The following is a 64,044-nucleotide window of genomic DNA, read 5'->3' as shown; positions in this document are numbered from 1 at the left end:
CTCCACGGGACCAGACGCTCCCCGAGGACGAGGGACCACGTCTGTCTTGACGGCTCCCGAACCCCCGGAACCTAGCCCGTTCTTCACTCGTCCTCGCCAGTCGAGGGATGAGAGTCCGCTGCCTGCATAGCAGGAGGACGGGCGCCACCCCGTCCCTCACAGGCCCCATGCAGTGCCCGGATTGTCGGCCTCGTCACCAGCCAGCCCCGAGGTAGAGCAGGGCCGCTCTGGGCCACGGACGACAGCCCCCTCCTGCTGCCACCTGCCTCAAGGCGTGGGGCGTTGGACCTTGCCCCTCTGCCGGTCTGCAGGGCCTTACCCTGCTGCCAGCTCCCCTCCCAGGCGTTCCAGGCCGCCTCCCATCTGTCCCCACCCCCAGCCTCATGAAGTCAACCTTGAAGAGTGAGCTTGACTCCTTCTCCCCCCAGTCCACCCCTCCCCCCAGACTGGCAACCATCGCTGGCCCCCTCTGGGCAAGGGGAGGCCCTGGCTGAAGCCCTAAGCCACACCCGCCCCCAGTCTGCCTCTGTGCTCACCTTGCCACCTCCTTGGGACCTGCCTGAGCCCTGTCCTTCTTGCATGAATCACCTACTCCCTCCCCAGTACTTCTCGAGCTACTGAAAACTTTAATTTTAAAAATGATGAGATGAGATCATTCTCTGCACCCTGGACCTTAGCCAACTGTCCCACATCCCTCCCCTTCCTGAGGGCAGAACAGCAGGCAGTGCAGAGTGGGAGCTCTGCAGTCAGACTGCCCCGCACTAGGTCTGGGCTTAGCCCCAACTAGCATGCACAGTGACCCTGTGGGATGGTGATCACACCACTCGGGTTTGTGGGCACTGGCCTCAGCTTGCCCCCCTGCCACCAGGAGTGGAGTCAGCCCCACGCGGTTTCGCTACATCCCACCATTTGGACCCCTCCTCGTTGTCTTTGCCATCCTTGAGGTCCAGGAAGCTGGAAGCGGGTAGAAGGAGTGCCATCCTTGTGTACAGGCGGGGGAACAAGCCCAGGCCCAAAGCCTGCCTGTGAAGCAGAGCTGAGGGCTGGAACAGCTCTCCAGGCCTCAGCAGTGCCGCACGCCCTGTCTGAGCCTCAGCTTCCACAGAGAGTGAGGACAGTGCTGTGTCCCTCAGGGTGGCTGGAGGATGAAATGACCCAGGAATAAAGCAGCCTCCTTGGGCTTCAGTTCTTGACCCACAGGCCCAAGGTTGGGTTGATGTGCATTACCTGATGTGGTAGCTGAATAACATCCCTCAAAGAGTCCACGTCCAAATCCCCAGGAGCTGTGAATATGTGACCTTACAAGGTAAAAGGGACTTTACTGATGTGATTAAATTAAGGCCTTTAGATGAGCAGATGATCCTGGATTATGAGGTTGAGCCCAGTGTAATCACAAGGGTCCTTATAAGAAGTTGATGGGAGGGTCCAAGTCAGAGAGAAAAGACGTAGAGATGGAGGCAGAAGTCAAAGTGATGCGTGGCCATGAGCCAAGGAACACTGGTGGCTTCTAGAAGTTGCAAAAGACAAGGAAATGGACCTCCCCTGAAGCCTCCAGAAGGAACACAGGGCTGCCAACTGGGGGAAAATAAATGTGTGTTGTTTGAAGCCACCACGTTAGTGGTGTTTTGTTATAGCAGCGATAGGAAACTAATATGCTCAGGTGACCCTTGGCTTCCCCACTAAAGAGCTGCTGCCTTGGGAGAGCCAAGACTCAGAGGAAGTGGCTGAGGTGACCCTGACATTGGGTGTCCAGCCCTAGCTGCAGGAGGGTAGCTGACAGGTGTCCCCTGGCTTCTTGGGCTAGTGTCTGGGCAGACTGTCCAGCTTCATGGCACACCCACTTGGGGTGTGAACCCAGGGTCAGGTCTTCAGACTGGTGGGCACAGCAGGCAGCTGCTCAAGTTTAATTGGCTCCTCCACCTACTGGGAGGGACCGAGCCAGACAGGGTGGGTCCCCATTAATTAAGGGTGTGGAGGTCACAGGCCATGGCTCCTGGGGGGGCCATGGAGAAGGTAGCTGCAGTGTGGTCAGGATGACGAGCCCACGTGGTCCTCCCAGGCTCCTCTCTAGCCACCTCGGTCCACCTCTGAGCCCAGCTCTGCTGAGCGGGGTCTTCCCTATCCCAGCCTCAGGAAGGGGCTGGCCTAGGTCCTTGGGCAGGTGCCACTCCCCCTGGAGCCCCACTGTTAACCTGGTGTCTCCCAGTATCACCTGATGAGCAAGGACTGGCTGGGGAGGGGTCCTTTAGTCCCAGAAGCACCCAGGTGTCCTGCTCCTCTAAGATCCTCAGACCCAAGTCCCTAGGGCAGGTTGGGGAGGGCTCCAGTCCCCACCTCTGTCAGCCTGTGATGTCCGGACAGCAGGAACAGGAAGGCTGGCAGATGGGCACTGGAGCCTGCTGCTGCCCCAAATCCCAAGCTGGCCCACAGGGACTGCTGGGTCCATCACCAGAGGGGCTGACAGAGGCACTGGTGGACGGAAAGAAACCAAGCTCTGGGCTGGCCCGTGGCTCACTCGGGAGAGTGTGGTGCTGATAACACCAAGGCCACGGGTTCGGATCCCTATATAGGGATGGTTGGTTCGCTCACTTGGGAGAGCGTGATGCTGACACCACCAAGGCCACAGGTTCGGATCCCTATATAGGGATGGTCGGTTGGCTCACTTGGGAGAGCGTGGTGCTGACAACACCAAGTCAAGGGTTAAGATCCCCTTACTGGTCATCTTTAACAAAAAAAAAACAGAAAGAAAGAAACCAAGCTCTGGACGATCAGCACCTGGACACGCCCAATACTGCGCCATCCCCTAAGCCTATGAGCCAAGCCATGCAGGTACAGAGGAAGTGGACTGGCGACAATGCCCAGGCCTGAAACAGGCACTCAGTTGTGGGAGAGAGTAAGGCAGTTAGAGGCCAGGGGAAGAGAAGAGGGGGAGGCTGGGTGGACAAGTTCCCCCCACCTGCTCAACAGTCCTTAGATCTGCACCAGCAGGCCTGGGACACTCCCCCACCATCACTCTGTGAAGGACTGGGGTGGGTGGGGGGTGGCTGAGGATGCCCCCACCCATGTTGTGCCCCTCTGGCTGGGCTTGGGGCTGGGCTGGGTACAAGGCTGTGGCTGGGGTGGGGCAGGGACGATGGCAGAGCCATTCTTGCTTGGGCTGCTGCAGATGCGGCAAAGAGATATCAATCATTGAAGCTCTGGGCATCCCTGCCTGCCCGAAGGGGCGGAGTTGAGCAGCCAGGCGGGCGGTTGGGGGCAGGGTGGTGGCTCTGCTGCAGAGTGGGGGCCTAGGGAGATACGGCCTGCACCCCAGGCTCTGATACCCAGCCAAGGAAGGCTATGGGCAACGAGTGGGCCAGGATCAGGGCTGAGATGTGGTTCCCAGTGTCCCCATCACGGTGGTCACAGGAAGGAGGTGGGGCCTGTGCATGTGCAGGAGAATGCATGGTGGGCCCCAGAGCCGCCGCGGGTCCACCTGTTGGGGGAACGCTAAGAGCCTTGAGGGCTGTTCCATTTTGGTGAAGGGGAATAGAGGCAGGGGGAGCATGTAGGTAGCCCAGGGTCCCCCACCTTCTCACCCAGGACTCCATCCTCATCCTCCCCACAAAGTCACCACAACAACCTGTGGATCATGTCAGACAATCAGGATGTGTCATACAGAGTGAGGCCACTTCATCTGGATGGAGGCCCAGGGGGCCACATGACCTTGCCAAGGTCACATACCTAGTGGGATGGGCGACATAGAGCTGGGTCTGTGCCCTGAGGTCCTTGATTCCACAAGATTGGCCCTTGTTCTTAGGTCCCCACCCACAAGCTTCTGCAGCCAGACTCACAGACACAGAGGACAGATGGGCAGGCTGAGACCCCAGACAGACTGGGGCAGACCCTCCCAGGACACACCCAGGGCCACAGACAGATACACACACCCAGGCACACAGGCAGCTCTCTCTCCCTGAGACCAGGGACTGACTCCCGGGCAGACAGAACAGGCCAGGTTTTCAGGGAGAGAAGCCAGTGCAGGGTCTCTGGTCCCCAGGCAACATTGCTCACCCCTGAAAGAAAAACACCATGCCACCAGGAAAGGAGGCTGCCAGGGCCTCTTCCCAGCAGTGACTTGAGAGTCCGTCTGACCTGGGGCTGGAAGGCTGCCCAGTGGCTGCAGTCTGGCTAACGGGAACTGCCGAGAGTGAGTCATCCCACTGGCTGGCTCACCTGGGCCCTGTGGGCTGTGCATGGTCCCTGTGTGAGCCCAGGAGTGTGCGCACCTGTGTATACACATACGTGTGTCTGAATACTGTTGTGCATATGCATGCACGTGGGCCTGAGTGTGTTCCCAAGCGTCTGTGTGTGTGTGCCTGAGTGTATCAGGACACATCCAGGTGATCTGTGTCTGTACTGTTGTGAGTGTGTGATCTTGCTGACAAGTGTGTGTAAATCTCTGTGGCCCTTGTTGCAGCCTGGCTTCTCTCTGCCCCGGGAAAAGGGGCGTGTGTGTGTGTGTGTGTGTGTCCATCCGGCCCAGCACCACCAGCACATTGCCAGGAACGGTCCTCCGTAGCAGTGGCTGTCCCCTCCTGGTTCTTTTCCGGCCTGGGCTCCCCACCCCCATCCCGGCAGAACTCCACTCCTGACCCCCACGGTGCCCTCCCTCAGGTCTACGGGAGGCCAGGTCTCAGCTAACTCTGCTTCAGCAGAAACAGAACTCTTTTGGGACCCTCCCCTTCCTGCCTGCTCCCCCAATGTGCCACCCTCTGCATGGCGCGATCTAGAGCCCAGGGAGACCCCCAACCCTCTCCACTCCAGTCCTCAGCAAGTCCCCTCTGCCAGCTTCCAGAATTTCCTGAGATCCTTTGGCTCCCACATTGTTCCCTGGTCCAGCTGCTCCTGACTTTCAGCAGTTACCCCCCACCCCCCCAGGGAGGTCTTTCGTCAGCGCCCATGGACCTTGGCAGACCCTGCTTGGAGACTTAGGTGGCATTCCTGCCCATGGGAGCATCCTCTGCAGCCTTGCTGCCCTGCCCCCAGCCCCACCAGGCCTTTCAGCTCCAGCTCTCTTACCCGCATCCTCTGCACACACACTACTCTGTTCCCCCTGTTCAGAACACTCTTCCTGCACTGCCTGGCTCACACCTCGCCCCTAAGGTCCTAGCTTAGACTGTCTGCCAGGAGCTTTCCAGGGTCCCTCCCACCCACCACCTGCAACAGCACAGCACTGCCCTGCAGAACACACCTCATCTTTGCAGGCTTGCCTGTGTCTTGGCCAGACTCGCAGCCCAGGGACAGGGCCGCAGCTATGATGAAAGGATGAATCCTGGCTGGGGGGTCTGGGCTCCAGACAGCCCCCAGTGCCCGGCACTCCCCCCTTGCACAGCCCACTGCTGCAGCGCTACCCAAGGCACCTTGTCTTCACTAAGTGTTCTCAGCTGCCCCCACCCCTCTGTCCTCCCCTGCCCCTGGAGCATCTTGTCCAGATCACATGCCCTCACCTACATGGGCTCCCACCGCTCCTACCGCCCCCTAGGCTGCCCCCACCCCAGCAGGTGACTAAAATATCTGTTTCCTCTGGACTGAGCGGTGAAGACAGCGGCAAATCCAGGAGCCTCGGTACGAGGGTCTGGAGGTCCCAACCTGGCAGGGGTCCAAAGTCAACTCGCTAGATCCAGACAGGTCAGCTGGGGACGTGAGGCGGGGCCAATCTAGGGGCGGTGCCAGCCTGCAGTGGGGCCACGGCCTGGTGGGCGTGGCCTGGGCCCGTCTGGGGGCGGGGCCGCGCCAAGGGGCGGGGCCAAGGCGGGAGGCGACCAATGGGCTGAATGAGGCCAGTGGCGCCGCCCGCGCGCTCGCTCCGCAGTGGCCGGACGCTGGCTGGGCGGGCCCGGGCCGGGTCTGGCGGCAGCGGCAGGGTCTCCAGGCTCGGGCTCTGTCCGCAGTCCGAGGCCGGCCGCCCGCGGCAGCACAGGCCAGCGGAGGCAGAGCGCGGCCCCCGCCCGCCCGCCCGGGCCGCCCCGCGCGCCGGAGCCGGGACCCGCGACTGGACGCGACGGGCCGCCGCCGGCCCGCACCCGGCCGCCGCGATGTGCGACTGCTTCCACATGGTGCTGCCCACCTGGCCTGGAGCCCCCGGCAGCGGTGCGCCTCCTCCCCGCCTGCAGCCCGCTCCCCTCGGGGCGGGTGGGCTCCGCGCGGGGGCGCGCGCCGGGGCGTGTCCGGGACGCGCAGTGCGGGTCGGGCTGCGGCGCGGCCGGGGTGGGGGGCGCGCCTCGGGGACCCGCCGGCGGGTCTCGCGCGCGATCCTGGGCCTCGCTGGCTGCTCGGGGTCTCTGCGGCTACCCTGCGTCTCGCCTTTGACCTGTCCCTGTGTCTCCCGCTTCTCTCCAGGTTTCTCTCACTCTGTCTCTGCCGCTCACTTTGTCTCTATCCCTCACTCTGTGGCTCCCGCCTCTGGCTCTGTCACTCGCTGTCTGTCCGTCTCTCCCTCTCTCTGTCACGTTGTCTTGTCTGAGAAGCAGACGTCTGGGGAGGTGCTGCAGAGCTCCGAGGCAGGGCTGCATGTCTGAGGGGGGCGTGAGGGACGTGGGCCACCAGGACCCTAGGGATCTGCCACCAGGCCCGCCCTCAGACCTGTTTTTGGGGAAAGCAGCCGGGCTAGACCAGGAGTTAAGGCTATATTGGCTTGGTCCAGGCTGCCAGGCTGGACTGGTCTGGGTCCATGGTGTGGCTACTCTGTGGCTGGGTCACTGGCCGGGTGGTGGCAGTGGCAGGGTCAGTCCTGAGGTCTGGGGCTTGGTGAGGAGTCTGAGTGGGGCCAGAGATCAGGACATAGTGTTCTCCAGCTCTGGACAAGGGAAGGTGGGTGCTGCCCACGGTGTGACCCCCAGGGATGGGTGGTGCCCCTCCCTCTGAGCCTCTGGCTACAGAATGGGTACCTGGTGCTCTTTGTCTATCTGTCTTTCCCTGCACTGGGCCTGGTTCCAGGGCCTGGGTGTCTCAGCATTTTGGAGGGCAGGGTGGGGCGTGGAAGGGGGCACTCTCTCAGCCTCTGGGTCAGTAATGCAGCAGCCTGGCCACACCCAGGGCACCTGGCCAGTGCAGCAAGGGGGCTGGGGCTGTGCTGCAGTGACGCAGGCCGGACCCCACTCCTTGGGGAAACCAGAGATTGGTGATGATGATGATGATGGTGATGCTGACGTTGATTCAGGAGGGGTGCCCCGCTGACCCGGGCATGCCCTTCCAGCTGCAGCAGAGCTCCCAAGGCCCCTCCTGCTGTCCATCTGTCAGGCGAGCTACGAGCCAGAGTGGGAGGCTTGGTTTGTAGGGCCCCCAGAGCAAGGAGGCTGGGCCCCTCAGCACCCACTTCACAATGTCCCAGGTGACCTCCTGTTTGGGCGTGCCCTGACTTGCTCTGGAGGGTGGCAGGGGAACGATGGACCCAGTGCATCTGTGGGCTGGCCCTGGCCCGCACCACTGCGGATCAGCATCGTCAGAGGGAGCAGGGTGGGGGCCCAAGGCCATGGGGGCCACTGCTCCGCCTCCAGCCTCCTGAGCGGCCCCTCCCACACAGGCTTCCTCACTCGCGGTGCCCTGACACCCCGGGCTGCAGGGCCTAGGGACCATCTTGTCTATCCCCTGCCTCCACAGAAGCCTGGGGCCTTATCTCCTGCTGTGGGCTTCGCAGTTCCCCACCTGTCCGGGACAGTCTCTCCTTGTGTCCAGCCTACAAAACCATGTGCTCTTAGGGAATGAGATCAGAGAGGCTCTTGCTACGGCTTTGGTCGGATACCTGCAGGGTCAGACCCCTGGGGGATTCTGACCAACATGCAGATTCCCAGGCCCTCCCCACCCTTTACAGGAACACTCATTCCTGACAAGGACCCCCGGGGATTCGGTCCGGGGCCTTTCCAGCTCAATCCCCTCCCAGCGAGCCAGGGATGGGCAGGCTCTCCCCTGCTCTCGTCTTTCCGCCCAGTCCAAACGGGCCCTCCTGTGCCAGCCCCGCCAGGTCCCAGGTGCCCGCCCCTCGCAGAGACTGTCCGCCTCTGCCCTCTGCCCTGGGAGGGGGTGGAGCGCGCGTCTCCCGTCCAGCTTGCGCGGGGAGGCTGCCCCCTGGTGGCGGCTCCGGGAACACACCCGCGCAGGGAGCCCGCGGTCCCGGCGCAGGGATCCGCCCAGCCTCCCTGCACCCTGGCGAGTCCCGACCAGCACTGCTGGTTCCCCCTCCCGTGGGAAGGGCGCTCCGCCTGGGTGCACCAACCCCACTCAGGGCTCCTGACTGTAACACCCACCAGTTCAGCCCCGATGCGCGCTGGGTGTCACACCCCTCCCTATCCTAGGGGGAGGCCGGTTTCATCCCAGAGGCAGAGCTGGGCCCTGGGCGGCTAGAGTGACAGGGAGCCCCCCTCCCCCAACCCTGGCCTCTGCCCTGCGCCTTCGAGTCCCTGGCTTGGCCTGAACACCTGCCCCAACTACATTCCAAGAAACCACCGCGGAGGCTGGGGAAGCCCCAGGAGCAGTGACACCGTGAGGGGACATCTGTGTGGTTTCTCCTCTGGAGCAGGGGCCATGGCATGGTTGAGGCCTTTCCTAAGAGCAGTGCATGCTGGGCAGCTGCTGTGGAGCTGGGTCTGGATCTCACATCTGGGAACAGGAGTGATGCAGCTGCCCAGGGCTGAGTTGGAGCCGTGTAGCCATAGAGGCCGAGTGCCTGCCCTGGCATTCCCATCATCATGCTGTCGTCTTCCTGACTGGCTGTCCACGCTGGGGAAGGCTGTACCCCCATTCTGCAGACAGGGGCACTGAGGCTGGGAGCAGTGAAGTGGATCCATGCACCCAGGCAGAGCCTCTGGCTCTCAGGGGCCAGAGCCTCATGCCACATGGTTTGGGCAGGGATGTAAGGCTCTGACAGGTGGTGGCTACCCTGCCCCATTAGGCAGGCAGACCACAGCCAAAGGGGCTCTGGCATGTCAGGGCAGGGACAGGCACCAGAGAGGGGCAGCAGAGGTCATCCTGGGCTGTGTCTCTCCTTGATGAGGTGGATTGTCAGAAACCACTGCTGGTGACAGTGTGTGTGTTCCTGCCAACACCCCCAGCTCTTTCTCTGGTGGGGAAACTGAAGCTGGATAGCCCAGGGATGAGAGCTGGGCTGGTCCTGGCTCCTGGCCCAAGCCTCAGCTGTGCCCACCTGGTACAGCCCAGGGGAGGTGCAGCCCAGGAAAGGGGGAGGGTGGGGCCCAGGAGTGGACAGGAGGCTTCAATGCCCCAGAGCCCCCAGAATCCCAGACTCCCCCATGCTCAAGATACTGCGTGCCCACTCCCGCTGGGGGCTCACTGTGGCAGGGCCTGAGGCAGGAGTGCCCTCATTGCCTTCTTTCTGTCTGGCCAATGTCTTCCATCCTGGGCTGGGGTAGGGGCTGCCTCTTCCAAGAGGCCCCCTGGATTGCTGAGCTCACTCCAGCTCTCCCTCAGACTCCTACTTTTCCTGAATCCTTCCTTCTGTGACTCCTTTTGCTGAAGGCTTCTGCATTTCAGGTTTGGCTTGGGGCTGGCATGCCCAGGGGGTGGGGAAGTGTAGGTGCCAGGGAGGAAAGGCCTTGAACCCTGGTATGTGGGGTGGGGCACTGGCCATCTGGGGGTCCCTGCCACCCTTCCAGGAGTGAAAAGTCAGCTTGGTCCTCTGACTGGGGGAAGGTAGACCCTGCGCCCAGGGATAATGTGAGTTGTGGGATGCCCGCCTGTCTGCCTGTCTCACTACCTGTCCACTTGTCCATCTGTGTCTGAGGGCCACCCAGAGTCAGTGTGTCCCAGGGACCCTGGGAACTGGGAGGTCATGAATGATCAGAGCAGGGATTCACACGTTCAGCACTGCTTCCGTGACCAGTACCACCTCGGGTGCGCAGAGCAGTCGTGGAGGGCTTCCTGGAGGAAGGGCCAGCCCCGTGGAAACCAGGAGCATTTCCTAAAAAGAAGGTCGAGGCCAGAAAGGACAGTGTGTGCAGAGGCCTGCAGAGAGTGCGTCACAGGGGAGCTGCAGGTGGCTTAATGGCGTGGGTCTGGGGGAACTACCTGGTGGGAGAATGGGGCAGGGGTGAAGGGGAGTAAAGGGATTGAGGGAGGGGAGGCCGGGTGAACTCAGAGGGGGCATGGCATGGACAGGAAGCCATAGATGGACACACTCCCCCCGACCTTGATTACCCCCCAAGGGTGGCTGGGGGTCCCTGGTCAAGCTGGGAGCCTGTGAGCGGTATCTCTGCCAGGCCCTGCCTGCCCCGTCTCTGCCTCCAGGTTTCTCTGTATTTTTCTTTTTTTGGAAGCCACAAGCTGGCCAGGAGCCAAGGCCCTCCTTGCTGGGATAAATATTTAATAGTCAGAAGCACTTTCTAAAATGGAAAAATGGAGCTGGGCCCAGGAGGTGGTGCTCCCCTCTCCCCCGCACCCCGGACGCTGCAGAAGTCTTTGCAGCCGCCGCCCTGCGGGCTGGCTGCGTCCTGCCCTGCCCGGCCTGGCCCCGCCTGGGCTGCGGCCCCTCACGGACACCTTGTGAGGGTGGGGGGGTGTTGCAGCCCCCCTCTCCGGAGAGCTTTCTGGGGCACCTCTTCCTGCAGGCACCTCTCGTCCAGGGCTGACGGCGGGGGGGTGGGAGGCAGAGCCGCTGGCCGTGAGCCGAAGCACAGGCTGTTCCGGAGCAGGAGTCGGGGACACACTCCTGCCTGGACACGGCGCCGGATGTGGGGTCCATTGCCGGGGGGACATCTGAGGCAGAAAGGAGCATCCGGGGGTGCCAGGGACATGGAAAAGGACAGGACCCCTGGGAGGCCTCCTCTGGGCCTCGGCCTTGCTGTCAGCACAGGGGTTTGCACGGGCTCACTCAGGCCCCCTGTCCAGTGCTGAGCCCAGCCTGCTCGGGGCTGCCCAGGGGCTGGTGTCTGATGGGCGGGAGGCCCTGGTGACTCAGCCCCACCCCATTGAGACAAGGCCCCTTTGTTGGGCCTTGAGCCCTCAGTCCTCTGCCTGCTACGGGGGTGGTGGTCAGAGCCTGCAGGGCATTGGGTTCTGGGTGCTTTGGCCCCCTCCCAGGCCTCCCTTGACCCCCTGGCCAACATTCCTGTTCCCTGAGAGCTGCCAGGCTGGCTCACCACCGCGGGTGGGGTAGAGGATGGCCTCCCCAGGGGGCGCCTGACTGCGGGCCCTCATGGGCGGCTCCCTCTCCGGCAGGCCTTGCTCCTGGGAGGCAGCAGCTCCGCAGGCTCCCCTGTGACACATGCCCTGGGAACGCTGCTCCACGCCTCGGCCTCCTCCTGGCTGACTCACCATCAGCCGCCCCGGCCCCACCCAGCCCGCCGGCCACCGAGCTCCCATGGCAACTTCCAGCTTGTCCCGGGATCCAGGTGGCTTTGAGCCAGCACTGCCGGCGCAGCCCAGATCTCAGGTTCCATGAGCTGGTGGCTCAGCAGACCCCCTGTCCGCTGCCCCTCGGCTGACCCAACACCTGCCTGACCACCGAGGCTGGCCACATGCAGCCAGGAGCCCAGTGGGTGGGGTCCCTGGAGTGGAGGCAGGTGCCAAGGCCCTGACCCCCATTGGCCTTCAAGGAGTTTGGTGTGTCCCCAGCAGGTCTGGACAGCAGCCAGGGGCAGAGAGTGAGGGGTGGCCCCCGGCTCTTGCCATCCCAGTGGTCCTGAGCCCAGAGCCCTGTGTGTCTACCCAACCCCTTCCCTTCCTGCGTCCCAGTGCTCATTGGTGCTGGCCGCCTGGTGGGGCAGAGAGCCCAGGGTCTGAGCTGGAGGGGCACCCCAGGCAGAACAAGCTGCATGTGCACACACGTGGAGCCTGGAGAGGGCCTGGATGGGGGGTGCAGCGGGGCCTCATGGCAGAGCCAATGTTGGGGAGGGGTCAGCCAGGAGGACAGGGCATGCCCCACCCCGGGCTGCGGGGATGACACTGGCTGCCCAGCAGTGGGCTAGCTTTGGGGGGTACCTCCCTCTGGCTGTCATGAGGTGGGCCCGGCTGAGGTGGGGACCCCGACAAATGCTATTGCCATGGTCTGGGGTCCGGGAGGGTGAGTTGCGGGGCCGTCCAGGGCAAGGTGGCCAGAACCAGGAGGTGCTTTGGAGGTGGTCCTCAGGAGGATGGGTGTTGCTTGATTGGCTTGGGACCCCCAGGGAGAGGGGGTGCCCGGGCTCAGGAGAGAAGGAGGTGGGTGGTGTCAGCCAGCCGGCCCCTTCCAGCTGACTCAGCCAGCCTGCCTGCCGTGCCCTGCCCTGCCCTGGGGGTTGACAGTCGGGTGGGGTGTCGGCTGTAAACAGCATTCCCAGGTGAGAGCTGTCTGGGAGTGGGGGCTGAGGAGCAGGTGCAGGTGCCAGGAGCAGCGGCCAGCTTTCCTGTGTCAGGGTGAAGAGAGCTCTTCTGCCTTCTTGACCGTTAGGTTTTCACATCAGCCTTTCTGGGGCGGGGTGGAGGGGGCTGAGTGGGCACCTAGTTGCTGGTCCCTCGCCTTCCAGGAGGTGTCCCCAGGGGCCTCCCTCACTCCATTTGTCCACTGGGGCTCCCTGCCCCAGGCTGGGGCGGAGACTTCTCCCTACCTTGGAGACCTCTGACCTGTCTGGGGGCCGCTCCTGCCTTCTCGGCTCCCTCAACTGTCCCAAGAAGCCCCCGTCTCTGGGCCGCCATCACTGTCCAGGGCCTGGCATGGTGGGCAGGGGTGTGAGTGTGGGCCATTACCATTGCTGACCTCCTGGGGCTGGGTCTGACCCCTCACTGCCCTCGAGCCCTGGCTGGGCCCCTCTGCTGGGTGGGCCTGCTTCAGCCTGCCTGTGGGGTGCAGGTGCCCAAGCCAGCTGGGCCCTGCCCCAACTGGCCATGGGCACAGGGCGTGGCAGCCCTGGGATCCCAGCAGGAGATCTACAGATAGCACAGCTGGCGGGGTCCTGCCTGGGCCTGCTGGCCACCAAGACCTGGGAGACGCTGGGGCTGAGAGTCCTAGGGATGGCAGGGAAAAGAGACTGGGAGGTGGCAGGCAAGGCAGCTGGAGCTCTGGAGAGTGGTGATGTGGGGTCACCAGCCTCGGGGGATGTGTTTCTCAGCCACCACTTGTATCTAAGTGATTGGGAGAGGTGGGAGGCTTGTTAAAAATGCTGGTTCTGGAGCCCCACCACACCCAGCTCATACGATACCCTGGAGCTTTAAGGAGTGGGGGCTGAGTTTGGGCTGAGAGAGCTGGAAGGGTGGCTGGAAGGGTGGTCCTCAGGGGCACTGGCAGGTAGGTTCAGTCCTGCCCTTGGTCTGTGCCTCTCCTCCCCTCCCTGGCACCTCCAGCCGGGCCAGCTCTGAGCCTCTGCCCTAGCACCCACAGGGAAACGGAGGCGCAGGGCTGTGCACAACCAGCCGGGAGGGACCCGCCTTGTGCCTGCATCTGTCCACCTGTCTGTCCACACAGCAGGACTGGCCTGCACACTGGCTCTCCCCCGGCAGGGCTGGCGGTTGTGACTCAGAAGGCCGGCGTTTCCTCCAGCAGTCAGCTGCTCAGGCTGGGGGGGCACTCAGGGTGGGTTCCCCAGGTCCAAGATACTGAGCGTTGGGGGGACTGGCCCAGCTCGTGACCTGCAAGGGGACCCGCCCACTCCCTCTAGTGGGGCATGGGGGTCTTGGCAGGGCTTTGAGCCTGCCCAGGAGGTGGCCAAGAGGAGGGGCAATGTGGGGAGGGGCCGTGGATGGGAGGAACCAGGGAGGGGCGCGGCGGCCGAGGGCGGCGGCCAGCTTGGGGATCTTCACTTCTGGGCAAGCTGAGAGAGCGTCTGCGGCCTCCTCGGTAAGCCCGCTGTGCCCTGCCCCTGCCCCCGTCCTGGTTCAGCCCTGGGACACCTGCCCGCCTCACCACTCAGCAGGTCTGTGGGGGCCGGGTAGGCTGCTGGCGAGAGGGCTGGAGGGGCAGAGCTGGGCTGGGCCCTCCCTGGCCCCCTGCCCTGCCCCCGCCCTTGCCTCCAGCTGACGTTGGAGGGGTAGGGGTGTCGGTTCATGGGGCCAGGGCCTTCCAGGCTGGGCAGGGATGTCAAGGAGGGACTGTCCCGATCCTGAAAGTCCTGTGAACCAGGCAGGAGGCCCTGGAGTGGCACCCCACACCTGCCAGCTCCTGGAGCAGCCATAGTGCCGTCTGAGACCCTGCGTGTGCAGCTGTGCAGCAGGACTCTGAGCTGCCCCTGGCCCTGGGCAGATGGGGGACAGTGGCTTGTTTGGAGGGAGCCTGGGCCATGGGGGAGGCTGATGCCCAGCGCCCTGGCACAGCTGTTTCAGCCCCAGGACCCACATATCCCTGTGGCTGGGCTGTGATGCCTGTGGAGGGATCCTCTGATGGTGGCCGCTGCTCTTGTTTGGTGCACCAGGGACCCTGGGGTGATTGTAGAGGGTACCTCCAGGTGGGTTGTGGGGACCTGGGTCGGTGGGCTGCCCATCATGACTCACACAGTCCTGAGCATCCGGGGTGCTGGCCTTTCAGCCCAGAGAAGCAGACTTGGGCTGACTGGTCCCTTCTGGGGTGGACAGGAGCATGGGGAGCTCCTCAGGGCCACTGAACCCCTTGGAGTTGGTGGGCTGGTGTGCTTGCCCTGTGCCTTGTCTCTGCAGGTGCAGAAAGAGCTGAACTGGGCCCACCTGCTGCCCCTCCCAGCCCCGTATGTTGGCCTCACCTGCAGGCTGAGTGGGATTTGCTCTTCTCCAGGAAATCTGACCGGCTCCTTCCCTTGCTCTCCCATCCCACTCCTGGCACTAGCATTTATTATGCACCAACTGTGTTTCAGGCTCTGAGTGCTTGGTGAGCAAAGTGTTCTGGGCACCAGGGCCTGGGCAATGTCCAGTAGCACTGGCAGGGTTGCCAAGCTCAGTGTGAGTTTGCCCAGTGGAGGAGACAAGTCCAGAGGTAGGAGTGGCATGGGTTGGGAGGCTGCAGATGTTGGCTGGGGCAGGAATGGAGAGGTTTCCAGGCCAGGCTGACCGAGGGACAGCACCAGGGAGCCATGGAAGGTTGTTTCAGGAGAGGGTGAGGTTAATAGCCCATGATTGCAGCGGGTCCCCTCGCCCCACCTTGCAGGAAGAGGCAAGAGCCTGGCCAGCCTCCTGGAGATGGCTCTGCCCCCCTCATCTGGAGAATTATCTGGGAAACACTGGGGAGGGGTGGGCGGGCCCTCCACTGCCTGCGGGCGTTGCTTCAGAAAGTCTGAAGGTCTCATGACAGTCAGCCCAGCCGCACTTTCCTCGTGAGGTTCCAGGATGGGGCGAGGCCCGAGTGTACGTGTGTGTGGGCATGTGTGCCTGTGTGGACAGCGACCCCTTGGTTGAGCCTGCCTGGGGGCTCCCGCCCACTTGGGCTGTCCACTGGAGTTCAGAGGGAGGGGCCAAGCCAGACAGACATGTGCACAGACACCCCTGCACATGAGCATGTGCAACCCCCACAAACCCGGAGTGAGCCTTGCTGCCCCCCCAGGATGGACCTCACAGGCTGCAGGACAGCTCAGAAGCCCCATCTAGGGCTCTTACAAATCTCCCTGCCAGTCTCCCTGTCCCCAGAGTCCCCCATTGCCCTGGCAATATGCAAATGTGCCCACCATCCCTAGCCACCTGGAGGCAGGAGCTGGACCCTGGGACAGCCAATTTGGATGCAAACTTGGGTTTTGTTTAAGCAAAATGCCCCACCTCTCACCCCCCATGGCACTGCTCTGGGCCCTCCAAGAGCTCCCAGTGCGCTGGCGGCTGGCTGGCACGTCCTCAGCTCTGGCGGGCCCTGTGGACAGGTGGCAGTATGTCTCCTTCTGCAACCCCTTGCACCTGTGTCCTTCCTCCCTCCCCTGGTCCCCAGGCCAGCATCTGCCCCTCCCCCAGACACACTTCCTGGGGCCCCACCTGCTCAGACCTGCCCTAGAACATTCAGGTTTCTGGGAATGCAGCTTTTCTGGGCCCAGGGGCAGTCTCTGCTTAGGGGACTTCTGTGTGGTGCCCACCCCCACCCACCCCACTCACTCCCCCAGCACCACCCTGGAGTATAAGGGGCTGACATGGGTGAAGTTTGTCCCTGCAGGAGTGAGACATTAATGATGTGTTTGATGCCGTGTGGAAGGGGCGGATGGACGCCTGCAGCCCAGCAGGACGTGTCCACCCCCAGCAGAGCCCTGGGCACCAGAGAGGAGGAAGGGAAGGGCGTTTAGGGTGGCACCAGGTGCCAGCAGCCAGACCTGCTGGGCCTGGCCCAGGCCTGCCACCTCCACAACCTCCTCGTAAAGTGGCGACTATCAGCAGCCAGGGTCATTATTTGGGTGACTATGCTTGGGGCTGGGCTGTTTACAGGGCTTTTCAGGGAGGGCCAGACAGTGGGGCGGGGCATGGTGGGGCCGAGGTGGGCTAGGAGGACAGTGCTCTTGGTGGGGGAGGGGACTGGGGTTCCTCCCCCTCCCTCCCCAGGGGTGCAGGCCTGAGGCTGGCAGGGCTGGCTGGGCAGCCTTATCCTGCAGCGGGCAGGATTTCCCCCTTCCTGTTTGTGCAGAGGGGCCCTGGCAACGCCCCAGTGTGTGGCCGTGGGCTGCTCATGCCACCTCCCTGAGCCCCTGCCCTTCACTCCTGCAGCGGGTGTGGGAGTAGTTGCTCCTGGAGGGGCTGTGAGGGTGGGTGCGCTGCAGAGCGGGGCGGGTCATGCCGCCTCCTGCCCTCCCTCCCACTCCTGGGTTCCCAGCGCAGGGCGTGCCCAGGGCTCCCCCCTCCCTCCCAGCTGTCAGCCCCTTTCCTCAACACCCACCAGACTCCCTTGCAGCAGATTTGGGGTGCAGCTTCTCAGGGCCAGGGGCAGGTCCCCTGGGGCCTCCCGCAGTGGCGTCCACCCTAGCACACCCCACCCAGTGCACGGCCCTTCTCGCTGGCAGGTCTGTGCTCCCCTGCCTAGGGGGTCCCCCTTTCTGAGGGACAGGGCCTGCCACTGGGCTCTGGTTTTGCTGTCTGACCCAGAGGAGTGGCTGCAGAGGCTCTGGAGGGACAGATGGCGGTTGTGTGTCTGGGTAGCCCTGAGGAGTGGCTGAGACCTCCCAGCCCCTCTGCTGGGGCAGTGCCTGGGACCCCAGCCTGGGCTGAAGCATGAGCCCCTCCTCCCTGAGGGCCCCAGGCCCTGTCCCCAGACTGGGGAAGCAGCACAGACCAATCAGCCCAGGGACCTTCCTCTGCCCCCACAAGCTGGGCAGCGGGTGGGGGCAGGGGCAGGGAGTAGCCCAGCACAGATGTGCCCGTGACTGTGACCCTGACCACATGTGGACTCAGCCCCTGCCACGTACATTCCCACCTCCACCCCTACTGGCTGAACCCCCTTGGGTCAGCGGCTTCCCTTCTCCCAGCCTCAGGTTCCTCATGTGCTACCTCCTGGGCACCCACCTTAGGAATCTGGGCAGAACAGGAAGGGAAACTGAGGCCCACAGTGTGGGCTCACCTGCCCTTGCCCTTGGCTTCCATGAAGGGGAGCAGGGTTAGTGGTGGGCAGGCTCTGGCTGCACCTCTTACTGCCATGGCAGTGCTGAGAGTCCCCTCCTCTGTGTCCCCCACCACGTTCCCCTCCTCTTCATGCCCCTCCTTCCTCATGCAGTCATGATGGGTCTGGAACGCAAGGTGGGCTCAGAGCAGGGCCACAGGACTCAGGGTGGTCCTTTGGGGGAGTGCTGGGGAGCCCTGGTAGGGGTGGGGGGTTCTGCACTGCAGGGCCAGCGAGGAGGCAAGAGGTGCGTGGCATGGGCTGGAGGGACTGGTAGCTATCTGGGAGGCTGTGGTCCAGGTCTGGAGGGGGGATGGCGTCCTGGGGGAAGCAAGGGAGCCCTGTTGGGTGTTAGGGGCGGTGTCTGGGTGGCCATGGTGAGTGAGATGGATCATGGGGACATGAGGCCTGGGCCCGTGGTGGCCCAGGACAGAGCAGCAGGAGGGACATAGGGTCTTTCCCTTCCACCGCCAGATTAGGGAGGAGGGGCCTGGGAGGGAATGGGGTGAGGGCAGTGATATTTGATTCTTGGGCTGACACCCTTCCCAAGGTCAATTTTGCAGATGGGAAAAACCGATGAGGTTGTAGCTTTCCTGAGGGGTCTTGCAGGCCAGCGGTCTGGGCTTGGCCGCTGGAGCTGTAGGAAGGAGGTGGGGGTAAGTTCTGACACCTCCTGGCACCGACCCAGCCCTGCCTGCCCTCATCTCCTCCTTCCACCTTCCCTGGGAGAGCCTCCCAGGAGACACCAGGCCCTTGCTCTCCCAGACCCCAGACCAGGGCCAGAAGGGGGCCAAGCCATGAGACATTTTGCAGATGGGCCAAGCAGGGTCCTAGAGGAAGTGAGGGAGTGGCAGGTGCTGGCGCAGGTCCAGGTGGTCTTGGATGAGCAGGCATGGCCCTGGGGTACCTCCGGGGAAAGGTATCTCCATGACCTGACACTCACTGTCAGGGTGGGCTCAGTGGCCCCTGACATCCATGGGAAAATCAGCTCAGAGAGGGGACAGGCTTGCTCAGGGTCACAGAGCACACTGGCCAGAGAGCAGCAGCCAAACCCAGACTCCTGCCAGGACGGGCTTCCCAACTCCTTCATGGGGCAGCGCCCGGGCCAGATGCCCTCCCCGTGGGCAGGGACATGCTCCTCCCAGTCGGGGCCCTGCCAGCAGCCAGCGTCTGTGCAGCCTGTGTGCGTCTCCAGGCCCCTGGTCAGGCCTGCAGCAGGGCTGGGGGCGGGCGCTCGTGCCTCCTCGGTCACCAGTAATGCGCATATCACACGGCTGGAGGGAGTCCCTGGGACCCAGGCCGGCGTGCCAGGGTTGATGTTGTCCCTTCTTTTGACTATTTCATGTGATTCAGGGGGGTTTGGGCCTGGAGTTCTGTTTGGGGAAGGTTTTCAATAAGGGATTTGGTTTTTAAATTGTTACAGAACTATTTAGATTGTCTAATTCTTCTTGTGCCTTTTCGGCAGTGTGTTTTTCTAGGAATGTGTCCAATTTGTCTAAATTTTCAGATTTATTGGCATAAAGTTTATAATCTTGTTTGATTTTACAGAGAATTAAAAAATCATTTTTCTTAATTGAGAAAGGGTACAAGTCGTGGACACACCCTAGGGACCAGGGGCCTGGCTGAGGAGCAGACCCTCGTCACCCCGGGGCCCTGCCCCACCGCTGCTGGGCGCTTGCAGGGCGACCACGAGGACGGCGCTCCTCACTGCCACTCACGCTCGGCGGCGCGCGCCCCGTTCTGCTGCCGGTGGGCGCTCGAGCCTTTCTGACGGTGCCCAGACGGTGCCCAGACGCGCGTTTCCGTGCACGTCCTTGGGGAGCGTTCTGGGCACGTGTCTGCTTTTCTGTCGCCGTCTCCTGCGTGTGGCGTCGCTGTGCCATGGCGCGGGCTGCGGGCTGCGGTGGGCACCGCCGGGCCTTCTCCCAGAGCCACCTCCGCCCCGACGGGCAGCAGAGCCGGCCGCTCCCGCGCAGCCAGCTGGTCCCCGGGAGCGGCTTTGAGGGCACCGCCCTGCGACCAGGGCTGCGCACCCGTCCACGGGTCCATCGACCGGGCTGTCCTCTCCCGTGGCCGCCCGCCCGGCGTCTTCTGACCGAGCTTCCATTGGGTGTCTTGTCTTTTTCCTTTGGTTCGAGAGAATTCTTCGTACATTCTGGGTCGGAGGCTCTGCGGTGTCCTCGGTCACTCTGCGGTGTCTTCGGTCACTCTGCGGTGTCTTCGGTCACTGCGGTGTCTTCGGTCACTGCGGTGTCTTCGGTCACTCTGCGGTGTCTTCAGTGACTCTGCGGGGGTCTTCGGTGACTGCGGGGGTCTTCGGTGACTCTGCGGGGTTCTTCGGTGACTCTGCGGGGGTCTTCGGTGACTCTGCGGGGGTCTTCGGTGACTGCGGGGGTCTTCGGTGACTCTGCGGGGGTCTTCGGTGACTCTGCGGTGTCTTCGGTGACTCTGCGGGGGTCTTCGGTGACTCTGCGGTGTCTTCGGTGACTCTGCGGGGGTCTTCGGTGACTGCGGGGTTCTTCGGTGACTCTGCGGGGGTCTTCGGTGACTCTGCGGGGGTCTTCGGTGACTCTGCGGTGTCTTCGGTGACTCTGCGGGGGTCTTCGGTGACTGCGGGGGTCTTCGGTGACTCTGCGGGGGTCTTCGGTGACTCTGCGGGGGTCTTCGGTGACTGCGGGGGTCTTCGGTGATTCTGCGGGGGTCTTCGGTGACTCTGCGGGGGTCTTCGGTGACTGCGGGGGTCTTCGGTGATTCTGCGGGGGTCTTTGGTGACTCTGCGGGTGTCTTTGGTGACTCTGCGGGGGTCTTCGGTGATTCTGCGGGGGTCTTCGGTGACTCTGCGGGGGTCTTCGGTGATTCTGCGGGGGTCTTCGGTGACTCTGCGGGGGTCTTCGGTGATTCTGCGGGTGTCTTCGGTGACTCTGCGGGGGTCTTCGGTGACTCTGCGGGTGTCTTCGGTGACTCTGCGGGGGTCTTCGGTGACTCTGCGGGGGTCTTCGGTGATTCTGCGGGGGTCTTCGGTGACTCTGCGGGGGTCATTGGTGACTCTGCGGGGGTCTTTGGTGACTCTGCGGGTGTCTTCGGTGACTCTGCGGGGGTCATTGGTGACTCTGCGGGGGTCTTTGGTGACTCTGCGGGTGTCTTCGGTGACTCTGCGGGTGTCTTCGGTGACTCTGCGGGGGTCTTCGGTGACTCTGCGGTGTCTTCGGTCACTCTGCGGTGTCTTCAGTGACTCTGCGGGGGTCTTCGGTGACTGCGGGGGTCTTCGGTGACTCTGCGGGGTTCTTCGGTGACTCTGCGGGGGTCTTCGGTGACTCTGCGGGGGTCTTCGGTGACTGCGGGGGTCTTCGGTGACTCTGCGGGGGTCTTCGGTGACTCTGCGGTGTCTTCGGTGACTCTGCGGGGGTCTTCGGTGACTCTGCGGTGTCTTCGGTGACTCTGCGGGGGTCTTCGGTGACTGCGGGGTTCTTCGGTGACTCTGCGGGGGTCTTCGGTGACTCTGCGGGGGTCTTCGGTGACTCTGCGGTGTCTTCGGTGACTCTGCGGGGGTGTTCGGTGACTGCGGGGGTCTTCGGTGACTCTGCGGGGGTCTTCGGTGACTCTGCGGGGGTCTTCGGTGACTGCGGGGGTCTTCGGTGATTCTGCGGGGGTCTTCGGTGACTCTGCGGGGGTCTTCGGTGACTGCGGGGGTCTTCGGTGATTCTGCGGGGGTCTTTGGTGACTCTGCGGGTGTCTTCGGTGACTCTGCGGGGGTCTTCGGTGATTCTGCGGGGGTCTTCGGTGACTCTGCGGGGGTCTTCGGTGATTCTGCGGGGGTCTTCGGTGACTCTGCGGGGGTCTTCGGTGATTCTGCGGGTGTCTTCGGTGACTCTGCGGGGGTCTTCGGTGATTCTGCGGGTGTCTTCGGTGACTCTGCGGGGGTCTTCGGTGACTCTGCGGGGGTCTTCGGTGATTCTGCGGGGGTCTTCGGTGACTCTGCGGGGGTCATTGGTGACTCTGCGGGGGTCTTTGGTGATTCTGCGGGGGTCTTCGGTCACTCTGCGGTGTCTTCGGTCACTCTGCGGTGTCTTCGGTCACTGCGGTGTCTTCGGTCATTCTGCAGGTTGACTGTGCACCCTCTGTGGTGTCTTTCGGTGACCAGAAGCTCCTAACTTTGTGAATGAATGAATTTTTTAAAGGGTTAATGGTAACTCTGATTGTTATTATTTTTTAAATTTATTTTTATTGGAACATAGTTGATTGTACATACCTGTGAGGTACAGCATTGAATATCAATACCTGTGTGCAGTATGTGGTGTTCGAATCAGGATCATTAGTACATTCTTCCTTATACAATGGATAGACCAGTTTCCGGTCATTTCCCTTCTTGCTACTGATTTGTTTTTCATTCTGTTTAAGAATTTTTTCCCTACCCCAGAGTAACTGCTATTAATCTTCTGGAAGCTTTGTTGTTAAACCTTCCACTTTGGATCTACAGTCTGCATGAAATTAATATTTTCTGTGGCTGAAGTAGCGGTCTAGATTAATATTCTTTCCTGGAAGACTGAACACATGTATAAGTCTCTGCTTCCTCCCAACACTCAGATAAAATGACAGTAAGGAGTAAAAACAGTATAAACTCAGAGACTTCCCAGGGAGATATCAGCCAGGTTAGGCAGCACGGCTCAGCAGTGCGTCCATGCCGGTTTAGCAGAGCAGAGAGAGCTGGAAGAGCTGCCTGCCCGGAGGGTGCCAGGCTGAGGGGGGTCGGCGGAGGTTTTCCTACTGAATTCTGAAGGCTGTACCAAACCAAAAACAGGGAGGAAAGGTCGTTCATTAGGGCAAAGGAGAAAGAGGAGAGAGACAGCGAGAGAACAGCACAGGATCCAGGGTCTGGTAGGGAACAGAAGTAAAGGGAGGAATCCCAGCGCCACAGCCACACGTTCCGGCCTGAGAGCAGCTGGCCTGGACTGGGGACAGGGGACGGACGGTGGAGGGTCCTAGCGGGCACGGCAGGAAGAGCAGAATGCTCTTGATCCTACTGAGAGCACGTTGTTCAGCTCTGGCCTGGTTTGTGGATGTGGATGACACATAGAAAACTAAGCAAGAATAAACAAGGAGGCAATTTTTAATATAGGGATAAACCAAAAAACTACAAGAAAATATAACTAGAATATTACAAAGTCAGTTCTAAATATTTGCATAATGATAACTGTCACCGAATCTTGATGTAATTAAAAATGTCCTATAACTATTGAAGAAGCACCGAGCAGGGAATTGTGGAGCGGCCGGGGTGGTGCAAGAGGGCTAAACCTCAGAGAGCTGGTAGGTAATCGCTAAATCGGACGTAATGTTGATATTTTTCCAAGTGGATATCCAGGGGACCCTGCACCGTTCATTGAAAAGATCATTCCTTTCCCACTGCTTTATTTTTGGACGAGTCTATTTCTGGGATTTCTCTTCTGGTTTTAATTTGCATTTCCCCAATGACTGAGGATGTCCACCATCTTTTCTTGTGCTTATTGGCCATTTGTACATCTTCTTTTGTGAAATGTCTGTTCAGATCTCTTGCCTGTTTTTAATCGAATTTTTTGTCTTCTTGCACTGAGTTGTACGAGTTCTGGATACATGCGCTTTGGCAGGTACGTGAGCTGACTGCATTCCCCTTAGGAATGGCTTTCAGGACCAGACGTTTTAAATCATGATAAACTCTACTTTATCAGTTTTCCTTGTATGATTCACACCTTTGTATCCCGTCTAGGCAAACTTTGCATCCTTCAAGGTGGCAAAGAATTTCTTCTGTTTTTCTCTGGCAATTTCAGAGTTTTCGGTCTTACATTTAGCTCTATGACTCATCAGCACCACGCTCTAACCGACTGCCTGCGATTCACGTTGAGTTCATTTTTATCCGTGATGTGATGTAAGGGCCCAGGTTCATTTCTTTCCAAACGGATGTCCAGGTCTCATTTGGTGAAAAGACTTCTTTTTCTATTGAAATAACTTGGCTGCCTTGTCAGGAATAATTGGCCATGTAAAGGGTGGGTCTGTTCTGGATTTCATATTCTGTTCCATTGATCTATATATTTCTACCACACATGTGTCTACCCCGGGGGGGGGTTTCAGAGAAAATGCCTGGTATTATTTAAATTATTTTAAGTTTAAGACATTTTCTATGCGCCACCATGCAGTCTGCCCTGATGAGCGTCCCACGTGTACCTGAGAGCAGGGCGTGTTTGGCTGTTGTCAGGGGGAGTGCCCACATGTTCTTGGGGTTTGCCGGGGGCTCACGCATTCCTTAGCCTCACCTGGTCTGTTTCGTAAGGCTGACAGGCCTGTTCACGTCTCCTGCTGTCATGGTGGATTTTTCTGTTCGTGCTTTCCGTTTTGCCAGTTTTCACTCTACTGTTTTTAAAAACAGATTTAGGTTTGTTGTGTTTTTTGATGAATTCTTACCTTAATCATTATGAAATGTTATGAGTTTTTCATGGTATACATTTTTCTTTCCTTTTTCTTTCTTTCTTTTTTTTTGGTGACTGCCAGTTCAGATCTGAACCTTGACTTTGGTGTTATAAGAATGCTCTAACCAGCTGAACTAACTGGCCAGTCCCTCCCTCACTTTTAAGCTACCCACATCTTCACACTTACAGTTCATTTGCTGGAGACAGCATGCAACTGTCTTGCTTTTTCATCTACTCTGACAGTCTCTACCTTCTGTTTGAAGTTTTAAATCCATTTATAGTTAATGTAATTGTCAACGTGGTTGGGTTTGTTTGTTTGTTTATTTATTTATTGGCAGTTGGCTCATGTGAGGACCCAAACCCTTGAACTGGGTGTTATTAGGCTGTGCTTTAACTGAGCTAAACTGGCCAGCCCTCGTGGTTGGATTTAAATCCTACCATCCTGCTAATTGATTTCTGTTTTTTCCCACCCATTCTTTGTTCCTCTTTCTCTCTTTCTTTATCTTCTTTTTTGGATTAATTGAATATAAATAAACATATATAAACAGTAATATATGTAAATACAGAAGTGATATATATTTATCTATGATATGTATTTTAGTATTCCATTTTAGTTCCACTGCTGGCTTACTAGGTATACATATTTTTATTTTCTAAATTGTTGCTTTATGGTTTATACTATGTAACTTTACCTCATCACAGTATACCTTTAAATAGCACCAGACTGCTTCCAGCACTGTGTAATGTAAGAACTTTACAACAGCAGCTTCTATTGCCCCAGCCCCACCCCACACATTCCGGTTGGTACCTGCTTTACCTCTCCATTTGTTAACTGCTACACTTTATGACTTTTGTTTTTTACAGTTAGTTACCTTCTTCTTTTACAGCTTCATTGAAGTATGACTTATAAACCATAAAATCCACCCACTGTAAATGGACAATTCCATCATTTTTAGTAACTTTGTTACTAAAGTAACCATCACCTCAATCGAGTTCTGGAACATTTCCATCACCTTCAAAATTCTCTCAACCCTGTTTACAGTCAGTACCCACTCCCAGCCCCAGGCAATGCCAGCTTACTTCTGGTAAAATATGGAAGCTCTGATCCAGCATATCTCCTCTCCTGACCCTCTTTTTGTTATCATTGTCACATATATATGACATCTGTATATGTCATAATCCCAACAGTACGGTGTTAGAATTACCACCTTATGTAAGGGGTTCACAGCCTGTGTTCTAAATTCAGCCTGCTCCATTTGTTTCTCTCTCTCTCTCTTTTTATATTATTTTATTTTTTTTTGGCAGCTGGCTAGTTAGGGGAACCGAACCCGTGACCTCAGTGTTGCCAGTGCCATATTCTACCTACTGAGCTAACTAGCCCACCCCTGCTCCCTGTTTTATAGGTAAAGTTGTATTGAAGCACAATCATGCACGTTCAGTTATGTATTGTCTTCAGCCGCTTCTACACAACAATCACAGAGCGGCAACAGAGATCACATGGCTTGTGAAACCTGAAATATTTGCTATCTGGCCTTTTACAAGAAAAGTTTGCCAACTCTTGCTTTATATAATCTGGTGTCTTTTAAAGAACTTAGGAGATGAAATGAGAAAAAAATATAGAGTCATTTATATTTGGCCACATACTTACCATTTTCTGCATTCTTCATTTCTTTCTGTGGATTTGAGTTAGTGTCAGGTGTCAGTCGCTTTCAACCTGAAGAACTTCTTTAGCATTTCTTCTAAGGCAGATCTGCTAGCAATGACTTTTCTCAGTCTTTGTTCATTTGGAAATGCCTTTACTTTGGTTTGTTTTGGCCGGCTGGCTGGTAAGGGGATCTGAACCCTTGACCTTGGTGTTATCAATGCTGTGCTGTAACTGACTGAGCAGACCAGCCAGCCTATTTTGGTTTTATTTTTGAAGTATAGTTTGCTACATAGCAAATTCTTGGTTGACAACATTTTTCTTTCAGCTCTTTGAATATATTGTTCCACTTCCTCCTGGCATCCATGGTTTCGGATGAGGAGTCAGGTGTTAATTGTATTTTTGTGCCCTTACATGTGATGGGTCTCTTTCTCTTAAGTGTTTTGACTATGGTGTGTTAAGGTGTGAATCTCTTTGTGTATCCTACGCAGGGTTTGTTGAGCTCCTTGGATCTGTAGATTATTTTCAGCCATTACTTCTTCAACTATATATTTTCTGCCTCTCGCTCTTATGATTAATGTTATCCCACAGATCTCTGAGGCTGTGTTTACTTTTCTTCAATCAATCTTTTCCCTCTGTTCTTCAAATTTGTTAATTTCTATTAAAACTCTAGTTTAAAATTTCTTCTTCTGGAATCTCAAATCTGGTGTTGAGCACTGCTAGTAAGTTTTTAACCCCAGAATTTTAATGTGACTTTTTATTTATTTATTTATTGGCAGCTGGCCAGTACAAGGATCAAGCCCTGGACCTTGATATTATCACCACTATGCTCTAATTGGTTAAAAAAAAAAAAGTTCTATTTCTTTTATGAGATTATCTCTTCATTGAGCCATTGTCATCATGTTTTCCATTAATTCTTTATACATGATTTCCTTTACTTTTTTGAACAAATTTTTAGTAGTTGCTTTGAAGTCTGTCTTAAGTCCAACATCTGTGGACATTGAGAGACACTCTGTTCCTCAGTATGGAGCATATATTCTTGTTTCTTTGCATGACTTGTAATTTTTTTGTTGAATGCTGGACATTTAGATAATTAAGTTATTTAGATAGTTCAGCAGTTCTTGATTCTGGTCCCTCTGCAGGGTGTGGTATTTGTGTGTTTTTCTAGTTACTTTTTTGGACTATACCTGAGAAGTCCATCTACGATATCTGACCTCCCCAGTCCTGACTCTCTGACCACCAGCTCAGTGGCTGTAGATCTCCCCCTGACTCTGCTTCTGCTCTCAGACTCAGTGTCCAGGACAGGACATCCCACCTCCATGGGCACACACACTCTCCTGGGTCCCTGGGCTTACCTTCTGGCCCACCCATCTGCATGTCTCCATTAATGGCATCTCTTTTTGCAGTGTCTGGCCGGCAGCTGCAGCCCGAGGAACCAGCTGCAGAAACTGAAGAGGGCCACTCTGTAAGTGAGACCCAGGGAGGACATGTGCCCTGCTCAGACCCTCCCCACCCCCATCCTTTCCTGGGCTTTGGAAGATCTAGGTAGCTGAAGGTACCTTGATTCTCTCCTCCTGCCAGGTGACTGAAGGGCCTGTGGATGAGATCATTCGGCCACGGCCACAGGGGTCCTCACCTGTTTACGAATGCACCATTGAGGGCTCCAGCTTCAGACTCCAGGTAAGCCGGGGTCACAAGCACCCACATTTCCTCCTCTACCACCCTGTGTCTTGAAGCCACACTGCCCTGCCCTCTGCCAACTGGGCCATAGCTGTGCCTACTTGGCCATTTCCTCTGACTCCTCTGTGTCCCCTTGGGCATCCCTCCCTTCAGCTGTCCAAGACACAATTGAGTACATATGTCTATGCTGATGGGGATCAGACCTTGTGTTCCTCTGTGGGGCTGTGGAAAGGGTACAGGACATAGCACATATGCACCTGTGTGACACATGCTGTCCTTGGGGAGGAGACACAAACGGAGTCCCCATGGCTTCCTCTGGACAGGAGGACTTGGGGAGGGGATCAGAGGAGGCGTGTTTACTGAAGAATTCATTTTTGTCCTATTGAACTTCTTTCTTCCCTTCTCCCTACAAAACTCCGGTTGCCGTGGGGCTTCCCTGCAGAAACTGGAGGCTGTGGGCTGTACCCCATTAGGAAGCAGGAGAGCAGAGAGCTGCCTTTCCCCAGTGGAAAGGCCTGGGGGGACTCAGTCCTCTCTGCATATGGCTGCACCTTGGAGGTTCTTGGGAACTGGGTCTCCCCGCCTAGTGCCCAGCTTCCCGCCCCCAACCCTGTGCCCTGGCTGGGGCAGGTGGGTAACTCCCAGCACTGTGGCTGCAGGAAGACACCTTGGGCAGGCAAGCCTCCTCGGGAAGACGGAGATCCTGGTGGAAGTGGGATTCGGGGGACTCGAGGACGTTTTCCAGGATGAGTCGTCCAGAGGTGGGTACATGGGAGCTGAGGGTCAGGGAGGTATGCCCCTCCACAAGGGCTCCAGCCAGGGGGGCTGAGGCCAGAGCAGGAAGGCAAAAAACAAGGAGGCTGGCAGTGTGCTCTTGTGCCCTGGGGAAGGGTGTTTCTCTCTCCATTGTCAGCTATGGGGAGGGGCTGTGGCTTCAGAGGCTCCAGACTTTCCCCTCTACCCCTGAGATGAAGAGCTGGACTGCTATCCAGGTGGATCTGGTGTGCAGGCCTCAGTTTTCTCATCTGTACAATGGGGTGGTGTGGCCATGGGAGGGGCTGGACTCTGTCGACTCCTGGCAAGGGGGGCATACTGCCTCCAAGGCCACATGTTCTCTCCTTGGGGCCCCAGCATTTTGAAAGTTCTGCTGGACACTGGGGCCTCACCCTGTACACCATCAGGCTGGTTACACCTGTGTCCTGTGCTTTCCTTGGCATTTATGTCCTTTCTTGGTTTGAGCTCTGGGTGCCTTACATGCTGTTGGTGCTTTGAACACCTGTGCAGAAGGAGTGATGGAGCAGATGAAGGAAAGCTTTGGCTGCAGTGCAGGCACAAGCCTCTCCTCTGTTCCTGGAGCCCTTCTGGGCCTGAACAGCCATGGACAGGCTGCTCCTAAGTCCTGGGAGGCCAGGGGTGGGGTTGAGGGGACAAGAGGAAGCAGCTTCCACATGAGGCTGCCTGTACCAGGCTCCTCCAAGGCGTGGACAGAGCAATCTGGGCGCACCGGGTTGGGTGCCACCACCCTTGTCCTGTGTTTCCTGGGTTGAGGGGCAGGACGATGAGGTCCTCAGGAGACATAGGCCCCCAGCAATGATGCCTGTGGTGACAGGCAATTTCTCACTATGGCCCTGATGTGCTTCTGCCCCAGTCCATGCAGGAGGCAACAGAGGTGACGCTGAAGACCGAGGTGGAGGCTGGAGCCAGTGGCTACAGTGTCACAGGTGGCGGGAACCAGGGGATATTTGTCAAGCAAGTGCTGAAGGACTCCTCAGCTGCCAAGCTCTTTAGCTTGAGAGAAGGTGCCATAGCCACCCCATCCCTGGGGTCCCCATTGACCCCACCAGGATGGGAGGGACGTGGAAGGGGGCCCTAGAGGGGTGGGGCCACATTCAGAGCTCAGGATGACCCCCTCATGCCTCTGCTCAGCTGCTTACAGGCTGGAGGCCACCCGCTGCACCCTGGCTTTCTCATCTGTGAAGTGGGGTGACCCCCACTTCCTGTTGCTGAAGTGCTCAGGGGAGCACATTCATGACTCTGCGGGCCCCTCCCCGCCAGCAACAGGACTAAGGCCCGGGGGCTGCTCTTTCTCTGTCTAGGGGATCAGCTCCTCAGTGCAACCATATTCTTTGATGACATTAAATATGAAGATGCTCTCAAAATCCTTCAGTACTCAGAGCCATACAAGGTTCAGTTCAAAATCAAACGGAAACTCCCAGCCAGGGAGGATGAGGAGTGGTCCAGCAGTGCTCGGCACGGCGCCCAGGGCATGGAGAAGCAGGTGAGGACCCCTGCCCCACTGGGCTGGACCCCGCTGGCGTCACTGCCCCCTCTGAGGCTGACGTGGGCCAGCACGCCCACCCTGTCTCCTGAGCCCAGGGCCTCAAGCTTCCTGAACGGGCACCAATGAGTCCCCTGTCCCTGTTTTTCAGGAGAAGGACATTGCTGATGGATGCACAGAGACCCCCACGAAGACACTGGAAGGAGAAGGAGACAGGGAGAGACTCATCAAACCCAAGGTGGGGAGAGGCCGGCGGCCCCAGAAGGAGCGACTCTCCTGGCCCAAATTCCAAGCAATAAGGAGCAAGCGAGGGCCCCGGAGGTCCCACAGCTCGTCAGAGGCCTACGAGCGTGGGGATGTGCCCGATGTGTCCCCCACGAGCACAGACACAGAGGTGCAGCTCCCGGATGAGCACCCACGGCAGAAGGCAGGGCTGGGCAGCGACAGGAGGAGGAGATTCCTGGGCCTGAGATTCAGGACGGGCTCGGGCCGGGGCCCATCTCTGGTGGTGCAACCAGGAGCAGAGGCCCAGGGAGGGATGGGTCATACTGGGGTCTTGGAGGAGTCAGGGACCTGCGACGACAGGCTTGAGGAGACAGGGGGTACCGTAGGCAGCAGGAAAGAGGAGAGAGCAGCACTAGTGCAAGACATGCCACCCATGCAGGTCACAGAGAGGCCCGCAGAACCTGGTGAGGGGGCACCAGGAAAAGCAGCCGGCCTGGCAGCCAGGCGTCAGAAAAAGATGAAGGCACAGGAGCAGACCACGACCCCGAAGAAGAGTGGGGCCCAGCCAGCTCCCAGGATGAGCTGGGAGACTGAAGGGGAAGAAATACAGAGCCTGGAAATTGGGATCGCCAGACTGTCCCTACAAGACACAACCACCCAGGGAGTCACACAGAGTCGCACGCCAGAAATCCGGGTCAGAATACCCGATTTAAAGGCACCCAAATTTGGATTAAGAAAAGACACTGTGAGGAAAACAGAAACAGGCATTTCTGCCGCGGAGCTGCAGCTGCAGCACAGCAGACGCTCTGCAGAAGAACCCGGACCCGAGGTTGAGAGGGAGCCAGGAGAAGAGGGTTTGGGGGCCAGAGAAGCCCTGGAACGTGGGTCAGGGCAAGGGGAGGTGACAGAAAAGGATGCAGAGGAGCACAGAAAAATGGACAAACAGACTGACGACAAGGACAAGGAAAAGAGGGAAGAAAAGACCAAAATGTCCAAATTTAAAATGCCCTCATTTGGGTGGTCACCCAGCAAGGAGCAAAGGACAGATGAAGCAAAACCCATACAAGGAACAGAGACAGAAAAAGACATCCATATCACAAAGGAAAAGACGGAAACAAAAATAACAGATGACAGTGAAGTCAGGGATATCACACGACATGAAGAAACTCAGAAACACACAACAAAAATTAAAAAGGGAACAGAAGAAAGTGAGAGGGACCCCTCCCTGGGAGACAAGGACGTGGCCGCCAAAGACAGCAAGTTCAAGATGCCCAAGTTCAAGATGCCGTCCTTCGGGGTGTCGGGCCCAGGCAAGACCATCGAGGCCTCGGTGGACGTGTCCGCGCCCAAGGTGGAGGCGGACGTGACCCTCCCCTCCGTGCAGGGCGACCTCAAGGGCACTGACCTCAGCATTCAGCCCCCTTCTGCCGACGTGGACGTCAAGGCTGGCCAGGTGGGCGTGAAGCTCCCGGAGGGCCGCCTGCCCGAGGGAGAGCTTGGCGCACAGGCAGCTGGCGCCGGCCTGAAGGGCCACCTGCCCAAGGTGCAGATGCCCAGCATCAAGATGCCGAAAGTGGACCTCAAGGGCCCCCAGGTGGACATCAAGGGCCCCAAGCTGGACGTGAAAGGCCCCAAGGGGGAGGTGACCGCCCCCGAGGTGGAGGTGGGGCTGCCCAGCGTGGACGTGGACCTCCAGGCGCCGGGTGCCAAGCTGGAGGGGGACCTCTCCCTGGGAGACAAGGACGTGGCCGCCAAAGACAGCAAGTTCAAGATGCCCAAGTTCAAGATGCCGTCCTTCGGGGTGTCGGCCCCAGGCAAGACCATCGAGGCCTCGGTGGACGTGTCCGCGCCCAAGGTGGAGGCGGACGTGACCCTCCCCTCCGTGCAGGGCGACCTCAAGGGCACTGACCTCAGCATTCAGCCCCCTTCTGCCGACGTGGACGTCAAGGCTGGCCAGGTGGGCGTGAAGCTCCCGGAGGGCCGCCTGCCCGAGGGAGAGCTTGGCGCACAGGCAGCTGGCGCCGGCCTGAAGGGCCACCTGCCCAAGGTGCAGATGCCCAGCATCAAGATGCCGAAAGTGGACCTCAAGGGCCCCCAGGTGGACATCAAGGGCCCCAAGCTGGACGTGAAAGGCCCCAAGGGGGAGGTGACCGCCCCCGAGGTGGAGGTGGGGCTGCCCAGCGTGGACGTGGACCTCCAGGCGCCGGGTGCCAAGCTGGAGGGGGACCTCTCCCTGGGAGACAAGGACGTGGCCGCCAAAGACAGCAAGTTCAAGATGCCCAAGTTCAAGATGCCGTCCTTCGGGGTGTCGGCCCCAGGCAAGACCATCGAGGCCTCGGTGGACGTGTCCGCGCCCAAGGTGGAGGCGGACGTGACCCTCCCCTCCGTGCAGGGCGACCTCAAGGGCACTGACCTCAGCATTCAGCCCCCTTCTGCCGACGTGGACGTCAAGGCTGGCCAGGTGGGCGTGAAGCTCCCGGAGGGCCGCCTGCCCGAGGGAGAGCTTGGCGCACAGGCAGCTGGCGCCGGCCTGAAGGGCCACCTGCCCAAGGTGCAGATGCCCAGCATCAAGATGCCGAAAGTGGACCTCAAGGGCCCCCAGGTGGACATCAAGGGCCCCAAGCTGGACGTGAAAGGCCCCAAGGGGGAGGTGACCGCCCCCGAGGTGGAGGTGGGGCTGCCCAGCGTGGACGTGGACCTCCAGGCGCCGGGTGCCAAGCTGGAGGGGGACCTCTCCCTGGGAGACAAGGACGTGGCCGCCAGAGACAGCAAGTTCAAGATGCCCAAGTTCAAGATGCCGTCCTTCGGGGTGTCGGCCCCAGGCAAGACCATCGAGGCCTCGGTGGACGTGTCCGCGCCCAAGGTGGAGGCGGACGTGACCCTCCCCTCCGTGCAGGGCGACCTCAAGGGCACTGACCTCAGCATTCAGCCCCCTTCTGCCGACGTGGACGTCAAGGCTGGCCAGGTGGGCGTGAAGCTCCCGGAGGGCCGCCTGCCCGAGGGAGAGCTTGGCGCACAGGCAGCTGGCGCCGGCCTGAAGGGCCACCTGCCCAAGGTGCAGATGCCCAGCATCAAGATGCCGAAAGTGGACCTCAAGGGCCCCCAGGTGGACATCAAGGGCCCCAAGCTGGACGTGAAAGGCCCCAAGGGGGAGGTGACCGCCCCCGAGGTGGAGGTGGGGCTGCCCAGCGTGGACGTGGACCTCCAGGCGCCGGGTGCCAAGCTGGAGGGGGACCTCTCCCTGGGAGACAAGGACGTGGCCGCCAAAGACAGCAAGTTCAAGATGCCCAAGTTCAAGATGCCGTCCTTCGGGGTGTCGGCCCCAGGCAAGACCATCGAGGCCTCGGTGGACGTGTCCGCGCCCAAGGTGGAGGCGGACGTGACCCTCCCCTCCGTGCAGGGCGACCTCAAGGGCACTGACCTCAGCATTCAGCCCCCTTCTGCCGACGTGGACGTCAAGGCTGGCCAGGTGGGCGTGAAGCTCCCGGAGGGCCGCCTGCCCGAGGGAGAGCTTGGCGCACAGGCAGCTGGCGCCGGCCTGAAGGGCCACCTGCCCAAGGTGCAGATGCCCAGCATCAAGATGCCGAAAGTGGACCTCAAGGGCCCCCAGGTGGACATCAAGGGCCCCAAGCTGGACGTGAAAGGCCCCAAGGGGGAGGTGACCGCCCCCGAGGTGGAGGTGGGGCTGCCCAGCGTGGACGTGGACCTCCAGGCGCCGGGTCCCAAGCTGGAGGGGGACCTCTCCCTGGGAGACAAGGACGTGGCCGCCAAAGACAGCAAGTTCAAGATGCCCAAGTTCAAGATGCCGTCCTTCGGGGTGTCGGCCCCAGGCAAGACCATCGAGGCCTCGGTGGACGTGTCCGCGCCCAAGGTGGTGGCGGACGTGACCCTCCCCTCCGTGCAGGGCGACCTCAAGGGCACTGACCTCAGCATTCAGCCCCCTTCTGCCGACGTGGACGTCAAGGCTGGCCAGGTGGGCGTGAAGCTCCCGGAGGGCCGCCTGCCCGAGGGAGAGCTTGGCGCACAGGCAGCTGGCGCCGGCCTGAAGGGCCACCTGCCCAAGGTGCAGATGCCCAGCATCAAGATGCCGAAAGTGGACCTCAAGGGCCCCCAGGTGGACATCAAGGGCCCCAAGCTGGACGTGAAAGGCCCCAAGGGGGAGGTGACCGCCCCCGAGGTGGAGGTGGGGCTGCCCAGCGTGGACGTGGACCTCCAGGCGCCGGGTGCCAAGCTGGAGGGGGACCTCTCCCTGGGAGACAAGGACGTGGCCGCCAAAGACAGCAAGTTCAAGATGCCCAAGTTCAAGATGCCGTCCTTCGGGGTGTCGGCCCCAGGCAAGACCATCGAGGCCTCGGTGGACGTGTCCGCGCCCAAGGTGGAGGCGGACGTGACCCTCCCCTCCGTGCAGGGCGACCTCAAGGGCACTGACCTCAGCATTCAGCCCCCTTCTGCCGACGTGGACGTCAAGGCTGGCCAGGTGGGCGTGAAGCTCCCGGAGGGCCGCCTGCCCGAGGGAGAGCTTGGCGCACAGGCAGCTGGCGCCGGCCTGAAGGGCCACCTGCCCAAGGTGCAGATGCCCAGCATCAAGATGCCGAAAGTGGACCTCAAGGGCCCCCAGGTGGACATCAAGGGCCCCAAGCTGGACGTGAAAGGCCCCAAGGGGGAGGTGACCGCCCCCGAGGTGGAGGTGGGGCTGCCCAGCGTGGACGTGGACCTCCAGGCGCCGGGTGCCAAGCTGGAGGGGGACCTCTCCCTGGGAGACAAGGACGTGGCCGCCAAAGACAGCAAGTTCAAGATGCCCAAGTTCAAGATGCCGTCCTTCGGGGTGTCGGCCCCAGGCAAGACCATCGAGGCCTCGGTGGACGTGTCCGCGCCCAAGGTGGAGGCGGACGTGACCCTCCCCTCCGTGCAGGGCGACCTCAAGGGCACTGACCTCAGCATTCAGCCCCCTTCTGCCGACGTGGACGTCAAGGCTGGCCAGGTGGGCGTGAAGCTCCCGGAGGGCCGCCTGCCCGAGGGAGAGCTTGGCGCACAGGCAGCTGGCGCCGGCCTGAAGGGCCACCTGCCCAAGGTGCAGATGCCCAGCATCAAGATGCCGAAAGTGGACCTCAAGGGCCCCCAGGTGGACATCAAGGGCCCCAAGCTGGACGTGAAAGGCCCCAAGGGGGAGGTGACCGCCCCCGAGGTGGAGGTGGGGCTGCCCAGCGTGGACGTGGACCTCCAGGCGCCGGGTGCCAAGCTGGAGGGGGACCTCTCCCTGGGAGACAAGGACGTGGCCGCCAAAGACAGCAAGTTCAAGATGCCCAAGTTCAAGATGCCGTCCTTCGGGGTGTCGGCCCCAGGCAAGACCATCGAGGCCTCGGTGGACGTGTCCGCGCCCAAGGTGGAGGCGGACGTGACCCTCCCCTCCGTGCAGGGCGACCTCAAGGGCACTGACCTCAGCATTCAGCCCCCTTCTGCCGACGTGGACGTCAAGGCTGGCCAGGTGGGCGTGAAGCTCCCGGAGGGCCGCCTGCCCGAGGGAGAGCTTGGCGCACAGGCAGCTGGCGCCGGCCTGAAGGGCCACCTGCCCAAGGTGCAGATGCCCAGCATCAAGATGCCGAAAGTGGACCTCAAGGGCCCCCAGGTGGACATCAAGGGCCCCAAGCTGGACGTGAAAGGCCCCAAGGGGGAGGTGACCGCCCCCGAGGTGGAGGTGGGGCTGCCCAGCGTGGACGTGGACCTCCAGGCGCCGGGTGCCAAGCTGGAGGGGGACCTCTCCCTGGGAGACAAGGACGTGGCCGCCAAAGACAGCAAGTTCAAGATGCCCAAGTTCAAGATGCCGTCCTTCGGGGTGTCGGCCCCAGGCAAGACCATCGAGGCCTCGGTGGACGTGTCCGCGCCCAAGGTGGAGGCGGACGTGACCCTCCCCTCCGTGCAGGGCGACCTCAAGGGCACTGACCTCAGCATTCAGCCCCCTTCTGCCGACGTGGACGTCAAGGCTGGCCAGGTGGGCGTGAAGCTCCCGGAGGGCCGCCTGCCCGAGGGAGAGCTTGGCGCACAGGCAGCTGGCGCCGGCCTGAAGGGCCACCTGCCCAAGGTGCAGATGCCCAGCATCAAGATGCCGAAAGTGGACCTCAAGGGCCCCCAGGTGGACATCAAGGGCCCCAAGCTGGACGTGAAAGGCCCCAAGGGGGAGGTGACCGCCCCCGAGGTGGAGGTGGGGCTGCCCAGCGTGGACGTGGACCTCCAGGCGCCGGGTCCCAAGCTGGAGGGGGACCTCTCCCTGGGAGACAAGGACGTGGCCGCCAAAGACAGCAAGTTCAAGATGCCCAAGTTCAAGATGCCGTCCTTCGGGGTGTCGGCCCCAGGCAAGACCATCGAGGCCTCGGTGGACGTGTCCGCGCCCAAGGTGGTGGCGGACGTGACCCTCCCCTCCGTGCAGGGCGACCTCAAGGGCACTGACCTCAGCATTCAGCCCCCTTCTGCCGACGTGGACGTCAAGGCTGGCCAGGTGGGCGTGAAGCTCCCGGAGGGCCGCCTGCCCGAGGGAGAGCTTGGCGCACAGGCAGCTGGCGCCGGCCTGAAGGGCCACCTGCCCAAGGTGCAGATGCCCAGCATCAAGATGCCGAAAGTGGACCTCAAGGGCCCCCAGGTGGACATCAAGGGCCCCAAGCTGGACGTGAAAGGCCCCAAGGGGGAGGTGACCGCCCCCGAGGTGGAGGTGGGGCTGCCCAGCGTGGACGTGGACCTCCAGGCGCCGGGTGCCAAGCTGGAGGGGGACCTCTCCCTGGGAGACAAGGACGTGGCCGCCAAAGACAGCAAGTTCAAGATGCCCAAGTTCAAGATGCCGTCCTTCGGGGTGTCGGCCCCAGGCAAGACCATCGAGGCCTCGGTGGACGTGTCCGCGCCCAAGGTGGAGGCGGACGTGACCCTCCCCTCCGTGCAGGGCGACCTCAAGGGCACTGACCTCAGCATTCAGCCCCCTTCTGCCGACGTGGACGTCAAGGCTGGCCAGGTGGGCGTGAAGCTCCCGGAGGGCCGCCTGCCCGAGGGAGAGCTTGGCGCACAGGCAGCTGGCGCCGGCCTGAAGGGCCACCTGCCCAAGGTGCAGATGCCCAGCATCAAGATGCCGAAAGTGGACCTCAAGGGCCCCCAGGTGGACATCAAGGGCCCCAAGCTGGACGTGAAAGGCCCCAAGGGGGAGGTGACCGCCCCCGAGGTGGAGGTGGGGCTGCCCAGCGTGGACGTGGACCTCCAGGCGCCGGGTGCCAAGCTGGAGGGGGACCTCTCCCTGGGAGACAAGGACGTGGCCGCCAAAGACAGCAAGTTCAAGATGCCCAAGTTCAAGATGCCGTCCTTCGGGGTGTCGGCCCCAGGCAAGACCATCGAGGCCTCGGTGGACGTGTCCGCGCCCAAGGTGGAGGCGGACGTGACCCTCCCCTCCGTGCAGGGCGACCTCAAGGGCACTGACCTCAGCATTCAGCCCCCTTCTGCCGACGTGGACGTCAAGGCTGGCCAGGTGGGCGTGAAGCTCCCGGAGGGCCGCCTGCCCGAGGGAGAGCTTGGCGCACAGGCAGCTGGCGCCGGCCTGAAGGGCCACCTGCCCAAGGTGCAGATGCCCAGCATCAAGATGCCGAAAGTGGACCTCAAGGGCCCCCAGGTGGACATCAAGGGCCCCAAGCTGGACGTGAAAGGCCCCAAGGGGGAGGTGACCGCCCCCGAGGTGGAGGTGGGGCTGCCCAGCGTGGACGTGGACCTCCAGGCGCCGGGTGCCAAGCTGGAGGGGGACCTCTCCCTGGGAGACAAGGACGTGGCCGCCAAAGACAGCAAGTTCAAGATGCCCAAGTTCAAGATGCCGTCCTTCGGGGTGTCGGCCCCAGGCAAGACCATCGAGGCCTCGGTGGACGTGTCCGCGCCCAAGGTGGAGGCGGACGTGACCCTCCCCTCCGTGCAGGGCGACCTCAAGGGCACTGACCTCAGCATTCAGCCCCCTTCTGCCGACGTGGACGTCAAGGCTGGCCAGGTGGGCGTGAAGCTCCCGGAGGGCCGCCTGCCCGAGGGAGAGCTTGGCGCACAGGCAGCTGGCGCCGGCCTGAAGGGCCACCTGCCCAAGGTGCAGATGCCCAGCATCAAGATGCCGAAAGTGGACCTCAAGGGCCCCCAGGTGGACATCAAGGGCCCCAAGCTGGACGTGAAAGGCCCCAAGGGGGAGGTGACCGCCCCCGAGGTGGAGGTGGGGCTGCCCAGCGTGGACGTGGACCTCCAGGCGCCGGGTGCCAAGCTGGAGGGGGACCTCTCCCTGGGAGACAAGGACGTGGCCGCCAAAGACAGCAAGTTCAAGATGCCCAAGTTCAAGATGCCGTCCTTCGGGGTGTCGGCCCCAGGCAAGACCATCGAGGCCTCGGTGGACGTGTCCGCGCCCAAGGTGGAGGCGGACGTGACCCTCCCCTCCGTGCAGGGCGACCTCAAGGGCACTGACCTCAGCATTCAGCCCCCTTCTGCCGACGTGGACGTCAAGGCTGGCCAGGTGGGCGTGAAGCTCCCGGAGGGCCGCCTGCCCGAGGGAGAGCTTGGCGCACAGGCAGCTGGCGCCGGCCTGAAGGGCCACCTGCCCAAGGTGCAGATGCCCAGCATCAAGATGCCGAAAGTGGACCTCAAGGGCCCCCAGGTGGACATCAAGGGCCCCAAGCTGGACGTGAAAGGCCCCAAGGGGGAGGTGACCGCCCCCGAGGTGGAGGTGGGGCTGCCCAGCGTGGACGTGGACCTCCAGGCGCCGGGTGCCAAGCTGGAGGGGGACCTCTCCCTGGGAGACAAGGACGTGGCCGCCAAAGACAGCAAGTTCAAGATGCCCAAGTTCAAGATGCCGTCCTTCGGGGTGTCGGCCCCAGGCAAGACCATCGAGGCCTCGGTGGACGTGTCCGCGCCCAAGGTGGAGGCGGACGTGACCCTCCCCTCCGTGCAGGGCGACCTCAAGGGCACTGACCTCAGCATTCAGCCCCCTTCTGCCGACGTGGACGTCAAGGCTGGCCAGGTGGGCGTGAAGCTCCCGGAGGGCCGCCTGCCCGAGGGAGAGCTTGGCGCACAGGCAGCTGGCGCCGGCCTGAAGGGCCACCTGCCCAAGGTGCAGATGCCCAGCATCAAGATGCCGAAAGTGGACCTCAAGGGCCCCCAGGTGGACATCAAGGGCCCCAAGCTGGACGTGAAAGGCCCCAAGGGGGAGGTGACCGCCCCCGAGGTGGAGGTGGGGCTGCCCAGCGTGGACGTGGACCTCCAGGCGCCGGGTGCCAAGCTGGAGGGGGACCTCTCCCTGGGAGACAAGGACGTGGCCGCCAAAGACAGCAAGTTCAAGATGCCCAAGTTCAAGATGCCGTCCTTCGGGGTGTCGGCCCCAGGCAAGACCATCGAGGCCTCGGTGGACGTGTCTGCGCCCAAGGTGGAGGCGGACGTGACCCTCCCCTCCGTGCAGGGCGACCTCAAGGGCACTGACCTCAGCATTCAGCCCCCTTCTGCCGACGTGGACGTCAAGGCTGGCCAGGTGGGCGTGAAGCTCCCGGAGGGCCGCCTGCCCGAGGGAGAGCTTGGCGCACAGGCAGCTGGCGCCGGCCTGAAGGGCCACCTGCCCAAGGTGCAGATGCCCAGCATCAAGATGCCGAAAGTGGACCTCAAGGGCCCCCAGGTGGACATCAAGGGCCCCAAGCTGGACGTGAAAGGCCCCAAGGGGGAGGTGACCGCCCCCGAGGTGGAGGTGGGGCTGCCCAGCGTGGACGTGGACCTCCAGGCGCCGGGTCCCAAGCTGGAGGGGGACCTCTCCCTGGGAGACAAGGACGTGGCCGCCAAAGACAGCAAGTTCAAGATGCCCAAGTTCAAGATGCCGTCCTTCGGGGTGTCGGCCCCAGGCAAGACCATCGAGGCCTCGGTGGACGTGTCCGCGCCCAAGGTGGAGGCGGACGTGACCCTCCCCTCCGTGCAGGGCGACCTCAAGGGCACTGACCTCAGCATTCAGCCCCCTTCTGCCGACGTGGACGTCAAGGCTGGCCAGGTGGGCGTGAAGCTCCCGGAGGGCCGCCTGCCCGAGGGAGAGCTTGGCGCACAGGCAGCTGGCGCCGGCCTGAAGGGCCACCTGCCCAAGGTGCAGATGCCCAGCATCAAGATGCCGAAAGTGGACCTCAAGGGCCCCCAGGTGGACATCAAGGGCCCCAAGCTGGACGTGAAAGGCCCCAAGGGGGAGGTGACCGCCCCCGAGGTGGAGGTGGGGCTGCCCAGCGTGGACGTGGACCTCCAGGCGCCGGGTGCCAAGCTGGAGGGGGACCTCTCCCTGGGAGACAAGGACGTGGCCGCCAAAGACAGCAAGTTCAAGATGCCCAAGTTCAAGATGCCGTCCTTCGGGGTGTCGGCCCCAGGCAAGACCATCGAGGCCTCGGTGGACGTGTCCGCGCCCAAGGTGGAGGCGGACGTGACCCTCCCCTCCGTGCAGGGCGACCTCAAGGGCACTGACCTCAGCATTCAGCCCCCTTCTGCCGACGTGGACGTCAAGGCTGGCCAGGTGGGCGTGAAGCTCCCGGAGGGCCGCCTGCCCGAGGGAGAGCTTGGCGCACAGGCAGCTGGCGCCGGCCTGAAGGGCCACCTGCCCAAGGTGCAGATGCCCAGCATCAAGATGCCGAAAGTGGACCTCAAGGGCCCCCAGGTGGACATCAAGGGCCCCAAGCTGGACGTGAAAGGCCCCAAGGGGGAGGTGACCGCCCCCGAGGTGGAGGTGGGGCTGCCCAGCGTGGACGTGGACCTCCAGGCGCCGGGTGCCAAGCTGGAGGGCGACCTCTCCCTGGGAGACAAGGACGTGGCCGCCAAAGACAGCAAGTTCAAGATGCCCAAGTTCAAGATGCCGTCCTTCGGGGTGTCGGCCCCAGGCAAGACCATCGAGGCCTCGGTGGACGTGTCCGCGCCCAAGGTGGAGGCGGACGTGACCCTCCCCTCCGTGCAGGGCGACCTCAAGGGCACTGACCTCAGCATTCAGCCCCCTTCTGCCGACGTGGACGTCAAGGCTGGCCAGGTGGGCGTGAAGCTCCCGGAGGGCCGCCTGCCCGAGGGAGAGCTTGGCGCACAGGCAGCTGGCGCCGGCCTGAAGGGCCACCTGCCCAAGGTGCAGATGCCCAGCATCAAGATGCCGAAAGTGGACCTCAAGGGCCCCCAGGTGGACATCAAGGGCCCCAAGCTGGACGTGAAAGGCCCCAAGGGGGAGGTGACCGCCCCCGAGGTGGAGGTGGGGCTGCCCAGCGTGGACGTGGACCTCCAGGCGCCGGGTGCCAAGCTGGAGGGGGACCTCTCCCTGGGAGACAAGGACGTGGCCGCCAAAGACAGCAAGTTCAAGATGCCCAAGTTCAAGATGCCGTCCTTCGGGGTGTCGGCCCCAGGCAAGACCATCGAGGCCTCGGTGGACGTGTCCGCGCCCAAGGTGGAGGCGGACGTGACCCTCCCCTCCGTGCAGGGCGACCTCAAGGGCACTGACCTCAGCATTCAGCCCCCTTCTGCCGACGTGGACGTCAAGGCTGGCCAGGTGGGCGTGAAGCTCCCGGAGGGCCGCCTGCCCGAGGGAGAGCTTGGCGCACAGGCAGCTGGCGCCGGCCTGAAGGGCCACCTGCCCAAGGTGCAGATGCCCAGCATCAAGATGCCGAAAGTGGACCTCAAGGGCCCCCAGGTGGACATCAAGGGCCCCAAGCTGGACGTGAAAGGCCCCAAGGGGGAGGTGACCGCCCCCGAGGTGGAGGTGGGGCTGCCCAGCGTGGACGTGGACCTCCAGGCGCCGGGTGCCAAGCTGGAGGGGGACCTCTCCCTGGGAGACAAGGACGTGGCCGCCAAAGACAGCAAGTTCAAGATGCCCAAGTTCAAGATGCCGTCCTTCGGGGTGTCGGCCCCAGGCAAGACCATCGAGGCCTCGGTGGACGTGTCCGCGCCCAAGGTGGAGGCGGACGTGACCCTCCCCTCCGTGCAGGGCGACCTCAAGGGCACTGACCTCAGCATTCAGCCCCCTTCTGCCGACGTGGACGTCAAGGCTGGCCAGGTGGGCGTGAAGCTCCCGGAGGGCCGCCTGCCCGAGGGAGAGCTTGGCGCACAGGCAGCTGGCGCCGGCCTGAAGGGCCACCTGCCCAAGGTGCAGATGCCCAGCATCAAGATGCCGAAAGTGGACCTCAAGGGCCCCCAGGTGGACATCAAGGGCCCCAAGCTGGACGTGAAAGGCCCCAAGGGGGAGGTGACCGCCCCCGAGGTGGAGGTGGGGCTGCCCAGCGTGGACGTGGACCTCCAGGCGCCGGGTGCCAAGCTGGAGGGGGACCTCTCCCTGGGAGACAAGGACGTGGCCGCCAAAGACAGCAAGTTCAAGATGCCCAAGTTCAAGATGCCGTCCTTCGGGGTGTCGGCCCCAGGCAAGACCATCGAGGCCTCGGTGGACGTGTCCGCGCCCAAGGTGGAGGCGGACGTGACCCTCCCCTCCGTGCAGGGCGACCTCAAGGGCACTGACCTCAGCATTCAGCCCCCTTCTGCCGACGTGGACGTCAAGGCTGGCCAGGTGGGCGTGAAGCTCCCGGAGGGCCGCCTGCCCGAGGGAGAGCTTGGCGCACAGGCAGCTGGCGCCGGCCTGAAGGGCCACCTGCCCAAGGTGCAGATGCCCAGCATCAAGATGCCGAAAGTGGACCTCAAGGGCCCCCAGGTGGACATCAAGGGCCCCAAGCTGGACGTGAAAGGCCCCAAGGGGGAGGTGACCGCCCCCGAGGTGGAGGTGGGGCTGCCCAGCGTGGACGTGGACCTCCAGGCGCCGGGTGCCAAGCTGGAGGGGGACCTCTCCCTGGGAGACAAGGACGTGGCCGCCAAAGACAGCAAGTTCAAGATGCCCAAGTTCAAGATGCCGTCCTTCGGGGTGTCGGCCCCAGGCAAGACCATCGAGGCCTCGGTGGACGTGTCCGCGCCCAAGGTGGAGGCGGACGTGACCCTCCCCTCCGTGCAGGGCGACCTCAAGGGCACTGACCTCAGCATTCAGCCCCCTTCTGCCGACGTGGACGTCAAGGCTGGCCAGGTGGGCGTGAAGCTCCCGGAGGGCCGCCTGCCCGAGGGAGAGCTTGGCGCACAGGCAGCTGGCGCCGGCCTGAAGGGCCACCTGCCCAAGGTGCAGATGCCCAGCATCAAGATGCCGAAAGTGGACCTCAAGGGCCCCCAGGTGGACATCAAGGGCCCCAAGCTGGACGTGAAAGGCCCCAAGGGGGAGGTGACCGCCCCCGAGGTGGAGGTGGGGCTGCCCAGCGTGGACGTGGACCTCCAGGCGCCGGGTGCCAAGCTGGAGGGGGACCTCTCCCTGGGAGACAAGGACGTGGCCGCCAAAGACAGCAAGTTCAAGATGCCCAAGTTCAAGATGCCGTCCTTCGGGGTGTCGGCCCCAGGCAAGACCATCGAGGCCTCGGTGGACGTGTCCGCGCCCAAGGTGGAGGCGGACGTGACCCTCCCCTCCGTGCAGGGCGACCTCAAGGGCACTGACCTCAGCATTCAGCCCCCTTCTGCCGACGTGGACGTCAAGGCTGGCCAGGTGGGCGTGAAGCTCCCGGAGGGCCGCCTGCCCGAGGGAGAGCTTGGCGCACAGGCAGCTGGCGCCGGCCTGAAGGGCCACCTGCCCAAGGTGCAGATGCCCAGCATCAAGATGCCGAAAGTGGACCTCAAGGGCCCCCAGGTGGACATCAAGGGCCCCAAGCTGGACGTGAAAGGCCCCAAGGGGGAGGTGACCGCCCCCGAGGTGGAGGTGGGGCTGCCCAGCGTGGACGTGGACCTCCAGGCGCCGGGTGCCAAGCTGGAGGGGGACCTCTCCCTGGGAGACAAGGACGTGGCCGCCAAAGACAGCAAGTTCAAGATGCCCAAGTTCAAGATGCCGTCCTTCGGGGTGTCGGCCCCAGGCAAGACCATCGAGGCCTCGGTGGACGTGTCCGCGCCCAAGGTGGAGGCGGACGTGACCCTCCCCTCCGTGCAGGGCGACCTCAAGGGCACTGACCTCAGCATTCAGCCCCCTTCTGCCGACGTGGACGTCAAGGCTGGCCAGGTGGGCGTGAAGCTCCCGGAGGGCCGCCTGCCCGAGGGAGAGCTTGGCGCACAGGCAGCTGGCGCCGGCCTGAAGGGCCACCTGCCCAAGGTGCAGATGCCCAGCATCAAGATGCCGAAAGTGGACCTCAAGGGCCCCCAGGTGGACATCAAGGGCCCCAAGCTGGACGTGAAAGGCCCCAAGGGGGAGGTGACCGCCCCCGAGGTGGAGGTGGGGCTGCCCAGCGTGGACGTGGACCTCCAGGCGCCGGGTGCCAAGCTGGAGGGGGACCTCTCCCTGGGAGACAAGGACGTGGCCGCCAAAGACAGCAAGTTCAAGATGCCCAAGTTCAAGATGCCGTCCTTCGGGGTGTCGGCCCCAGGCAAGACCATCGAGGCCTCGGTGGACGTGTCCGCGCCCAAGGTGGAGGCGGACGTGACCCTCCCCTCCGTGCAGGGCGACCTCAAGGGCACTGACCTCAGCATTCAGCCCCCTTCTGCCGACGTGGACGTCAAGGCTGGCCAGGTGGGCGTGAAGCTCCCGGAGGGCCGCCTGCCCGAGGGAGAGCTTGGCGCACAGGCAGCTGGCGCCGGCCTGAAGGGCCACCTGCCCAAGGTGCAGATGCCCAGCATCAAGATGCCGAAAGTGGACCTCAAGGGCCCCCAGGTGGACATCAAGGGCCCCAAGCTGGACGTGAAAGGCCCCAAGGGGGAGGTGACCGCCCCCGAGGTGGAGGTGGGGCTGCCCAGCGTGGACGTGGACCTCCAGGCGCCGGGTGCCAAGCTGGAGGGGGACCTCTCCCTGGGAGACAAGGACGTGGCCGCCAAAGACAGCAAGTTCAAGATGCCCAAGTTCAAGATGCCGTCCTTCGGGGTGTCGGCCCCAGGCAAGACCATCGAGGCCTCGGTGGACGTGTCCGCGCCCAAGGTGGAGGCGGACGTGACCCTCCCCTCCGTGCAGGGCGACCTCAAGGGCACTGACCTCAGCATTCAGCCCCCTTCTGCCGACGTGGACGTCAAGGCTGGCCAGGTGGGCGTGAAGCTCCCGGAGGGCCGCCTGCCCGAGGGAGAGCTTGGCGCACAGGCAGCTGGCGCCGGCCTGAAGGGCCACCTGCCCAAGGTGCAGATGCCCAGCATCAAGATGCCGAAAGTGGACCTCAAGGGCCCCCAGGTGGACATCAAGGGCCCCAAGCTGGACGTGAAAGGCCCCAAGGGGGAGGTGACCGCCCCCGAGGTGGAGGTGGGGCTGCCCAGCGTGGACGTGGACCTCCAGGCGCCGGGTGCCAAGCTGGAGGGGGACCTCTCCCTGGGAGACAAGGACGTGGCCGCCAAAGACAGCAAGTTCAAGATGCCCAAGTTCAAGATGCCGTCCTTCGGGGTGTCGGCCCCAGGCAAGACCATCGAGGCCTCGGTGGACGTGTCCGCGCCCAAGGTGGAGGCGGACGTGACCCTCCCCTCCGTGCAGGGCGACCTCAAGGGCACTGACCTCAGCATTCAGCCCCCTTCTGCCGACGTGGACGTCAAGGCTGGCCAGGTGGGCGTGAAGCTCCCGGAGGGCCGCCTGCCCGAGGGAGAGCTTGGCGCACAGGCAGCTGGCGCCGGCCTGAAGGGCCACCTGCCCAAGGTGCAGATGCCCAGCATCAAGATGCCGAAAGTGGACCTCAAGGGCCCCCAGGTGGACATCAAGGGCCCCAAGCTGGACGTGAAAGGCCCCAAGGGGGAGGTGACCGCCCCCGAGGTGGAGGTGGGGCTGCCCAGCGTGGACGTGGACCTCCAGGCGCCGGGTGCCAAGCTGGAGGGGGACCTCTCCCTGGGAGACAAGGACGTGGCCGCCAAAGACAGCAAGTTCAAGATGCCCAAGTTCAAGATGCCGTCCTTCGGGGTGTCGGCCCCAGGCAAGACCATCGAGGCCTCGGTGGACGTGTCCGCGCCCAAGGTGGAGGCGGACGTGACCCTCCCCTCCGTGCAGGGCGACCTCAAGGGCACTGACCTCAGCATTCAGCCCCCTTCTGCCGACGTGGACGTCAAGGCTGGCCAGGTGGGCGTGAAGCTCCCGGAGGGCCGCCTGCCCGAGGGAGAGCTTGGCGCACAGGCAGCTGGCGCCGGCCTGAAGGGCCACCTGCCCAAGGTGCAGATGCCCAGCATCAAGATGCCGAAAGTGGACCTCAAGGGCCCCCAGGTGGACATCAAGGGCCCCAAGCTGGACGTGAAAGGCCCCAAGGGGGAGGTGACCGCCCCCGAGGTGGAGGTGGGGCTGCCCAGCGTGGACGTGGACCTCCAGGCGCCGGGTGCCAAGCTGGAGGGGGACCTCTCCCTGGGAGACAAGGACGTGGCCGCCAAAGACAGCAAGTTTAAGATACCCAAGTTCAGTATTCCTTCTTTTTCATGGTCCCCTAGTAAGGCTGCTGTGAGTGTTCAAGAGGTGGAGGGGAGGATTACATTTAGTGAAGAGGCTTCCATTTTAGGTGAGGTGGACTCTGCTGTCACCCTTCCTGGAGGTTGTCTTGATGATTTTAATATTGAAACTGATTTGGGTCACTCATTTGGGAAAGATGAAGAGAAAGCCGAACCTGAGAAACTTCATATTAACATCCGCAAAGGCTTTTTTTCCTCAGGGAAGTCTCGGAAAGACATTAAACACCTTGAAGGTGGTTTTGGGGCACGTGTTCCCCGGAGTCAAGAGGCTATGTCTTTGGACTTGCAGCCCGCTGAGGCGCCGGGGCAGTGTGGGTTGGACCGTGGGCCGTCTACTCTTGTGCCCCTGGTGGGACTGTCGGGTTTTGCTTCAGCCAGCCTTGATCTCACTGGCCCGCATGTGGAATCATCTGTCCACACTGGTGGGGGTGTCACACTTACGAAATACCAGGTGACTCTCTCCCGAGCTCCCCTGGGCCCTGAGTTTTCTCAGGAATCTTCTTCTGGGTCACAGACCGATGTTCCCCTTCCCAGCCCACAAAGCTGTATTGACCTGAATGCCCTTGAGGACATTCCCTTGTCACAGACCGACAGCCATCCTGGCAAAGCGGATGCCCTAATTCCTGCATCTTACCATGAGGTGACTTTTCCTAAGTTTTATCAATCAAAGTTTGCATTTCCAGTTGTGAAAGCGGCAGTTCCTGAGGGAGACTTGCGTGCAGCAGGGGATGCTGCAGCTCTGTCTTCCTCAACCTTGGGGTGGCGGGGAGACTCTTCAGGAGAGGACGGCCAGGTGTCCCCACTGCCAAGCACCGAGCTGCTCCCCACGGGTACCCCTGTGTCCCAGGGTAGAGAGGATCAGTCGGGCCCCTTGGGAACAGCTCCAGGAGAAGCTCCAGCTGACAATGCTGACCGTGAAGGGAAAGGGAGTCCCTTCAAGATGCCCAGGTTCAAGCTTCCATCTTTTAACTGGTCTCCAAAGAAGGAGGTGGAGCCAAGATGGGACCCTGAATGCAGCCTGGAGGACGCCAAACTCAGCGTGGTTTTAGACGTGGAGCAGGCGGACACCCAGGCTGGGGTTGCTGTGTCTGACATGGAGGTGCCCCCGGATGTGCCTCCTGAGAAGGACGGGGAGAAGGGAAGGCTCAGGATGTCTGGCTTTGCCATGCCGAAACTTGCTCTTCCCAAAATGAAGGCTTCTAAAGGCGGGGTGGGCCTGCGACAGGCAGACGTGCATCCTTCACTTTCCAGTGCCGTGGCAGGAGGGGACGTCCAAGCCACAGAGCAGCCCAGCAGTGGTGGGGGCCGGGGGGACACTGTTGCAACCATGGACTCCCCAGGAGAGGGCTTGGACGTCCATCCATCACAAGTCCGCATTCCCAGTTTGGGCTTTGCCAAACCTGATCTCAGATCCTCCAAGGCCAAGGTAGAAGTGAGCCAGTCTAAAGCTGACCTGCCTCTTCCCAAACATGACCCATCTGTCGGAGGTGGAAGCCAAGGCATGGGGCTCAGGGATGTCCCAGCCAGCCAGCCCTGTGGGGAGGGGACAGCCCTAGCCACAGAAGACCCCCTTCAGACATCCTGTCAACAAATAGATGCTGAAGTGCCCACAATGGATAGCCCGGAGGAGGGAGCCCCTGCGGGAGCAATGAGAGGGGACGCACCAGAGAGCTGGTTTAAGATGCCCAAGTTCCGCATGCCCAGCTTCAGACGCTCCTCGTCCAAGGAGAGAGGTGGGGCCAGCGGGCGGGAGGTGCTGGAGCTCCCACCCCCTGCCAGCGCCACCCCAGAGGAAGAGGCAGCTGGAGTCAAGGCGGTCCACGTCTCTGGGCCCAAGGTGGAGGCAGGTATGTCTCTGTGGCCCCCAGAAGCAGAAGCAGATGTGACAGCTTCCAAGGGCCCGTTGCACGCAGACGTCCTTAGATATAATATGGAGGGCACAGGCTTGAAGCTGTCCCTCCCCGCTGCTGCGATGTCCGAGGCTGATCTTTCCCCTTCCAAGGGCAGCATCCATCCAGCCGAAAGCTCCCTCCCTCTTCAGGTGTCTGGCACGAGACTTTCAGAAACACAGGCTCCTGCAGGAGAGATGGCCAAGATGCCCCCTCCTAGGCCGGCAGGACATGAACCTGCCCAGGTGGAGGAGAGAACAGAGAGACGGTCTTCCCAGCCCGAAGGTCCCCTGACACTGAAGGCTTCCAGCACTGAAGTGCCCTCCCAGGTTTCCGTGGTCAACGTGGATCGACTCTGGGAGGACTCTGTTCTAACTGTCAGATTCCCCAGACTGAGAACGCCACGGTTCTCCTTCCCTGCTGCCAGCTCGGAGGCTGACGTGTTCGTCCCCACTGTGAGGGAAGTGCGGTGTCCAGAGACCAGGATTGACCTCGCCCTTCAGGAGAGCCCCGAGCTCTGGGGGGCCAGCATCCTGAAGGCAGGCACTGGGATCCCCAGGGAGCAGCCTGTGGGGCTTGATGGCTCCCTGGAAGCTTCCGCAGTTCCCAGGGTCAGAGTGCATATTCAGGGTGCTCATGTGCAGAGTCAGGAGGTTACCATACACAGCAGGTTGACACCAGAATTTGCAGATCTCTCGGCGCCTGAGGCGTTTTCCACTGAGATCATAAGGGAATCAGAGATCCCTGCGTCTGAGATTCAAATGCCTTCTTATGGATTTTCCTTGCTGAAGGTGAAAATCCCAGAGCCCCCCAGGCAGGCTAGAGTGTGCACGGTGACTCAAGACTCTCCGATGCGGGAGGGCTTGGAAGAGGCTCCCGCTGCAGCTGCTCCAGGAGTGGACTCGATGTCTGCAGATCTGCAGCCTGACAGCGGAGAACCGTTTGAGATCATCTCTTCCAGCGTCAGCGCACCAGAACCACAGGCATTCACGTTTGAAGTGCGTCCCAGCCGCCAGCTTGCAGGCAGCTGCTCCGATGAGGAACCAGCAGAAATTCTCGAGTTTTCTGCTGAAGACAGCCAAGAGGCCACCACCCCCCAGGCAGATGGACACAGGGCTCCAAAAGAGAAGCCAGAAAGTAAAAAATCTTCTGGCCTGTTCTGGTCTTGGCTTCCAAACATTGGGTTTTCTTCTTCTGCGGGTGAGGCAAGTGCTGATTCCAAAGCTGACGTCCCAAGATCTGCTCCTGTTCAAACGCAGCCCGAGGCCCGGCCGGAGGCAGAGCTGCCTAAGAAGCAGGAGAAGGCGGGCTGGTTCCGATTTCCCAAATTAGGGTTCTCCTCTTCTCCTACCAAGAAGAGCAAAAGCACCGAAGATGAGGCAGACCTGGCAGAGCAAAAACTTCAAGAAGAAACAGTCACCTTTTTTGACGCCCAGGAAAGCTTCTCCCCTGAAGAGGAGGAGGAAGGTGAGCCGGGGGACGCCATGGGTGCCAGGCCAGGCTCCAAAGCGATGGTGGCGTCCAGGGCGAGAACAGAGTTGATCTTGCTGGAGCAGGACAAAGAAGCTGGTGATGACCCTGTGTCCAGGCCCGTGACCGAATGAAGGCTGGACAGTGGCTCATCAGTGGGGGAGAGTTGGGCGGCTCAGGTACAGCACAGAGGCCAGCAACCCTGCACGTCCCCTTGGTGTACAGAAGTGAGAACTCTGTGTCACTGTCACATGGCCCCCCAGAAATGGAACCAAAAATGTGCCCAGCTCTCTCAGAGCTCTAAAAGCACCAAAGGCACCTGACTTCACACAGGACACTGGATTCACGCGGCATACCGGTGCTCTGGCAGAAGATGGCTGGTCTGCACCATGTAAGTCTCGAGAGACCTGCCCGTGAGGCCCAGCAGAACACGCTGCTTCTCTGGGGGAAGTTCCAATGGCTGTGGGTGCAGTTTTCAGTGTAGCTTCTGTCCTGCTGCTGCTGCTTCCTGATGAACGTGGCTTTCTTCTTTCAGGCAGAGTACAGTGTATTCCAGGAAACCGTTTCCTGCTCACTTATGAGCTTACTCCTTTGTCAAATGTCTTGCTGGTGGCACGCTTCGGGATGCTTTGTGTGATGATGCGTACGTGCTGGGCGGAAGCATGATGGTCAGTGGCTGACCAGCGACTGTACCCAGTGCACTGGGTGAGATGAGCCAGCAGAGGTCGTTAAGACATCCACGAGTTATCACGAGACGTCAATACGTGTCCCCTTGCCTGCCGGCATCTGTCAGTGCCTCTCCTGTGTGCACATCATGCCACACTGTCACCCCTGATCCCCTTATGTACACACTGCAGCCAGACTGCACATGGGACTGGCTTGGCTGCTTCCTGGGTGGGAAATAAAGGAAGTGATGTGCCCCACAGTGGTAGCTGCTGAGGTCTTTTTTTCTGGGTCAAAATTCACCAGAGCCCACGCTTTCCTCCTGCGCACCTCCAGTCCTTGTCTCTACCGATTTGCTCTAGAAAACAGAGCCAAGGATGGATCCAAGAGTGCTGTTGACTTGCCATTTGTTTGTCCAGATCCTTGTCTAAGCCAGAGGCTATGAGGCAGACAAGATAGGGACCCTGAGTTCACATGTGGCAGGGGACACAGGCACACTCCCTCCCACTGGCTGGAAGGGGGCTCCAGGACAGAGGAAGATGCACTGAGCAGATACCACGCAGACAGAAGTCCCTGTCCTGGAGGGCTAGCTGGGTCCTTGGTCATGTTTCGGGGCCCGTCCTCAAACGCTTGCTTCACCATCTGTGCCCTTGCAGGCAGCCACAGGAAGCAAGTCCACATGGGGTAGCGGGATGAGGTTCCAGGGCTTTCCTATACCCTTTCAGTGGTCAAATCTCTGCTCAGCTGCCCTCAGACACCCCTCCTGGGCTCATGGGTCTGCAGTGTTCTGAGGGGTGGTTGGAACCTGGGCCCAGCTCCCTCCTGGCCCAGCAGGGCTTCTGGCAACAAGCACTCCTTCTCCCTTGGGGAGGAAAGCTGCTCCCACAGCTGTGCTGTGAGCTGCTCTGGAGCACTGTGGGCCCAGGGGGTGGCCTGCCACTCCCTATGCTGCCCTGAGAGGCCCCAGAAGGGTGGAGGCTGTGGGGTGTAGGAACACAGGGCAGGGGGGCAGGAGAGACTATGCCTCTCCCTGTGCCACAATGGACACATCATGTCTTCCCTGTGGCTGGCTGGGAGAGTCACCCAAGTTAGGAAAAATGGAAGCCTCTGGAAAGTGAGCTCACACAGGGCCCCAGGGTGGCTCACGATTGGGGTGGGGTGAGGGAGTCAGTGGGCCTTTGTGTGCAGTGGAGCTGGGCAGGGGTGCTCTCCCAGCCCAGGGCTCCCTCCCTCTCTCTGCTCCAACTCGTGTGTGCTAGACAGGCTTGGTGAGTGCAATCCAGGGAGCACTGCAGTGGCAGTCTGCCTGGCTCCAGGGGGCTCTTGTCCTGCTCTGAACCTGCAGTCAAGGCCTGGGATAGTGGGACCTTGGTGCTGGAGGCCAGACAGGCAGCCGCCACACCAACTGGGGAGCAGCTGAGCAGCAGAGGCTGCCACAATATTCCCACATGGCCTTGGTTCCCCGTGTGTGAGTTGTCTATGCTGTGTAAGAATATCACCATAAATCAGCAGCTCAAAACCACACATATTTATGATCTCCCAGTTTCTGAGGTCAGGATTCCAAGCATGGCTCCACTGGGTTCTCTGCTCAGGGTCCCACAAGGCATCAATCAAAGTGTCAGCTGGAGCTGCAGTCTCATCTCCAGACTCGACTGGGGAGAGAGAGACTTCTGAAGCTCACATGGTTGCTGGCAGAGTTCAATTCCTTGTGGCCTGGGTGACTGAGGGCCTTGGTTTCTTGCTGGCTGGAGGCCACCCCCAGTGCGCTGCCACATGGGCCTCTCCATAGGACAGCTCCCAGCCTTACAGCTCACTACATCAAAGTGAGTAAGAGACAGCCTTATGTCGTGTAATCACAGAAGTGACATCCCATTAATGTTGTGTATTCTGGTTACAAGCAAGGCACAGATCCTGACCACACTCAAGGTGAGATTACGCATGGACGTGAGTACCAGGAAGCAGGGATCATAGGTCTGTCCACCACATCCCAGAAGCAGCCACATCTTGGTGCCCTCCTGGGGCCTCCCGAGCCTTGTCAAGCTGGGTCTCCTTTGGAGCGGGGTCTGCTTTGGCGCAGGCCTTTGAGGCTGCCCCTGAGGTGTGGCTTCCATCCGCAGACTGTGCGGAAACAGGCCTTTCACTGGCTGAGGGCCACCAGGCAGTTGTCCCAGTCATGGCTGGAGCACAGAGCCCTCCTGGAACATGGCTGGCTGAGTGCCCCAGGACACATTCTGCTATAGGCCCAAGAGTCAGAGAGCAGACCTGCACATGCAACGCTGCAGGCAGAGCCGGGTCTGGGCTGCAGGGGTGTTGCCATGCAGCTTTTTGGCAAACAGGTTGCAGAGGAGATTTGGAGCATGGGCGGGTAAGGAAAGCCACAGGGAGAGGACAGGGCAGCTGCTGGGGCTTCGCTTGGTCCAGGGCAGCTCACACACAGACCAGCTCCCAGAGGCTCTAGAGGCCTTGCAGGGCTGCATGGGTCCCTGGGCCTTCCACATCCATGACACACTCTCCAGCTACTCGTGAATCTGGGCAGGGAGGCAGGATGGGTTTAGGGGGCCTTCTGCACTGAAGAGGACGCTGAGGTCTAAGGTGTCCTTCAGAAGGGGAAGTGCAAGGACCCCGATCAAACAAAGAACTTGTGCCATGCCTGACATGACTCTGCCAGCTCTTCCAGAGCAGAGAGGATCGGGGGAGGGCAGGGAAGAGCTACCCCTAGCACTGCACCCCAAGTGCAGGACCTTGGTGCCCACGCAGAATCCAGTGCCACTTCACACCACTGAACCATCCCTGAGCTCAGTGGGCCTCACCAGGGCCTATGGGCCTTAGGCGTTGTTCAGAACCATGGGGCTGCACCCAAGTCCCCATCCCAGCTGGGTGTCACTTTCCTCCACACCAGCTCAAATCCACGTCCTCTCGACCCCACCCATAGGTTCTGGGGCTGCATCCGGGTCCTGGGCCCAACCCCGTGCTCTGGGCCTGCCCTCTCCGCACCTGCACGTGCCCGGGACGCCCTGGGTGTTCATGCGGCCTGTCAGTGGGCTCGCGCTCCCCTCCCCCCATTAATGTTGACCCCCCGCACCCTGACCCAGCCTGCAGCCGAGAAGCCGGAATTTAGCTTCCGGAGCACAGCCACTCCTGCTCTGTCCCCTGGACTGGGGAAGGGCTTCCCATGGCGGGGATGCGGCCTGGCTTCGCCAGGGTGGCTGCTTAAAGACTGGCCCTTTGCAGGGTCCCACAGTGCAAACTCCAGTCTAGGGCCGAGGAGGAGGAGGGGAGGAGCCCCGTGTGGGACTCACACAGAAGGACAGGGAAGCATGTCAGTACTCTTCAGGGGGTGGGTTCAGGAGGAGCTGGATTTGGAGAGCAGGGGGCAGTTTGCAGCTGCCCAGAGGGTGGCAGTGCTGAGCAGTCCTGACCCTGACTGGGGCTTGGGTGGAAGGAACTGCTGAAAGCCCAGGCTGAGGGACAGAGGGGGAGGTCCAGGGGGAGCAGTGTCCACCAAGGGCAGTGGGGCCCAGGAGCCAAGAAGGCCCAGGCCTCACCCCTGCCAGACACAGTCCTGGCCCAGGGCTTGCCCGTCCAGGCCTACGGCATAGCGGGAATTCCAGTCCCGCTCAAAGAGCTGCTGCAGCTGCTCCTGCACTGTGGCCACCCCTGGCTGGGTGCGTGGGGCCCTCTGGCTGACCACCAGGCCCACGCCTGAGGTGCTGCTGAAGTAGTCTTCTGACCAGTTGGAGGTGCCTGCGGGGAGGTGGGCATGAAAGCCACTGCGCTCACGCAGACCCCTCTGCAGCCCGGCCCAGTACCATGCCCCAGCCGCAGAGCTGCGGAGAGTGGGCACACTGGCCGCTCTACTGTCACCAAGCTCCAGCCGGACAGCCCCTCGCTTAGGTGTGGACTCCAGCCCTCACCTGGGTGTGGAGGGCCAGCTAGCTCTTCAGAGTGCAACACCCCCTGTGTCACCCTGGGACAGGCGTCCTCACTCACTGTTCTGGGGGCCGCTGCTCAGGATTTCCCCACCTGCCCCTGAGGGCCAGCTGACAGCTGGGCTGGTTGCTTGGTCCCTAGAACTCCACTTGAGACCCTGGCCCCCCCAGCAGCCCCTCTGTCCTGAGGGGCCCATGCTGGACAGCAGTGTCTGCCTCAGCACCCTGGCCCAGCCACCGCCCAGGGCACACGACCCTTCTGTGGGTTTGTGTGGCCTCCATGGCACCTGATGCCCCTCCATAGACTCAAGGGCCCAGAGCCCACCACCCACAGACCTCCTCCCAGCCACTCACCTATGTAGGCTGCCTTCTCGGTGACCATGAACTTGCTGTGGTTTACCCTGCTGAATGGGATGTGGGAATGATTGCCCACTGGGACAATGAAGACTTTCTGGGGGAACAGAGACGGAACGAGTCAGGCAGGGAGGGAACAAGGGCCACCTTCCCCACAGCCCGGCCCTGAGGCGGCTCCTCACCACGTCTATAGAGATGTTGGCCGAGGGGTTGCTGAGGGCCTGCAGGGACCTCAGGTAAGGGAACATGGTGGGGTCCGTGTTGAGCCAACAGCTGGCCAGCAGGCGCACGCGCACGCCCCTGCTGAAGGCTGCCGCCCGCAGTGCATTGTCCAGCACCGGCCAGTACCTGGGGAAGGGGAGGGTCAGGGTCCTGCCCACAAGCTTTGGGATGAGTAGGGGTCCTGGCAGGAGGGGACATGCCCAGGAGCTGCCCGTCAGCAGAGCGGGTCTCCACCCTCCATGGCCACCCGGCTCCCACCCAGTCCCACCTGGCGGGGTGGCTGAAGCGCGTGGTGGGGAAGTACTCCATCACCGAGGCATAGATGAACTCCTGGGCTGCCCGCATCACTGCCAGCAACGCGTCCAGGTCCCGGGTGCGGCCTTGGGGGCAGAGCGCGGGCGGCGATGCCTGTGCGGGGAGAGGCGTCCCTGCAGGCTCCTGGTTTTCTGGACCCACGAGTCCACCGTGTACCACCCAAGAGGCCCCATGTGGTGGTGGAGGGAGGAGGCAGAGAGGTGCTCCCTGGAAGGCTGGGGGAAGTGGAAGGGTCTACACAGGGTGCTTGGTGCTGGCCCGGAGTCCCGGCGGGGACAGCCAGAAGCAGCCAGCCTTCCCCGGGCCCTGGCTGGACTGACTTCCCAGAAACAGTTACTCGCTTCAGGGTGGGCCCCCACGTGTGGGGGGTTTCCTCTGTAGACCTGCCGCTGTCCACCCCACCCTGTGCTCCACGCAGGGGTCTGCCCAGGTGCAGCCGGCCTGCCTTCCATCTTCCCTTCCTTCCCCGCAGAGTAAGGGGACGGCTGGACTGGAGCCCCCGTCCCCTCCTGACAGTCTCTTTGGAGATTCCGAGGGCCACAGGACTCCCCACCACCTCCCAGGCGCCTGTCTCCCGTGGATGGCGCTGACCGGCGTCCTCTCCTGCAGTCCAGCCTGCCCCTTGCCCCGGCACCGTGGCCCCATCATGCACCGGCTCCTGTGACCTTGCAGGTGCTGACGGGGTCTGCAGGGCCAGGCGCGGGGCTCCCTGTGGTCCGGCGGGCCCCCCCTTGACCCGCCTTACCGAGAGGTAGGCAGTGGTGGGCACCCCGTCAAAGCGGCCCTGGAGGGGCTGAAAGCGGTTGATGTGGGACGAGAAGTTCCGAGGCCAGGTTTCGGGGAGGACGGCCTGGGGCGCCCCCAGCACCCAGTAGGTCTGGAAGGTCTTCTCCAGGTCGTCAGCCAGGTGGCTGCAGTTGTAGACGATGGCGCCAAGCTCCTTCACCTGCAGAGACCAGGGTCGCGGCTGTGGGGGTGCAGAGCACAGCCCCAGCCAGCTGCAGCCTCTCCTCGCCAGCGCCACCCGCAGGAATCTGGTAGATGGTGTACTTGGAGGGGTGACCAGCGGCCCCTGGTTTTTTTTAACGTTGTATTCCAGCGATAAAAGCGATACACGTTATTACTGAAAACAATAGGAAATGCATAAGAGCATGCAGAAAACAATCATTGTTAATCCCACGGTCAGGCGACGGCCATGTGACCGTGTCCACGATCATCTTCTCCTCATTTTTAAAGCATCGCTTTTCCTAAAAAGGCTTGTGCTTTGCAATCTGCACGTTTCCCTGGGTGATGCGACTTAAACTTCTTTCCACGTTGTTAAATATTATCCCACATTTTGTTGCCCATGCTGAATTCCGTAACGTGTGGGGCCAGTCTGCAACTGATTAGGCTGTGGTGACACTGCAGATGTGGCTACGTGACCCTGGGTTCTGTTTGCTCACTTCTTGGGACACTGACTTTCTCCAGACTTGCTGGACTTCAGGCAAAGCCCGCTGGGGTGCAGGAGGGAAGGGGTGCAGGAGGGAAGAGCTCCAGGCGGGCCTCCCACCTCTGGGCCTGGACTCACCTGTGTCAGGGACCGCCAGTCCATGTTGGCGCTGCCCACGTAGATGTGCCGCCCATCCACAACCCAGAATTTAGAGTGCAAAACACCCCCGGTGAGCCGCTGCATGGGCACCTGTCGCACCTGGGCACCTGGTCGAGGGTTCAGGACGACAGGATGAACCATCTCTTGTTAGTGCCAACTTCACGAGAGCCTGGGTCTGAGCTCTTTACGGTTGAGTTGGCGCATTTATCTTCATAACATCCCTGCTAAGTTGATGCTATTATCGTCCCCATTTTACGGACAAGGAAACTGAGGCACAGACCGGCCCAGGATCCTCCATGTTTGTACTGACAGTGTCCGCGGTGTCTTGCTCCCCAGCCAGAGCCTCCATCCCCCAGTCAGAGCAGCTAGGCTCAGCAGGGCCCTGAAGCCACTCTGTGCTCTGCCCTGTGGAAAATGACACTCTGGGTCTTTGGAACATCCCCGTCCTCAGGTGGACCCAACTCGAGGGAGCTCAGACCCTGGGCCCCTGCCCTCCTGGGTGTCCTGGGGAAGCACTTTCCCACCCCTCACACCTTGGGCAGCTCCACCTTTCTTTGTCATTGTCCCAGTTCCATAATGCCAGCAAGACAGCTCGTGCTCAGTACCAGGGCTGTAGGACCCAGGACAGTGCAGGCACCCACCTCGGGCAGCCAGGACCTGCAGGTCGGTGGACTTCCTGGCCAGTGTTGGGTTGCTGGTGGCTACAGCCAGGGAAACGTTCCTGTCCAGCAGCTGCTGCAGCTTCTGCAGAAGGGCCTCTCCCTGCAAGGCCAGGCCAGCCGTGAGAGATGACCCTGTGTTCCCCTTTCCCCAGGACCCAGGCCTCCCTGCAGGAGGCCACCCCTGTCTGCCCACAGATCAGAGTTGGGTCAAGCATCTGGATGAACCTTTACTAGGAGCCAAACTTCACTCAGGCACAGTCCGAGTGCTCGGTCCTCCAGGGGCCCACCCCCCAACCCCTCGGCCCTGACAGCCCCCAAGTAAGAGCCTGTCCCGTGCTCTGTCCTAGCCCAGTCCCCAGGGAGCTGAGCCCTGGGCCTGGAGTGCCAGAGCTCTGCACAGAGGGGTGGCCTGACTTGCTGTGTGCCTAGCACCAGGGCAGGGCTGGGACACACCTGCTGGGAAGACGAGTCGTTGACCCCGATGTCAGGCCCCGTGAGGGACCAGTAGTATGAGGCCACATGCACACTCTCCTGGGCAGTGTCCAGCAGCTGCAGCCAGGCCTGGGCCAGGGGCTGGGCAGCCGGACTGCCGGCTGTAGATGGCAGGTCCTGGGGGATGCTTTCCACGAGGACGAGCCTGCGGAGAGGGTCAGGCAGAAGTCTGAGTGAGGGCAGGAGCCACCAGCAGGCCTCACACTACCCACTGTGTCCGTGCTGGCCTAGCTGGAGGTTCTCAAGTCCAGAGGCATGTCCAGGAAGGAGCCTGAGTGGACAGGGGCTGGCCACTCCAGAGCAGGCCAGACTGGGGGACCCAGGCTCCACTCCAACCCCAAGGTGCTGCCTTGAGGGAGCTGTTGAGTCTGGGTGGCCTCTGGCGTGGAAGCCCTTGGTGAACGCCAGAGATGACCCAGAAGGAGGGGCTGGGCCAGGAGCTGGAGAGCACCGGTCTTGGGGGCACGTGTGCAGGATGGACCAATAGGTTCCCACCAGGGGAGGTTCTGGGACTCCAGGACCCCAACAGCAAGGCAGGAGGGGCAGACAGGGTGCTGCGGTGCAGGCAGGGGCAGAAAAACTACCCCCGGGATGGAAGGACTGTGAAGGTGCTGGGCCCCTGTCTGCCCAGGTGGCAGCGTCTGTTTGCTGCAAAGAGCACCCACATCGCCCTGTCCAGGTCCTCACTCCAGACCACACGGTCCAGACCCTCCCCAGTGACCTGCGTCTTCCCCCGGGAGCTGGTGAGGGGCAGTGCTTATCCCAGGGGAGATCCAATGGCCGGATGCAGGCAGTGCCTGAAGCAGAGACCACCCGCCCCCTGTGGGCCCCGTGGCTCACTCACCGGCAGGAGTCCCTCTGCTGCCTGGCCTCCCCTCCCAGAGGCTTCCAGGCCAGGATGGAGCCGCTCACTTCCTTGGGGTGTGCCTGGCCCCAGGTGGGAGGAGGGGGCACTTGCAATAAGTGGTAGGTGAGAGCCACGAAGCCCAGCCCCAGCATGGCCAGTGCTGCCAGCACCTGCAGTCGGAGAGGGGCGTCACCCGTGGCGTTCCTGCACAGCTGTGGCCTCCACTTCTGGTTATGGGGCCCCACTATCTGGTACTGAGACAGAGGCTGTCCAGGCTCCAGGGAGGACCTGGGCTGCAGCTGGGGTGGGGCTGGAGGTGGGCACAGGAGGGGGAAGATTGTGAGAGAAGGGCCCACCGTGTTGGGGGGACAAGTGGCTTGCAGCCCACTCTGCAATGCTGTGGCTGCACAGTAGCTGGCTGTCCCCAGTCCACCCAAATCCGCCCTGGCAGAGGGACGTGGGCCATGTCTCAAGCACCCAGGTGACTTCCCTCGCCCACTATTCGGGGTATCCCCTGTTCTCTGAGGCTCCCCCATGGCTGGTTTTGTCCTCTCCACTCTGGCGCAGGGGCCCTGCGAGGCTGTTGGGTCCCTGACCACCCCCACCCTCGGGCCCCCAGTCCTACCGTGCCAGCCTCTTTGTCCCGTGGGCTGCGGGGCGGTGTGGAATAGGCCCACTCGGGGGCTGCCGCTGCTCTCTGAAGAGGTTTCAGTGTCTGCACGGAGCAGCCTGGCATCACTGGCAGCTCCCCTAATCCCACTGGGAACTGACCCCCCAGTGCCTGGGTACTGGGGACTCCCCCTCATGGGTCCCTACAGACACCACTCAAACCCCCCAAAGCCTCCCCACTGCTGCCCGAGGTCACGCCCTGTGTGTGGGGCCAGTCCCTGAGCTCCACCCTGCTGTCCCTCCCTGGCTTGCGGGTGGTGGCCTCCATGTGGTCCCCTCCCTGCTCGCTCTCGCTAGTGGCTGTGAGTGTCGAGCCTGTGCCTGCCAGCTGGCTTTCTGAGCTTTCCCCTCTCTGGGTCTCCCTCCTGCTGGGTGTCTGGGTTTCTGAATCTCAGTTCCTTGTTTGAACCACAACTGAAACTGAGCCTGAAAGTACCATTTCTACTTTCACTGCTTGTTTCCCTCACTAGTGGTTTATAAATAGCCGCTTCCCTTCCTTGGGGCTGGGCCCCCTCCTGGGAGCTGTAGGTCAAGGCAGGCAGCTGGGCAGTGGCCCCCTCCTGGCAAGGACAGCGAGGCATGGAGAGGACAGGGGTGGCTGGAGCCCTGCATTGCTGGACCCCTGCTGGAGAGGGCTCCCATTCCCACCCTGAAGCGGACAGGCTGCCTGAGTGTCACCACGGAGCAGGGTGCCCTCCCTGGGACGCAGGGAAGGGCCTATGCACAGCAAACTAGGTCAACTGGCCATCTAGCCTCTGCCATTCACGAGGGGCAGGTGCAGGCCTCGCTGCTGCACAGTGATGGATGGGGTGGGGGTGGGGCTCTGCAGTTCAGGTGTGTGCAGCTAGGCTGGGTGCCAGGACCCAGGCCCAGGGTTCTATGGGTCAGGCTGTCCACCCAGGAGCAGCCGGGCTCAGCCTCCAGGTCTCCAGGTTCATTTCCGGGCTGTCCTCCCATGGTCCAGGGCTGAGGCCTTCAGAGAATCTGGCCTGCCTCAGTGTGGGGAGGGGTGGCCATAGGAGCTGGGCATGGGGGCTCTTTCCACTCTGGTGCCGTAGCTTACAGGACGGTGGAGACCTTGGAAACCCCAGTGGGAGAGCCTCGAGGTGTGGGGGCCAGGGGACTCAGGCAGTCACCAAGGCCCCACAACCCTCCCACCCATCGGGGTGCTGCCCCCACCCCACAGCTGAGCTGAGGCTCTCGAGGATGCTCTCCCACCCACCCCCACTGCCAGGGGGACAGAGCCAGCCTCAGGCTCTCGTGCCTTCTTCAATAACTTTCAGGAGAGGCAGACAGGGCAGAGTCCTGGACTGAGGCTGGGCGGAGGGGGCAGAGGGAAATCCTCGGGGGATTGCTCCCCACCCCTGCCTGCACCTCACCCTCCTGAAATGCCCCAGGCAGGCAGGCAGGTCACAGCCAGCCTCCTCTCGCAGTCCCCCATCTCAGAATCAGAGCCTGTCCCAGGCACTTCCCGGAGCCACAGACCCCCAGAGCACGTCACCACTTCCTCCTGACCATTGGGAACTGCTCTGGGACCTGGGGAGGCCAGCCCCCCACATAGCTCCAGGCAGCTGCAGATCTGTTCACTCGCTGTGGCTCTGGGGATCCTGTGTGTACCTGGGATGGGGTCAGCTCTTTGGAGAGAACTAGTACTGGCATCTCAGAGCTGTGCTGGGCTGGGAGACCCCTGTGGGACTCTGAGCCTCCCAGCCCCATGGTGGGCAGCCATGAGACCCCACAGGTATCAGAGGTTAAATGTGCACTGCAGGGTGTGGGGTATGGCTCCAGTCCCAGGCTAGGGTGGAGGGCCTGGCTGTCAACTCGCTGGGACCCAGAGCCCCGGTATTCCCCATTGCATAGATTGCGGAAGGAAAGGGTCATTTGCAGGGCCGGCCAGAGGCTTTGTGACCTTCTGGACCTGGGGCTGCTGGGAGGATGGGGCCATGGGGAGGCAGACGGCAGTGCCTTCCTGGGGCCTTCGGCCTGGCTCTTCCCCACCTGGCCCTGGCCTCTCTGGCACATACCTCTGGGGGCCCTGCCCTGGTGTCCATCCTGGCTCCAGCCACAGACTGCAGGCCTTCGGCTCACCCAGGCAGGCTCCAGCACTGCCTCTGTCCCACAGCCACCTACCTGCCTTCTCTTGGGAGCCTGCTGCTTCCTCTTTCAGCCACTTCCTCTTTGTCCTGAGCACCCCTCCCACCCCAGGACGCAAAGCTGGAGCTGGGTGGCCGAGCTAGAGGGTGGGGCTGAGAACTTTCACTTTGTATTTGTCTGTTTCTACTGTTTATAACAAAATACCTGAAACTGGGTGATTTATAATAAAACGAAATTTTCTGGCTGGGAGGTCCAAAGTTCAGGGGACACATCCTGTGAGGGTCTTGGCAGTGGCAACAGTGAAGGCAGGTATCACATTGCAGAAATGGTGGAGCAGAGAGAGCTGAGGGACTAACCTTCTCATGCACTCTCTTTTTAAAGCCTTCAGAACCGCAGCCCTGACCACCATTATTAATCCATTCACTCCTGCATGGTCCTACAATCTAATCACCTCCCCAAGGCCTCAGCTTTCAATCACCATCATAGTATTTACCACCCTCAGCAGTTACAGTGAGGATTAAGCTTTGGGGGTACATTCAACCCAAGACACACCTCCAGTGAAAATCTATCCCTCCCCCACCCTCCTAGAACTGGAGGTGGCCCGCAGTCACAGGCCTCACAGCAAAGCCACAGAGACCCAAGGAACAGTGGCCTAAGCAAGACTGTTTATTTCTCTCACACACTAACCTGGTCCTGGGGCCAGTGGTGTAGAGACAGCATCAGGAGCCAGGTCCCTCCATCTCTCAGCTCCCAGTCCCTAGGATCCTAGCTTCACAGCCCCACAATGGCTGCAGGAGCTCAGCCATTGCCTCTATATTCCTAGCAGAGAGTAAGGGACATCCCAGAGGAGATGTCCTGGAAGTCCCACAGGGCACTTCCACTTATCTATGATCTAGAAGTGATCTAGAACTTGATCTAGAACTTAGTGCAATGGCTTCCCCTAGCTGCAAGGGAGGCTGGAAGTGGAGGCAGCGAGGACCTCCATCCTGGAGAAAGTAGGTGGGGCCATAGCTGGCCTGTTGGGAGAGGTAGGCCTGGTTAGAGGTTCCCAGCAAGGGGATCTGCCTTACCCCTCACCCCTCCAACTGGGGTCCCCTGAATACAGGACCCTGTTGCTCCTCAGACTGGGACCTTGAGCACTGCCCCCCCACTTTGAATGAGGTCTGGGTGTCTGCTCCAGTTCCTCCTTGGAGGCATCGCTCAGGGTGAATGAAGGCTGCGGCGTCCACTGTCCAGGGTGCTGACCTCAGGGTGCCCACAGGGAAAGGAAGCCACTTGGGTGGGTAGCATTCCCCAAGGACAGGGCTTGACAACAGCATCCCGGGCCAGTCTGAGTGGCCAGGAAGTGAATAGAGCGGAGCCCCTGCCCCAGTCCTTTCACCTTCCCACTGCCCCACTTGGCCTTAGTGTGGGCCTCATTTCCAGGCCCCAGCCTGAGCGCAGCTGTGCCCCAGGCTCCTGCCCTGAGTTCCTGGGTGAGGGGGTGCATGGTGAGGGGTGGCCTGTGGGCCTGGCTGGGTGGAAAGTGCACAAGGCTGGGCCACGAATACGAAGAGAGCCCACCTTCCCCGGACTCAAGTGAAAGGTGGTTACACAGAAGGGCTCTCTTCTCCTGCCTCGACAACCATGTCGCATGAGGTCTGGAAGGCTGGGGCGATGGGGGACCCCTGGCTCCTTGGCATTCTCATGGAAGAATGGGTGCAGCAGCCCCAGCCCCAGCCCCAGCCGGCCGTGCGCCCACCCTGACGCCCCACACTGTGAGGAGCCTCCCAAGCCCACATGCCTCATCCGGCCCATGGCTTTGAACTCACCCACAGCCCCAGCAAACCGCCTCACCTGCCTCTGGCCAGCCCCCGGGCTGCAAGTGGGCACAGGTCTGGTGGCTCCAACTTGCGAGAATGGATCCAGGCTTGAGGGCATCTGAGCAGGGAGTCTGGGACCTTGGGGTCTGGAAGGGACTCACGGGCTTGGTGGGCATGCCCTCTTGACCCCTGAAAACGCTCATCTGGTGAGAAGGGCTGAGGCTGGAGGGGGCCGGGGCCCAGCAAGGGCCGCTAGGTGGCTGTCAGGCTGGCGGTGCAGCCAGGGTCTGCCGGAGGCAGCTCCCTTCCAGCCCTCTCCCCACTCAGGCCTTGCCTGGAGGCTTGGGGTCCTCGGTGGCCAGGCAGTGGGAGGAGAGGGACTTTGGAGATTTCCCATAAAGCAAATATGTTTTTCTTTAATTTCCTTTCTTTCAAAAATTGACTGTGTGGGCAACAAGGACTCACTATTGGTCAGCAAGGCTACGGTATTTTTCACCCTGAACAAGTGTAGGCGGTCACTGTCACCTACAGGAGCCACTCACACCCACAGTAGGCACTTCAGAAATAACCACGACCTATGATGGGGCTACATCCCTATAAGCCCACCGTAAGTTAAAAATATCATAAATTAAAAATGCATTTGAGGTTCTTGAGCCACTGTCTCTCGCTCGAGCCCGCTCCATCCTCTCCAGAGTGTATTCTCACTTTGCCAACTGGCTTTGTTTTAAAACTGTTTTTAAAACTGTCCTTTGTCTTTCGCCTCTGGTGTGTCTCATCTGATTCTTTGCTCAAGACACCAAGAACCTGCATTTAGCCAGTGGCACTCTTCAGTTTCCCTTAACACCAAGAACA

General features: G+C 61.1%; 2 protein-coding genes across 2 annotated transcripts; one reads left to right on the top strand and one right to left on the bottom strand.

The window, feature by feature from the left end:
• Positions 1-6,074: 6,074 nt before the first annotated feature.
• AHNAK2 (AHNAK nucleoprotein 2) lies at positions 6,075-50,471 on the top strand. Its single transcript, XM_063090316.1, has 9 exons — positions 6,075-6,129; positions 26,974-27,032; positions 27,149-27,247; positions 27,907-28,008; positions 28,896-29,046; positions 29,344-29,525; positions 29,677-31,323; positions 33,865-35,503; positions 35,993-50,471. The coding sequence occupies exons 1-9, from the start codon at positions 6,075-6,077 to the stop codon at positions 49,687-49,689; spliced, it is 17,631 nt and encodes a 5,876-aa protein (XP_062946386.1). The 3' UTR covers positions 49,690-50,471.
• A 3,288-nt stretch (positions 50,472-53,759) lies between these two features.
• On the bottom strand, positions 53,760-59,363 carry PLD4 (phospholipase D family member 4). Its single transcript, XM_063088294.1, has 10 exons — positions 59,254-59,363; positions 58,625-58,804; positions 57,742-57,925; positions 57,268-57,388; positions 56,606-56,733; positions 55,784-55,984; positions 54,992-55,131; positions 54,684-54,849; positions 54,502-54,598; positions 53,760-53,962 (listed from the first exon to the last, which is right to left on the bottom strand). The coding sequence occupies exons 1-10, from the start codon at positions 59,361-59,363 to the stop codon at positions 53,760-53,762; spliced, it is 1,530 nt and encodes a 509-aa protein (XP_062944364.1).
• Between the last annotated feature and the right edge of the window lie 4,681 nt (positions 59,364-64,044).

Source organism: Cynocephalus volans, chromosome 3 (genome assembly GCF_027409185.1).
Source record: "Cynocephalus volans isolate mCynVol1 chromosome 3, mCynVol1.pri, whole genome shotgun sequence".
NCBI classification, from domain to species: Eukaryota; Metazoa; Chordata; class Mammalia; order Dermoptera; family Cynocephalidae; genus Cynocephalus; species Cynocephalus volans.
This window is presented reverse-complemented; position numbering and strand designations above follow the sequence as displayed.

Coding starts and splice junctions, on each gene's coding strand:
- AHNAK2 (XM_063090316.1), top strand. CDS start 6,075: ATGTGCGACTGCTTCCACATGGTGCTGCCCACCTGGCCTGGAGCCCCC. Junction 28,009..28,895: donor CCAGGATGAGTCGTCCAGAG/GTGGGTACATGG, acceptor CTTCTGCCCCAG/TCCATGCAGGAGGCAACAGA. Junction 29,047..29,343: donor GCTCTTTAGCTTGAGAGAAG/GTGCCATAGCCA, acceptor TTCTCTGTCTAG/GGGATCAGCTCCTCAGTGCA.
- PLD4 (XM_063088294.1), bottom strand. CDS start 59,363: ATGCCAGGCTGCTCCGTGCAGACACTGAAACCTCTTCAGAGAGCAGCG. Junction 55,132..55,783: donor CCACCACTGCCTACCTCTCG/GTAAGGCGGGTC, acceptor CTCCCCGCACAG/GCATCGCCGCCCGCGCTCTG. Junction 53,963..54,501: donor CGAGAAGGCAGCCTACATAG/GTGAGTGGCTGG, acceptor ACCTCCCCGCAG/GCACCTCCAACTGGTCAGAA.